The sequence below is a fragment of the Rhincodon typus genome, chromosome 8 (genome assembly GCF_021869965.1).
Source record: "Rhincodon typus isolate 14 chromosome 8, sRhiTyp1.1, whole genome shotgun sequence".
Lineage (NCBI taxonomy): Eukaryota > Metazoa > Chordata > Chondrichthyes > Orectolobiformes > Rhincodontidae > Rhincodon > Rhincodon typus.
Window position 1 is genome coordinate 61914875 of NC_063339.1, and position 62694 is coordinate 61977568.

The 62694-nt window shown below is 41.0% G+C and overlaps 1 protein-coding gene across 1 annotated transcript; it reads left to right on the forward strand.

The window, feature by feature from the left end:
* Window positions 1-25145: 25145 nt before the first annotated feature.
* On the forward strand, window positions 25146-51407 carry LOC109920749 (protein FAM98B). The gene is given in 9 exon segments (XM_020520814.2): window positions 25146-25436; window positions 27905-28053; window positions 33268-33402; window positions 34757-34938; window positions 35023-35103; window positions 41602-41718; window positions 46531-46698; window positions 50606-50878; window positions 50880-51407. Coding segments are annotated over 9 exon segments (1260 nt in total). The 5' UTR covers window positions 25146-25398; the 3' UTR covers window positions 50997-51407.
* Window positions 51408-62694: the final 11287 nt, after the last annotated feature.

Genomic DNA, 62694 nt, shown 5'->3' on the forward strand with positions numbered 1-62694 from the left:
GGCCTAGACCCTTTCTGCTCCTATGATGCTGCTTGGCCTGCTGTGTTCATCCAGCTCTGCTCCTTGTTGTCTCGGATTCTCCAGCATCTGCAGTTCCTACTATCTCTGACACCATTTGTATGGTTTTTTTGATCTTTCTGTGCCTGTAAATTCTGTGCGCTGGGTGCTTCTCTCTCACTTCACCTGATGAAGTAGCTCCGAAAGCTTGTGATTTCAAATAAACCTATTGGACTATAACCTGGTGTCGTGTGACTTCTCATATCAGGGGTGGAGAGGCGAAAATAGAAGTTGCTGGAAAAGCTCAGCAAGTCTGGCAGCATCTGTGAAAAGAAATCAGAGTTAATGTTTCAGGTCCAGGAACCCTTCCTCAGAACTGCAAAAGTGTGACAATGACCAAGGCAAGTAGAGGGATCCAGGAGGTAGTGCTGAAGTAGTCTCAGCCCTTGAGCATGTCTAACAGGTTTGAGATTCTTCCTCTCTCTATGGATGAGAATGGGGGGGTCTACAGAGGTTGAGCAAACCGACCATAGCTCCATGGTAGGGAGCTATTCAAAAGTGGGGAGAAAAGAGAAATGTAGTTGTAATCAGGAATAGTATGATCAGGGGAATAGACACTGTCCTCTACGGCCAGGATCGAGAGTCCCAAAGGCTGTGTTGTCTCCCTGGTGCCAGGGTTCAGGATCTCTCATCTGGGATGCAGAGGAACTTGAGTGGGAGGGGAAAGATCTAGTTGTCGTGGTCCATGTAGTTACCAACGATATAGGTAGAAAGAAGAAAGACATTCTGCTGAGGTAATATGGGCAGGTAGGAGCTAAATTAAATCAGAACTTGAGCCCAAGTAATTTACTGTCTATAGCTGTTTTTCTTAACCAAAAGGCAAAATGAAAGTGTTTTTCAATGACTCTGCTGCCAGCTATTTTTGAATTGTCATCTCCATTCATTACTTTCATAGTTGGCATAGAATCCCTACAGTGTGGAAACAGGCCCTTCGGCCCGACAAGTCCACACCGACCCTCGGAGCATCCCACCCAGACCCATCCCCCGATAACCCACCTAATCTACACATCCCTGAACACTACGGGCAATTTACCTCTTTGAGTTATCAAAGTATTATTTTGGAATGGATCTTTTTCCCTGAAATTCGTGTTTACTGTTGTGACAACCGTGAATCTGAAATTTTTTTCACAGCCAATCTTGCTCCTGGCTCCCCTCACCCCCAACCCCCGCCCCCTCCCACAACCTCCCCACAACTCAGGAAAAAGTTTAAGAAGCTGTTAGTCTACTTTTCCAAGGGAAAGTATTTTCCTACTTTCGTAAAGATAACCAAAACTGCATGCAGTATTCCAGTTGTGACCTACCAATGTCCTGTATAATTGTAATAAATTTTCTCCATTCTTATACTCCACTTCCATCTCAATAAAATCATACATACAATGTGTCTTGCTGACTGCTAAAGTGTATCTGTTTGTTAGCTTCTGTGATTCATGTAAAAGGATATCCAGGTCCCACTGAATGCAAACATTTACCAGTCTCACTAAGAAAAATCAAATTTGCTTGTTTTGTCCTTTCCAAAGTGGATATCACATCTCCCATTGTATTCCTTTTGCTATGCTCCTGCTGATTCACCCAACCTGTTTTTATCCTTCTGCAGCCTCTTTTCTTGCTTCTCACTGCACGCTTTCTTACCCACCAATTTTTACCATCAACAAACTTGAATACATTACACACAGTTCCCTCAGCTAAGATATGATCATTATTCCCATTGTTTATTTTTAACCTCATCCCAACTAATACATTACCCCATTTCTAGGAGTCTGAATTTTGTGTTGTAACCTTACCTGGCATTATTTAAATGTACATTGAAAATCAGAATACCCCAACATCCATTGATTTCTTCCTTACCCAGTTTACCCATTAAATCCTCCAAAAACAATTATGTAAAACTCACAAAAACTCACAGTTCTGAGGAAGGGTCACCGGACCCGAAATGTTAACTCTGTTTTTAACTTCAGAGATGCTGCCAGACCTGCTGGCTTTTTCCAGCAACTTTGTTTCCGGTCCTGATTTACAGCAACCACAGTTCTTTCAGTTTTTATGTAAAACTCACTTTAGTTTTCATAAATCTGAGTTGATTCTGCTTAAATCATACTTTCTAACATGACCTTAATAATAGATTATCCCTAGTCTCCTCTTTTCTCTTTTCCTCCTTTCTGAATAGTCAGATTACCTTTGCTACCTTCCAAGTCTTAGAAATTGTTCTAAATTTAAGAAATTCTGAAGAATTAATTCCAATATATCCACTACCTCTGCAGCTACCTCTTTTAAAGTCCTAGGATGGAGACTGCCATGGCCAAAGGATTGGTGCCATTTTGTCCCATTAACTTCTTCAGTACTGTTTCAGTAAGATAGGAAGTTGTAAGCTTAAATAAAAACACACCTGCTGTTGGAAGTTAAAAGAAAAGTACAGCACCTCCTTCCCTCTCTACACAAAATTCTTGCTTGCATTAAATTCCTGTTTCAGTACTCTGTTAATAAAGCATTCTTTCATGACCATTACATATTCCCACTTGAGTCACCAGCTCCGCTTCATCTCTGATTGAGGAAACATTTTTCTTGACAGTTTCCTTCTCTGCCTTGTGAGGTTTTTTTTCTTTATTCATTTGTGCAATGTCACTGGCTGGCCAGCATTTATTGCCTGTCTGTAGTTGCTCTTGAGAATGTGGTGGTGAGCTGCCTTCGTGAACTGCTGCAGTCCACCTCCTGTGGATTGACCCACAATGCCACTAGGGAGCAAATTCCAGGATTTTGACCCAGCAACAATGAAAGAATGGTGATATATTTCCAAGTCAGGATGGTGAGTTTCTTGGAGGGGAACTTTAAGGTGGTGGTATTCCCACATATCTGCTGCCCTTGTCGTTCTAGAATTGCACAATAGCTGCAACCTAAATCCATTGATATGCAGTTGTCTACAAAGGGTAAAAGAACAGAACTGTGATGAACCAAAGGCCAGTCCTGAGGACAGGAGTGAATAGTGGTGGTATTTGGATACCTGTGGTGAGGAAATATATAAGAGGTGAAGGGTGGGTGCTGCTGAAACTTAACTGGTCATGATGTGATGGAACATGCTTGGTTAAATATAGAGAGAGGAGTGTTCTGTATTGACAGGATGCAGGTGAATTTGCAAATGTAAGTATCTTCCTGACCAGGTTCATTATTAAACTGCATCTAAGGCTGGATACAAATCTTTCTGCTGCTTATGTCCACTACCACTGTATCTATGCATTCTCAGTGAGAGCCACATGTTTCACTTACCTTTTGCTGGGAAAACCATTCCATCCTCATTACTCCCAACAGTAATTCCAGGGAAGCATCACAAAGTTTGGATGCTAGCTTTATTTGGCATCAATCAACATTAAACATTTGGCTCCTCCAAATTTAATTTGTTGCACTGGCATTTCAAATAGTCAGCTAGAGATTGCATCATGCAGATGCACCTCATGGTTAATGTACAGCACAAAGACTTAAAATTTGGCAAGAAAGTATGTTCAACCAATTTACAATCAGAGAATCCAAAATACAAAACTTTCTTCTGGGTTTTGAACTTGCAGTAATTATAGAGTCATACAGCATGGGAACAGAGCCCTCAGTCCAACCAGTCCATGCCAACCATAATTCCAAATTATATTAGTCTCACATCCCTGTGCTTGGCCCATATCCATCTAAACTTTTCTTTTTCATGTACTTATCTAAATTTCTTTTAAGTGTTGTAACTGTACCTGCATCTACCACTTCCTTTGGAAGTTCATTCCACACGCGAACCACTCTGTGTTCTTTCACTGCAGAATGGAAGATCAGAGGAGATAGTGAAAAGATAGTAAAGATGAGATTGAAAGCAGGGATGGGGTCAGAAGAAGGTGAAGAAGGATATGAAGAGGTATGGTAACCGAGAGATGTTTAAGCTTGTGATCCTTCCCACCTGAAAGGAAGATAAAGCAATTTAAATGCCAGATGAGACAAACAATAAAATGAACCTGCGGACCAAGACAATGTTGAGAGAGTGAGTCAGTGCTCTTGAACAGAGAGATCAAGTGTGCATGTGTATTGCCTGGAACTGAATGTAAATCTAATGATGTGGTGAGAGCTGTAGTTTGTGGAACACAGATTTTCTTGGAAATACCTTTCGAAGTACCTGATCAATGTCAACCTTTCCTCATTACTGCTGTGATGGACAATCTGGGGGCTTCAATCCTCTGCTAAACCTGCAGTTGATGTGATTTGTGAGCATCAACTGCCATCTGGTTTCTCACTGGAGTTACTTTTGTACTGGCCTGAAGCGCATCTCTCTGCTGCTTCTGGATCTTATGATAATCTGCAATTTTCTTGTCATCTTCTGCACTGCAACTGTTTCTGCACATTTCCTGGAACTTCATTTCAATGACATTTCCTCTATTAAAGTATTCTCTAATAGTCTAACTTATGGACTTCACCTTTCCACTGTTTCTGTCTCCATATTTGGACAAAATTTCGTTAATTGCCTAGTTACCTATATCAGCATTAACCCATGACAAGCCTTATGACTTCTGGACTCTCGTGTATTCTCTCCTCCATTCCTTAATAAGATTTATGCATCCTAACTAATTATACTGTTGAGCCTCATTGGGGAAGTGTACTTGAAGTCAAGCCTTGCTCCTCCTGGAGTTGTCACAAAAATTAAAGATTCAAAATTCCCCAATTTATCCGTCTTTTAGACCAGGGTAGACAGACAGTACAAGGATTGCTGTTATTGCAAATAAGTAGATTCCAGCAACAGGTTAACAATTAAGAACCATTGAGCAACAGGACTTGCTGTTTGTTGATCTTGCACTTTCTTTGAATTTTTTTTACAACATTGCAGGAGGCACTGAGCACTTAGCTTGCCTATTATAATATCTCTGACTTATTGTTCAAAGGCAACAACTGAAGTAAAATAAACTGAGCTTCTTTAGGTTTATGGTGTCTTTTTTACTCAACTGCAGAGAAATGGATAACAACCTCTTTTACAGAAGTCCGAAGGATTCTGTCTATCTCATTCACACCCCCAGTTGTGAAGCTAGCTGGGAGCCAATCACATGGTTGTTGGCAAGCAGAAGGTCTTTGTCTTTGATAACTGGTCACCACTCCACAGACTAATCAGCTACTTGCTACTGGCTAGATTTCAATATGCACACCTTCTCTAGTGCCAAGTCATCTGCATCTAAACTTCCTCCACTGCTTGAACAAATCACAGTCTACCCAACATGTACAACAAGGGCCACTGGCTTGCTTTTAAAAGGGCAGCAGACCTTTCCACATTCCTTGTTTTTTTTTTTGAAACAGTCCTTTTCCCATTTCTGCCCTTGGCAAAACTGAAACAACTGATAGTGATGGGGGGAAAAAAAAGCTGTCACAACCATAGGTCAATCCTTTTGCGACCAGGAAAAAAACAGATCACACAGTAAGAGGATAACATATTATTATGGGGAGCAAGACTGACTGGCCTGAGCAAAGGTCGCTGCTAGATACTGGCTGAACTCCATCAGGGTCATCCAGAGGTCTCCAAAAATGGAGATATTGCTGAGAGTTTATGTCTTGTGGCCATGCTTGGATACAGACATAGCCGCGCTGGTGGGGCAGTATCCAGAGTGCCAACGAGGACAAAAATTACTGCCAGTAGCTGTCACCTCATTCGTGAGAATGGCCGGGTAAACCCTTGACTGAGTTACATGTTGACTATGCAGGTTCTTTCATGGGTTGAATGTTCCTAATCATTGTGGACACCCACTCAAAGTGGCTGGACGTGCAAAAAGTTCATTTGTCAAGCATGGAGATGACAATAGAAAAACTGCAAGCAACTTTTGCAATACACGGACTTCTGGAAGTATTGGTCACACATAACGGACCATCATTTGCCAGCAGGGAATTTGAGTGTTTCCTAAAGTTGGATGTGATTCAACATATAAGGACAGCTCTATACCATTGATTATCCAATGGCCTGGCAGAAACAGCAGCCCAGACTTGGAAGGCTCGTTTGAAGAAACAGCCTACAGCTTCACTAGATACCAACTGTCTTGGTTCCTGTTTGATTATAAGACCACTCCTCATGCAACCACAGGTATAGCTCCAGCAGAGTTGCTAATGGGGAGAAGACTCTGCACCAGGTTAAATCTGATCTTCCCAGACCTGAAATGGCATCAGGAATGGCAGTGCCAGATGCCAGACTCCACCAAGTGAGAGGGACAATAAACTACAGGAGACAAAGTTTAGCGTAGGAACCACATAGATGGCCGTGCATGAGGAAGAGGCACGATCAATGTATGGTCAGGACCAGTGATGTATAAAGTTTGAATAGGAGCAACCGTCCTGAACAAGCACGTGGACCATATAAAAGCTGCAAACTCACAAATGGTGCAGGAGCACAATGTACCTTGCTCCTTGGAACAATCAGAAAGGCTAACAGAACCAGTAGCTTCTCCCTGTTTGTCAAGTTTTGAAGAGACCTCTGAATCTGAGATGGACACAGTGAATCTCACCACATCGACGCTATTGTCACCAGAAGAAGAGAGTGAATTTCTTGAGACGCTCCGGGCACAAGATGTGAGCTCCTGTGCATTACACGCCACCTGTATCTGACGCAGTCATAGGAATCTGACCCAGTGCTAAATCGTCCCAGGAGGTGCTACAAGAAAAAAGACTGGCCTATGCCATCAAACGTAGAGGAGGAGGGATGTAGTGATTATAACAAGGTCAGCCAGGTGGATCTCATAGCATATGAGTTCTCTGATTGGGGCTGTTAATCTGATCCAATCAGGGAGCCCTGGCTGACAGATTAAAAAGAAGAGTATCATATATTCTGACACTCTGAGAGCTGTCTCTGAGGGTGTTGCACCAGTGTCAAGGACTTTCTATGTGTAAAAAAAAGTGTGATTGGGTGATGGGATACCAGTCTCTGTGGAGTTATTTCAATCTCCACCCTCATTTCTAACAATCAACATGAGGAGCTCACGGATTTCTACATCGCTGGGGCCATTTAATCAGTTGCTTCTGCCAAGTCCTTCCCTCCCACTGGCTGATCGTGTCAAGTATCTTCTGAAACTCTCGCCCTGTCAAGTGAACATAAATAGTTCCTCTTCCTTTTCCCGTATCTCTGGTGCCCCCAAGGACCTCTTTTGACCCAATCCTATTTCTCATCTTCATGCTGCCCTGTCTGAAAACCCAGCACCTCTTCCAGTGGTATGACAGTAGCTGGATTGAGTGAGTGAAATCGGCCAGGAGTTTATCAAAATAGCCAACTCTGGAGGTACCCAGCGTGTCAATGAGGGTTTCTGCAGCAGAAAGATGGAGTGAGGCAGTGAACTCCACTAATATAGAGGTTGAAGTAGGCAGGCTTAGTGAAAACGAATATGTGTTTGGAGCTCACCTTGGGGTCAAGATTGGCTTCAATAGATCATGTGATTGAACAATAACGAGGTGGAGGGAATGGGATGGAGCTGTTCTCCTCATTTTCAGCATTGGTGAAATGCACCATTTTACTCTCAAAAGATTTCCTCGGTTTGGCAACACTCAGGTTGCAATACTGAAGTTTGGCAACGGTTCATAAGAAGTGTGTGTTCGCTGAACAGTGGTGTGCAGTTTGCGGCTTGCTGGAGCACTCCAGCTGTTGGCAGTACTGGGCGAAGGGAGGACCCTGTTGTTTCAGGCAACATGATTTCATGTTCTACAACAAAGACAAACTTAGCTTTATTTTCAAGCCAAAAATCCTTCAGTCTCTCAGCAGTCCTACTACTGCCGGTCATGAGAAATTTCAGCATTTATCTTGAGCAAAAGGCACAGGTTCACAGTTCATACCTTATTACTTCACATTTCCAGGTGCTTCCTTTTGACTGCAGTAATGAAGGGCTTAAGAACAGCAACATTTATGTAAACTAATATTTTAGAAACTGAGATCAAGAAACAAAGCAGAAGCTTTCTCTGGCCTGTACTTAGGAAAAGTGAATGAACACTTCACAACTTGGTCAATAAACACAAAAACTGTATAACTAAACAAAATTATCTCTTGTAACACCCAAAATTAAATGCCGCCATTTCTTAGAAGAGTTATATTTCTGGATCTATAATTAGATATTTCTTTCACCCTCAACCCCTGTAAACAGGAGTGTTGCTTTATGTGCATGGCATCTGATAATCTACCAGGCTTGAACAAAATCCAGATATGTCATAAGATTTCTTATGATCACCTTAATGAAAGAGGATGCTGACTTAGGAACTTGAAAGCAAACTGTGGCTTAGCCTAAGTATACGGAATGTGTTAATTAATAATAATTAATTAATTACTGGTCTTTCTGCTGGCAAAGAACAGGGCCCTATGTATTAAAATATGTAGGGTACAGTATACTCAAGTGCGCCACACTGTGAGCAAGACCGACAACTTTAACTTGGTTGGGTACAGGCAACCTTGCTGTTACAATGATTGTTCTGATTGTTCCAAGGAGCAAGGCACATTGTAACAATGCCTTGCTATTGTGAGCAGCCGAAAGAACATGCTGGTTGATAATGACCTGCCAGTCTTTGCAGCATATGGCCTACATACCTGGCATTAACATGGGCACTGAAATTAATATACCACATTCCTATATGTGCAATAGTACATTATTTTTAACATCATGACAGCATCATATTAGTGACGAACACCTTTGAGTTGCTATTGCATAGTAGCAGCCTGAAACAGCTAGCTTCATTGGATGCTCAAACCTTTGAGACCCCTTACCCTTCCAGGGTAATCTAAGGTAGACTGGGCATGTTTCAGGACTAAAAGTGGCCATACTAGGGTCTTTCATGAATTTGTGTGATATATAATTTGAGAGGATCTGATCAGGACATAGAACATAGAACATAGACAGTACAGCACAGTACAGGCCCTTTGGCCCACAATGTTGTGCCAACATATCATCCTAATCTAATATCAAACTACCCTACATTATACTATCCTCCATGTGCTTATCCAATAGTCGCTTGAATGTTCCTAATGTATCTGACTCCACTATCACTGTCAGCAGCGCATTCCACACGCCCACCACTCTCTGTGTAAAGAACCTACTTCTGACATCTCCCCTATACCTTCCTGCAATCACCTTAAAATTATGCGCCCTCGTAATAGTCATTTCCACCCTGGGAAAAAGTCTCTGGCTATCCACTCTACCTATGCCTCTCATAATCATGCACACCTTTATCAAGTCACCTCTCATCCTTCTTCGCTCCAATGAAAAAAGCTCTAGCTCTCTCAACCTTTCCTCGTAAGACCTGCCCTCTAGTCCAGGCAGCATCCTGGTAAATCTCCTCTGCACCCTCTCTAAAGCTTTCACATCCTTCCTCTAATGAGGCGACAATATTCCAAGTGTGGTTTAACCAGAGTTTTACAAAGCTGCAGCATAACCTCGCGGCTCTTAAACTCAATTCCCATGCCAACGAAAGCCAACACACCATATGCCTTCTTTACAACCCTATCAACTTGGGTAGCAACTTTGAGGAATCTATGGACATGGCCCCCAAGATCCCTTTGTTCCTCCACACTGCCAAGAATCCTGCCATTAACCCTGTATTCTGCATTCAAATTCAACCTTCCAAAATGAATCCCTTCACACTTTTCTGGGTTGAATTCCATCTGCCAGTTCTTTGCCAGCTCTGCGTCCTGTCAGTATCCCATTGCAATCTACAACAGCCCTCCACATTATCCACAACTCCACCAACCTTCATGTCATCAGCAAACTTACTAACCCACCCTTCCACTTCCTCATCCAAGCCTTTATTCATTCACAGGACGAGGGTGTTGCTGGCTGGGCAGCATTTATTGCCCATCCCTAATTGCCCAGAGGGCAGTTAAGAGTCAACCACTTTGCTGTGGATCTGGAGTCACATGTAGGCCAGACCAGGTAAGGATGGCAGTTTCCTTCCCTAAAGGACATTAGTGAACCAGACGAGTTTTTCCAACAATCGGCAATCGATTCATGGTCATCATTAGACTCTTAATTCCAGATATTTATTGAAATCAAATTCCACCATCTGCCATGGCGGGATTCAAACCCCGGTTCCCAGAATGTTATCTGGTTTCTGGATTAACAATCCAGCGATAATACCACTAGGCCATCACCTCCCCTTTTGTGATCATTTATAAGGATCACAAAGAGCAGAGGTCCCAGAACAGATCCCTGCAGAACACCACTGGTCACCGAGCTCCAGGCTGAGTACTTTCCATCTCCTACCACCCTCTGTCTTCTATTGAACAGCCAGTAGCAGGACAGTCACTATTCAACAGGAGGAGTCTGACAGAGATGCTACGGGAGTAACTGATGGTGAAGATGATGAAGAAGCCTTGGCAGTAGTAGGATGAGGCAGACAAGAAAACCTGATTGCAGCTAGAATCAGAAACTAATGACTTTGTATTGACATTTACGGACATGCAGAAGTGATAACTAGTTGTGATGCATAAGTATTACTGCCCTCAAAGGAATACTTGTTTTATTGCTATGAAACATTGTTTGTCAGACATTGTTCATGCCTTTGCTCCCTTTGCACCAATAAAGTGCTGTTAAGGTTGATGGCCAGGGCATCAGCGTGGAGTTCTGTGGCCTTGCATGTAGATCATGCTTGTATCATACAGATCTTAATTTGCAAAGGACATTTCTCTATCACAGAGATGTGAAGGAGTTACACCATACTGATTGACTTACACAACACAAACATGCAGCTAATGTTCCCTCTTCCTAGAGGGGTCCCTCATCCCAGATGAGACCTGTGCATGAGAGCATCAGCATTCTTCACAACATTACCCGTGACGTGCATGTGAGCATCTAGGATACTCATCAACTCTCACAGTATTCTAGAAAGGAGTGTAAAACTATTAGAGGCAGAGCAGATTGTACAAAACTAAACAAATTGCCAATTTATGGTGTGTTTATTTCCATATGAGCATAAGTGGAGAGTTTGTTTGAGTAAGACAAAGGCCAAGAGAATATAACTGGGAATTTGGTTCAAAGTGGGAATTTGGAGCAGAGGGGGGACAAGTTACTTTTCATAAGATTTACTGCAAGAAGTAAAGTCTCCCAAGCAGGAGGTGAGTGGGAGAGGATAGAGGGTGCAGGTCGATGGGCTGACCTGCAGTAAGACCAATGGCAGAGAAAAGTCACAAACCACAATATGACACAAGCACAGAGAGAGAGAAACTGATTGGTCAGTAGGGTTATTGACTATTTCTAGTCTTTAAAATAAAACTAAGGTCTTCAGTTTGTGTTTTGGTATTTAGCCTTCTTTTAACTGTATTTTTAAATAACTTGTTAAGTATAAGATTGATAGAGATGTTTTTAAAAATAAATACAATAAAATGCAAACAGTAGTGATTCTGGAGTAATTAGTTAATAAAGTAAACAAAACACAGTAGTGATGGCAGGATGGATCATGTGGGAGCTGCTAGACACCAAGATCTCCCACATCTGTAACAATGTTTGCAGCTTCAGGAACTGCAGTCCACGCTGCAGACATTGCAACAGAACAGAGAAGGGGAAAGTCATCTGGACAGTTTAGTCCAGGAGGTCATTCAGATTTGTTCTGTGATCAGGGACAGGAAGGTGTGACTGCAGGCAAGACAAGCATAGGGACCTGGGGTAACATTTGAGGGTCCTCAGCCCCTGCAATTGTCTAACAGTTACAAGGTTCTTACTAGTTATGTGGATAAGAGTTGAGGATTGCAGGGAGGGTGAGAGAACTGACCACGGCACTGTAGTACAAGAAGTCATTAATATGTGGGGAGGAAAAAAAAGAGTGTGTTTGGGGTATAAAAGAATATAATCAATACAAATCATGGATAAATACAGTTCTCTGCAGTCCTGAGCATGAATCCTAAAGCCTTATCAGACTGCCTAATGCCAGGGTTAATGACATCTCATCAGGGCTAGAGAGGAACTTGTAGTGGGAGGGGAGGGATTCATTGTTGCTATTCACAATGATACCAACAATGTTGACAGTTGGAGCTAGATAAATTAAAATACAGAGGTAAATGCAAAGATTGGAATTACCGTCCGAACAACTGGCAAACTGAAATAAGGTAAATAAAGTCAAGGAGTTAAATTTGTGGCTCATTGTTTGATATGGGTGGAATGCGTTTCAGTGCACTGGCACCAATACAGAATTGAGAGAAGCTGTTACCGCTTCACTTGAACAATGCTGCGACAAGTGTCCTGGCAAAACAAATAACTAGCGCTGTACAGAGTGCTTCAAAGTAATTAGAGTATGGGAGAATTTGGGAGAGGGGAAGCATAGGCTTACAAAGCAAAGGGTAGTGGCAGCATTGCAGGGCAGCTATTTGGATAACAATACTAGATGGGACAGGATGTGTACAAACATAGGAAACAGTAGCAAATAAGGTCAAAGGGGGAGAAACGCTGAGAAGTCAAAATTAATGGGTCTTTACTTAAATACACACAGTAATGAAATAAATGAATTAATTGTACAATTACAGGTTAATGATTACAATGGCATAGCCATTGCAGAGACACGATCACAAGGGGATCAAAGCTGGGAACTGAATATTCAGGGATATGTGACTTTTTAAAGGATAGGCAGGAAGGAAAGGGAGGTGTGGTAGCTTTATTAGTATGAGATAGAATAAGTATGTTAGCAAGAAATGATCTAAGATCAAAGAGCATAGAATCCATTTGCATGGAAAAAAGAAACAACAAGGGGGAAAAAATGTTGGTATGGTAGTCTATAAAAAATTGCTATACTATAAGGCAGGGAATAAATCATGAGATAATTAGGGGATATTAAAAAAAAGCAATGCATTAATAATGGGTGACTTCAAACTTGGGAAAATCAAATGGGTAGAAATAGCCACAAGAAAAAGTTATAGCATGTGTTTGGAACAGTTTCCTAGAATAATATGTTGTGGATCTAACCAGGAATCAGGCTATTTTGGATCTGGTATGTGAAATGTAACAAACTAAATGAATAAACTTAAAGTAAAAACATCCCCTTGGAAACAGTGACCACAACATGGTAAGATTTACCATTCAGTCTGAGAGTGAGAAACTTGGATTATAAACAACTGTGTTAAATGTAAATAAGTGGGTTGCTGGAGAAGAAAAAATGGTTGAGGAACAATGGCAGATAGTTAAGAAAACAGTTAATGACTCACAACAAAAATATTTCCCAGTGAGAAAGAAGTATTCTAGAAGGGGATAGCCAACCATGGATAACCAAGAAAGTTAAGGTTAGTAATTGAAGGAACAAAAACATACAATGTAAGAGATTCCATGGCAGTACTTTAAGAGAAGGGGAGTTCTCATTGGTGTTCTGCCTAGTATTCATCCTTCAGTTAACACGACAACAAAAGCTGACTACCTGGACAATATACCACTTCGCTACTTGTGAGATTTGCTGCCTACAAATTGACTGCCACATACCATATATTACAATAGTGACTACACTTCCAAAAGTACTCCATTTGTTGTAAAATAATTTGGAGACATCTTCTGGTTGTCCAAAATGCAGTATAAATAAAAATCTTTCAATGTCTTGTTTTGCATCCTTGATTTCAAATCCCTATCTGGCCTTACCATCCCCTATCTGTGTAATCTCATCCAGCATCACAACAATCGGAGATGACTGTGCTGCTCTCATTTGTAGTCCTAACTTTACTTGCTTCACCTTCAATTGTCTAGACCTCAAGCTCTGGAAATTCTCTCTGGCTTTCTTTCAATTTTTCAGACATTCCTTAAAATCACTTGTATAATCAGGCTTTTGGCCATCTGCCTGATATGGAGTTCTTGCAATATTCTTTTTGAAATATGTTTATGTTTCATCAGATTTAAATCATTCCCAAAGTGAAACAAAGTCGAACACCTGGTCTTTGCTCATTGTCTGCTGATGCTTCCACATGATACCGACCTCCCTCATGGCATTATAGAGGTGCTAGTTTCCTGGGACGGTAGGACTGATGTATGAAGAGAGACTAGATGGGTTAGGACTATATACATTGGAGTTTAGAAGAATAAGGGGAGATTGCATAGAAACCAATAAAATTCTATCAGAACTAGCCAGGATAAATGCATGAAGAATGTTCCTGTTGACTAGAGAGCCCCACAATCAGGGTTCACAGTTTAAGCAAACGCCGTATGCCAGTTAGTAATGAGATGACGAGAAATTTCTTTACCCAGAGAGTGGGTGGCCTGTGGAATTCTTTGCTACAGGAAAACGATTGAGGCCAAAACATTGATTGTTTTCAAGGAGTTAGATATGCTTCTTAGGACTAAAGGGATCAAAGGGGACGGGACAAAGTGGAAACAACGTATAGTGTGATGATATTATGGCTTGAAGAGAACTATTTTGTCCTGTTATTTTTCAAGAAAGGTTTTAAGACAGAGGTGCAGAGATATCTATTAAATACTCATAAAGAAAAGACTTGTGAGGCCTTGGGTTTTTAATTTTAAAGTTGTAACAATATAAGCAGCCTGAATGGGTGTGGCCAAGCACCCACAGAGCCAGGATTTTTAGTTTTCTTTAGTTTTTAGTAGTAGCCATTGCTGCTGAGGTTTTGAAGAAGTGGAGGCTATTTTTTGCCTCTCTTGGTTACAGCTAGAAGCTAGGGGTTCTCTTCCTGTTGCTGCTGTTGCATGTGAGACAATTTGTTTTCTGTACTTCTATTTTGCCAAGGGGTGTGTTTACGGGATGTTACCATATTGGAACAGTTAATTTGTAAAGGTTACTGTATTATTATTCTGTTAAGTTTTCTAATTTTTTTATTCTTTCTTTTGTTGCATTTTAACTTGTGTGTATAAATAAAGTATGCTTTGCTTCAAATTTGGTAGTTTGACCAATAGAATTGCATCTGGAATGCAGCACCTTACACTTGTCTTTAAAATAAGAAAAAGTTAGGGCCTAGACAATCGCAAACCACTGTGAAGAAAAACCGGAAATGAGGTAACCGATTCCAACGGACACCAGAGTTTAAATACCAGGTGGGAAAACACAACAGCGTTTCATTGGAGGCTGCACTGATGATGTTACCCAGCAGGTAATGTCTGCGAACTAACGAACCAGCTCGCTGAGCAAACTAACCACAGCATCCACAGCCAAATCTATAAATCTACTCAAGAACCTTAGACACCTTCAGGTGCAGTACGCTCAAATTGGCCCGGGAATGAGAAACCTATGCCAAATGACGAGCGCTACCCGCAAGCAACTCTACTTTCTGCATGGATGCCTCAGGAACTAGGTATTACCATGCAGTGTTAGATACAAACCATCCATCAGCAACCCACATGCACATAGGACAGCAGAATGCGATGGCCACAGAATGGTAAAGGTAGTGATTAATAGCACACACAACCATCTCCACAGATATGACAGGGAAATTACATGCCAAAAAACCCTATTCCTAGATGCAACCAACCTAGAGTGGACAACAGGCTTAGAAAGAGCCATTAACATCAGTCAACAAATAACAAGAACCAAGAAAAGACAGATCCTACAAGAAAAACTAGCCAAACTAACGCACCAAAACAACAACCAAAAATCAGACACTTGGGTAAGAAACCTCTCAGACAGGACAATAACAGACACAGAGAAAGCTGTTCTAATACATGGACTCAACTACAACCACAGAGATGCTAACAGGACAGAGTTCCTAGCCACACTAGAATCCACACTGAAAACCAACGGCAACAATGAGGAAACACAACAAGCCATAAAACAGACAGTGGTCCTGATACTGACCAGAAGGAATGAACTTAACACTCTTAACACATCAGAAAAGAAGGCCCTTGAAGGACTGAAAAAAGACAAAAATCATAATCTTACCAACAGACAAAGGGCGCATGACAGTAATACTAAACAAACGGGACCACCTCACTAAAGCACAGACGCTGCTAGCAGACACGAATACATACCGGCAAGTGCAAATAGACCTGACACCACAACTGGATAATAAAATAATCAACACACTAAAGAGACTCAAACAGACCGAACAAGTTAACAAAGCCAATTACCTAAAAATGAAACCTGAAGGGACAAACACCCCCCGATCCTACGGCCTCCCAAAAGTACACAAACCAGAAGTACACCTCAGACCCATAGTCTCCCTCCCAGGCACACCAACACACAGGTCAGCCAAGGAGTTACAAAGAAGACTAAAGCACCTCATCAACAAGTCACCCCACTCAATCCACTCAGCCCAAGAGTTCCTCAATTCCCTCAAAGACATAAGAATAGACGAGAACAAGACCATGGTGTCCTCTGACGTTACCGCCCTATTCATATCGATTAACATACCACTGGCAAGAGAAACACAAGCAACACTTCTAAAAGAACAAGACCCGAGTGACACCATCTCCACAGACAGCATGCTGAAGTTATTGGATTTATGCCTCACGACCCACTTTACCTTTAGTGGCTAAATCTATGAACAAACCAACGGGACACTCATGGGGTCACCTATCTCCAGACTAATAGCAGAAGCAGTGATGCAGAGACTTGGAAGCATTGCCTTTCTGTAGATCCAACCTAAACTATGGATTTGATACGTGGATGACACTTTTGTCATCATTAAACAGACTAAACTAGAGGAGACACACTAACTTACAAACAACACTCTCACCGGCATCAAATTCATCAGGTAAGAAGAAAAGAATAAACAGCTCCCATTCCTGGATACATTGGTAGAACTCAGGGCCAACGGGGAATTTCTGACAAAGGTACACAGAAAGGCACACTGCAGCAACCCGGAACTACACCAAAATGAAGAAGAATATCTCTACCAAATATTTAAGGACAACGGATACCTGAACAGCTGGGTTCGATGATGCCTATCATACAAACAACAACAGGAAGATACAGAATGCCCTGACACACTCGTCACATTACCATACATCAAGAACATGTCCAAACTGACCACAAGACTCCTACGACCATTGGGCATCAGAGTGGCACACAAACTTACATCAACCCTACGTCAACTGCTAACTCGAACCAAAGACCCCCTTACCCACTATGGACAGAACCACCATGATATACAAGATCCCAGGCAAAGACTACGACAAACATTACATTGGACAGACAGGAAGGAAACTAGCCACAAAAATACATGAACACCGACCAGCAACAAAAAGACATGACCAGTACTCATGGATTCACACAGATAAGGTGAACCACCAGTTTGATTGGGACAACATCATGATCCTAGGACAAGCCAAACAGAGACAAGCACAGGAATTTCTAGAAGCTTGGTTGTCCACCAAAAAAGCCATCAATAAACACGTAGAATTAGACCGTATATATACACCACTGCAAAGAAAAAACAGAAATGAGGTAAACAACTCCAACGGCTACCACAGTTTAAACACCAAGCGGGAAAACACAACAGCACTTCATCGGAGGCTGCACTGACGATGTTAACCAGCAGGTTAATGAAACATCTGCAAAGTAACGAACCAGCTCGGCGAGCAAACCAACCACAGCATCTAGACAATCTTATTAACATATTTTGAGGGGGTCTTGTCTGGTCGAATAAAACGGCATTAGATGATTGTCCATCCTCATATTGAATGGCAGAGTGGACTAGAAGAGTGGAGTGACAGACTTTTTGCTCCTATATTTTATGTTGCTGTAGCCAATTGGATACCAAATTAGCTTGAAGGTAGGAGATAGGGGGTGGAGATAGAGAGTTACTTTTTGGACGGGAAGCCTGTGACCATTGGTGTGTCACAGGATCTGTAGCAGCCTCCTGGCTGCTAAAACACAGATAGATTGCTAACTTGGTCAAACAGCAAGGGATTCTGGGTACATTGGCCAAATAAACTCTGAAATCATGAAGGTCATACACTAGACACACTGCAAACACTGCAGCCAGGTGCTAATGGCATTTGCATAATGTAAAAGGCAACGGTTATTCTGGACAGACATACTCCCAACAACTTACCCACTAAACAAAGCAGAGCTCCGATAGAAAGGCAGCATGTCCTACTGCACAAATAAACTAACAGTAGCATGCCATCTAAATGATTGACTCTCATTTCAAACTATTAAGTGTATCTCCCTGATTGGCCAGAATGATGGAAAGTTCTAGAAAAACATCTAAAAGATATAAAAGAGTGTTCACCCGCAGACTTCGGTCTGGGAACCACTGTTGGAATCATCTGAGGAGACCAGCATGGCAACAGGCAGAGAGCATCTGACCATCCAGAGAGGGAAGAGAGCCAGAGAGAGAGCAACTGTGTAAATCTACAAGAGACTCGGGTAGTAGTCTAACCTTAAGGAGCCAAATAGTATTAAAAATTAGTTTAGCATTAAAGATTATTGTAACTTTGTTCCTAATAAAGTTAGGACTGCTTTGTACTGGTACTGGCTTGTGTTTATATTGATTTGGCTGCTTCAGTATTTTGGGACACCTGAGCAAGTTCATTCATAGCATTCTGGTCGGAGTTGTCTGTAACTTGTTTAAAGAGGAACCGGATAACATTTGGCGTCTCTGTCTTCGGTTTGAAGTGACCCTTAAGGTCCTCTGAACCTGAACTGCCAACTTTGCCTGGTACCTTGCATGTTTAGCCTGAGCTGGTTGTTAAGAGGGCAGCTGCTCCTCGCAAAGGCCAGGATATAAGTCGAACATGCGAAACGCTGGCACTGAGCACAGTTGACCCATAAAACAGGTACCTTAAACTCTGACAGGCACAGTACGAGCCAGGTGTTCTACAGCCAAAATGAGCAAAGCATGAGCCGGAAAAGGGTGGCAGTGTAGGGGGAGACTCGAAGGAAGTCAACGTTGGGTCGGGGGTGTGCAAGCATTTGCCTCTTGTATGGAAACGTTAGAGACACTTTGGACTCCTTGAAAGAACCACAAGAGCTTTCATTTCAACAACCCCCCCCCACCATTATCCCTGTCTCAGAAGTGTTTGATGGGGTCAGTGTGAGGGGATCCTTTATTTATTTTCAGTTCCAATGAGGAGAAGAAATTTTCCTCTAAATTTTAAACCTTTTTCCCTGTCCTGGGAGTGTTTGATGGTGACAGAGCTGAGGGGATTTGAATTTTAGTTTACTTTTGAGTTTGAATGAGTAGAGGAAAGTTTACTCTGTATTTTGACCCCCAAATTGTCTCTACCCCAGGAGTATTTGGTGGGGACAAGAGGTGAGGGAAAGTCACTTTTTATTTTAAGAGTTTGTTACAGAGGGGGAGGATGGTGAAACTCCTCTGATAGTTAAACCAAAACACAAGCCCCAATCTGCTATGACAGAATTAGAGGTTCCCTTCTAATAACTATCCCTGAAACACCCAGAGAAGCTCACCCTTCACCTCGTTATCTATTAAAAGAATGATTAAAAGAAAGAAAATCTCTGATTTCCACTTTACAAGTGGCAAGAAACTATTTATTTAACCCAACAATGAACAAATTAACAGAATTAGTGGCAAACCAACAGTTCCCCTCAGACTACTAACTACTTCCTAACTGGTCTAAACTTGACTGGAATACTGTTCAAATAAACACAATCCCACTTAATAAACCAAATTAATAAGAAAACAATAAATTAAAACTTAATCTCTCTAATTTCACCAGACTGTCTTCTGGAATATTGTCTTCTCCATGCTCTTCACAAATGCCTTTCTTCTGCTAATTCTGCTATCAGGGATGTTTTTCTCCATAACTTCTTCAATGAGGACTTTGAGTTAAAATACTGTGGTACCTTTGATTAATTTGATGGGCTTTCTCTGAGAGCTGAATGGTGCTAATTCTGGCAGGTGGCAGATGACTGTTGCGATTTTCCAAATGTCCTCATCTTATATACCCATAATGACATAATCAAATTATTATAATATGATTGGTTTCAGGTTGTCAACACGATCACATTTAAAATCAATTGGCTTTCTTAATCTAGGTGTTTGGTTTAATTGACCAAATTCAAACTTGTTGCCTTGGTAAAAATGCATGCTTGGCTATTCTATACAAAATGTTTCTATTCAGGTATTGTCTGTCCAACTGCACTTATAAACTTCCAAGCACAGACAAAGCACAAGCCCTTGAAGGCACTCTTTTCCCCACGATCGTTTTTACCAAAAAAATTCTAACTTCCTGACTTCTAATTCATGAATACTCTACCCAACTTTGTGACAAGTTGGAGGAACTTTATTTTGAGTTCAAGAGAGTTGAGGGACCTTTTGAGTTCCAAAGCATCATGAAAACTTTACTTTTAAGAGAAATCCAGTAAGGAACCCAGCAATAAAATGCTTGCTGGACAAAATAGGACAAGTGTCCTCTTGTCCAATATGGGAGGATAATCTCAGACAATGCCTTTTTAAAAAGTGGGTCAAATGGACAGAATTCTGCAGCAGCCTAGCCTGGCCCCAGACCACATGGTTCCACGGCCCAAGAGATATAGCAAGAAACACATAACAAATTAGGAAAGAAGGCCATTTAAGATAACCACATCAATAGCAATAGCGTGTAGCCTAGAAGACTCCTGAAGACGATTACTTGAGATTAGATCACTGCAGGAGCGACCAGGAATCACAACTGATGAATTGGAAAAGTTAAAACTTGTAGTTAAAGAGCAGGACATCAGAATATAGGAAAATTTGATTTATATGGGACAGTTGCAGTCACAATTGGAAAGAGCCTGTTCTGGTGAGAGGACAGCCATTGAGGACCGGAAGGCAACCTCAGCATACATTGACAGGTTGGAAGAACAGTGTAGGGAACTCCAAGCAGCCATACAGGTTGTCCAAGCCTGCAATGCAGAGCAATGCACATCAGGCCCTAGTATGGAGCATTCAAAGTGCCAGAAAAACAGACAGTCCCTAGAGAGCCAGGTCTCCGCCAAGAATGGGATAATTTGGGGTCCTATCTCCCCAGGGAGATAATAAGAGGCCCCACACTGACATGTCCACGCCCAATCTGCCTCCACCTCACAAATAGGGACCACTGCCATCTTTCTCCCAGGTGACTGCACCTTCAATCCACCACCTGACAGCAGAAACCAGAGCCCATGCACATAGGTGCGGTTCAGAATATTTATAGTCCTCTTCAACTTGGAGGAATGAAAGAAGGGGCAGGAATACTAAGGAGTCCCAGATAAACACCCTCTCCATACAAATCCACTGTCCCCAGAAGAGCAGAACTCCCATAAATGATCCCCAAACCCAATCTGTGCTACAACCATGGCTGAACTGGCCATTTCTTTTGGGACTATTGGGCACCTAAAATTCCAACCTGACACTGGGAAGTTTGGAAAAACGGGCCAAAATCTAGGGTGGAGGGTGGCAGCAAATCTGGAGTGAAAACAGGCTGTGCTTATACATTGAGGATGACAGGGGCAACCTCATAATGGAAATAGATTTAAAGGTCCCCAGCCATGAGCGCACAGTTGCCACCCACATACAGGGCACATTTATTCTATTGTCCTTTTTGTTTTCATTTTTAAAAAGGGGGATCCAGGAATGGGTGATAATTGGGAACAATTTGACAATTAAAAAATATTATGTAGAACACAGTGTCAGATAATAGACCAAGATATGTACAGAAATTCCTCTTTTTTTTAGAAAGTTCACCAGAATGGCTACTCCAAGACAACGATTCAACCCTTACAGAGCATTTATGTGTTATTGTAATGACTGTATCCAAAAATGTGGTGCGGGTACAAAGGGGGAAAACAATATACCTAGAAAACCTGTGGTATGACCCACCAGAAATCGCGGTATGTGTAGATGGGACCGACTAGCAGTTAATAGATTAAAGAAAAGGAAACTATTTAAAGATCTAGCCACAGCATATGGGGCAGGGGTATCAACGGTCAATAGCCTTGATTTGGTTAATTTGGAAAATAAACTCAGGATCTTGATGCAACAAGTCAAATGAGCCCTAGAAGGACTGAATACAGACAATCAACAAGAGACCAGATAAATACAGAGATTCAGGCTAGCCACTGCTAAGTGACCATAGTAGAGGGTCACACCAATATGATTAACCAGGTCATCCAGAGCAAAATCAGGGATGGTGGTGAGCAGCAAAGCCGCAACACATGCAGCATCCATGGATACTGGATGATTGAACAGCTGATGGAGGACCTCAGGCAGGCTAATGTAAATTAGCATAATATAAAAGACAACAGTTATTCAGGCAGGCTAGCCAAGGGAAAGTCCCATCCTGGATCAGTGATGCATGCTGTTTAACTCTATGAACAGCTCAAAATTTGTTCCAGGAGCGATCCCATACTAACATCTCTAGCTGTCAGTTGTGGAAGCTCACCGAGGTGTGGTATAAAGACAACTGCAAGGACATTCTTGGCAAGGTGCTGGGCTTGGTGCTAGGGATTCCAATTATCCCTAGTGACAAAGTTGAGTTGAGGATCTTTGAAGCCGAAAATATTGGAATTACATAAAAAGGTATTTGGATGGGTTACCGTGACACCCTCCCATATGCTGTGGAGAGACGGGGACAATTGATAGGGACCACTCGAACAAACAGACGATACCTTCATGCCCATGCACTGTCAACCGTGAATTCAGCTCTTCTCATAACTAGCTGTGGACCTAATTGTACTCACCTTGATATATCTGAGGATACCAGTGGCTAAGATTGCAGGCTGGGAAAGACAGCTATCCCAAGAGATCAGCCGCTCACTATAAATAATACTGTACATGCACACAGGGGCTTTAAGATGGATGGAACTCCCAGCGTTATCATTATTGTCACTTCTATTTGTTCTGATTGCTGGATGTTGTCTATGCACTATGATACTGTATGGATGACGGGAGTTTTCATTATTTTTGTACATATATTTATATGATAGCCTTGACCAATGTACATAATGGCTTTCACATGAATACATAGGCTCGCCTGACAACAAACATAACCAACTTATACAATTAGGTTTGAACTTCATTTGCATAAGCTGTTTTCAGTTCAAAAGGGGTGAAATGTAGCAGCCTCCTGGCTGCTAAAACACAGATAGATTGCTAACTTGGCAAAATAGGGATTCTGGGTACATTGGCCAAATAAAACTTTGAAATCACAAAGCTCACACACCAGAAACACTGAAAACACTACAGCCAGGTGCTAATGACAGTAGCATAATGTAAAAGGCAACAGTAATTCTGAACAGACATACCCCCAACAACTTATCCACTAGACAAAGGAGAGGCCAGACAGAAATGCATTGTGTCCTGCTTCACAAAGAAACTAACAGTAGCATGCCATCTAAATGATTGACTCTTGTTTCAAACTATTAAGTGTGTCTCCCTGATTGGCCAGAGCTATAGAAAGTTCCAGAAAAAAAAAATCTAGAACATATGAAATGGGGTTCACCTGCAGACCTTGCTCTGGGAACTGCTCTTGAAACCGCTGCTGGAATCATCTGAGGCCTTCTGAGACCAGCATAGCAATAGGAGCAGACCAGCTGACCATCCAGAGATGGAGGAAGAAAGTAGCTTCACAGTCCCAGCGAGAGAGCCAGAGACAGAGCAACTGTGTAAATCTACAAGAGACTTGGGAAGTATTGTAACCTCAAGGGGCCAAACAGTAGTAAAGCTTACTTTAGTAATAAAGATTATTGTAACTTTGTTCCTAATAAAGTTAGGACTGTTTTGTACTGGTACTGGCTTGATTTGACCACTTCGGTATTGTGGGATGCCTGGACAATTAATTCATAAAATTTTGCTCAGAGTTGTCTAATTTACTTAAGATGAGACAAGACAACAGATTGGTGCTGGGTCCACTGCTTTTCATCATTTATATAAATGATTTGGATGTGAATAAAGGAGACCTAGTTAGTAAGTTTGCAGATGACATCAAAATAGGAAAGTGAAGAAGATTACCTCGCAGTACAATGGGACCTTAATCAGATGGGCCAATGTGCTGAGAAGTGGCAGATGGAGTTTAATTTAGATAAATGTGATGTGTTGCATTTTGGTAAGGCAAATCAAAGTAGGGCTTACACAGTTAATGGTAGTGCCCTGGGGAGTGTTGCTGAACAAAGAGACCTACCGGTGCAGGTGCATAGTTCCTTGAAAATAGTGTTGCAGGTAGACAGGCTGGTGAAAAAGGCATTTGGCATGCTTGCCTTCATTGGTCAGAACATTGAGTATACGAGTTGAGGTGTTATGTTGTAGCTGTATAGGACATTGGTGAGGCCACTTTTAGTCTACTGTGTAGAATTCTGGTCGCCTTTGATGCAGGTACAATGGACCCTTGTTAAAAGAAGATGCTCTTTTGAAAGCAGTTGAGATGGGGCTATGCTCTTCAGAATTTACTGAACTTATCATCACAGATCAAACTGTTGTGTAATTTGGAAGAATGTATAAATTCTACTACCAGTAAGTGCAGTCTATTATCAGAATTTCCATTATTTAAACATTATGTTTCCTCCTCACTCACTCCTATATGAAAGAAAGTTACTATGAGATCACATTGCTCCTTGGTCCTGAAGATTTGTCTGAAATGTGTTTCTAAGAAATGTTTAGCTTGAAGTCTGGTTGTTAAACTTGAGAGGGGGCAGTAAAGATTTACAAGGATGTTGCCAGGATTGGAGCATTTGAGCTGTAATAGGGAGAGGCTGAATGGGCTGGGCTTTTATCCTTGGAGTGTCAGAGGCTGAGGAGTGATCTTGTAGAGGCTTATAAAATCATGAGGGGCATGGATTGGGTGAATATCCAATGTCTTCTTACTAGTATAGGGGAGTTCAAACCTAGAGGGCATAGGTTTGAGAGGCAAGAGATTTAAAAAGCATGTGAGAGGTAAGATTTTTCATGCAGAGGGTGATGCTTGTATGGATCCAGATGCCAGATGAAGTGGTGGAGGCGGGGACAGTTACAACATTTAAAAGGCATCTGGATGGGTGTATGGATAGGAAGAGTTGAGAAGAATACGGGCCAAATGCTGACAAACGGGACTAGGTCATATTGGGATGTCTGGTCGGCGCCAATGAGTTGAACCCAAGGGCCTATTTCCGTGCTTTATAGCTCCACGACTCCACACTGTATGGTGCACAAGTTGTTGTTGATGGTTGGGGTTTCGTACACGTGCGGGGAGACGTATGTCGGGGGGGAGGTTGGTGGAGTCCTCCAGGCCGCCAGGGCGGCGCTGCATGTGGATGTCGCGAGGGGGCGACGGGTAGTTTATATTATTACCGAGGAGGTGGTGGCACCTCTTGCCGTTTCCTTCTGGAACAAAAGGAGCGGGAGCAAGTTTGAAAGCGGTGGCATCGGTAAATTCATCGAGAGACGGCGAGAGCGGTTCAGTGCGGCCTGAACGGATCCTGTGCTGAGGCCGCTGTGTGCAGGCCGAGGCCTCGGGCTTGTTGTGGGCCCTTTCACCTGAGCCTGTGTGTGGGGCTATCACCATCACCTTGGCCATGGAGGGGGATGTCCTGGACACGCTGGAAGCCCTGGGGTGAGCCGCCTTTTACCTGCTGCTTTTAATTCGTGGTTGGCCGTGGAAGGGTTCATTATGCCTTTTTGGTATTAAAAGAGTGGAGCAAAGTGATGTGGTGGGTTCCCCCTGCCCTGTTGCTGTGGGGAATGAATGGGGAGGAGGTGGTTTCCAGCACAGGGACCCACTGTGGCCATTCACTCATACTGCCCCATCCATGGAGACTCCCCACCTACCCTACTCCAGATCAGCCTCACCCGGTCACAGTGCTAGTGGGTAGTGCTTGTGACACTTGGACCGAGGATGAGAGGGGATGTTAGGAGCTGTCAGTGCTGGTGATACTGTGGGATCATAAGAATCAACTGTTGCTGGTGACACTTGGACCATAGGGATTATTGGGGTCGTGGGTGTCAGTGCTGGTGATACTGTGGGATCACAAAGGTGTTGCTCACACTATGGGAGCTGGCCACTGAGGAGAGATTGGATGCAATCACAAAAATTTGAAGATGTAGGCCAAAGGTTGATGTCGTGGCAAGCAACATGGGACAGCTGCCTCAAATGCAGGTGGGTTCTGTCAAGTTCAGGTTGTTTGGTAATCTGGAATATGGAATAGGGCAGTGCAATACCCTAGAACTTTGTGGGAAGCTAGGGAAGTGATTGCTGGGCCCCTTTGCTGATATATTTTTATGATCAATCGCCACAGGTGAGGTGCTGGAAAACTGGAGATTGGCTATCATGGTGCTACTATTTAAGAAGGTGGTGCAGAAAAGCTAGGGGACTATAGACTCCTGAGTCTGACAGTGGTGGGCAAGTTATCGCAGGGGATTCTGAGGGACAGGATTTACATGTATTTGGAAAAGTAAGGATTGATTTGGGATAGTCAACATGGCTTTGTGTGTGGGAAATCATATCTAACTTGAGTTTTTTTTGTAGGAATGATGAAGGCAGAGCGGTGGATGCTGTTTATGTAGACTTCAGTAAAGTGTTTGACAAGATTTCACATGGTAGAGTGGCAGGATTAGATCACATGGAATACAAGGAGAATTAGCTATTTGGGTACAAAATTGGCTCGAAGGTGGGAGACAGAGCGTGGTAGTGAAGGGTTGCGTTTCAGACTCAGCCTGTAACTAGCGGTGTGCTGTGATGATTGGTACTAGTCTGCTGTTTTTTGACATTTTGTTAAATGGTTTAGATGTGAATATAGAAACTATGGTTAGTAAGATTGCAGATGACACCAAAATTGGTGGTGCAGTGGGTAGCAAAGAAGATTACCTTGGAGTACGATGGGTCCTTGATCAGATGGGCTAATGAGCTGAGGACTGGCAGATGGAGATTAATTTAGATAAATGTGAAGTTCTGCATGTTGGTAGGGCGAATCATGGCAGGACTAGTACACTTAACGGTAGGGTCTTGGGAAGCCGAACAAATAGACCATGGAGTGCAGGTTCATAGTTCGTTGAAAGTAGAATCACAGCTAAACGGTAGTAAAGAAGGCATTTGATATGAACCAGACCCAAAACGTTATCTCTGATTTTTCTTCACAGAGGCTGCCAGACCTGCTGAGCTTTTCCAGCAACCTTTGCTTTTCTTTCTGATCTACAGCATCTGCAATTCTTTTGTTTTTTTTTTATTGAGTATAAGTGTTGCGAGGTCATGTTGCAGCTGCACTGGACATTGGTTAGGCCACTTATGGAATACTGTGTTCAGTTCTGGTCTCCTGGCTACAGGAAGGATGTTGTGAAACTTGAAAGGGTTCAGAAAAGACTTACAAGGATGTTGCCAGGGTTGGAGTGTTTGAGCTTTATGGAGAGGCTGAATAGGCTGGGGTTATTTTTCCTGGAGTGTTAGAGGCTGAGAAGTGAGCTTATAGAAGTTCATAAAATCACGAGGGATATGGATAGGGTGAATAGTCAAGGCCTTCTATCCCAGGGTAGCGGAGTTCAAAACTGGAGGGCATAGGTTTGAGGTGAGAGGGGAAAGATTTAAAAAGGACCTAAGGGGCACAGAGGGTGGTGTGTGTATGGAATGAGCTGCCAGAGGAAGTTATGGAGGCTGGTACAATTACAGCATTTTAAAGGCATCTGGATGGGTATACAAATAAGAAGGGTTTAGAGGGATACAGGCTGAAAGCTGGCATATGGGACTAGATTAATTTAGAATATCTCGTTGACATGGACGAGTTGGACTGAAGGGTCTGTTTCCATGCTGTACATATCTATGACTCTAGTGATGCCCCTGGGCTAGGAGCGTGGTTGCTTAGATTAGTTTTTCTCTCTTTCATGGAGTACAAATCAGCATTGACTGCCTATCCCTAATTACACTTCACATTATGATGGTGTGCTGTCTTCATGAACAGGTCTAGTCCATGTACTGTAGATATGCCCACAATACGGTGGGGAGAAAGTTTCAGGATTTTACCCAGCAACTGTTGTTTTGATAACACTTTCCATTTCTAATAATAATTACACTGGTGTCTTTTTTTGATGCAGGTACAATGGACCCTTGTTGGAAGAGGATGCTCTTTTGAAAGCAGTTGAGATGGGGCCGTCCTCTTCAGAATTTACTGAACTTTGTGTGTGGTTATCATCACAGATTAAACTGTTGTGTAATTTAGAAGAATGTATAAATTCTACTACCAGTAAGTGCAGTCTGTTATCAGAACTTCTATTGTTTAAACACCATGCTTCCTCCTCATCTGCTCCTGTATGAAATAAAGTTACTATGAGATCAGTTTGTTCCTCAGTCCTGAATATTTCTCTGAAATCTGTTTCTAAGAAGTGTTTAGCTTGAATATAATTGAGAAGTTCAATTCATATTTAAGCCAAATTGAATCATATTCTTGAGTAGAAAATTATCCTAGAGATTATGCTCATTCAGCCGATGTTTAAGTGCAGATGGAAGGTGGCATGATTATTTATGCATCCAGTTAACATCAGTTAGCTTAAATGTGAGTTTTAAACTTGTTACTACAGTAAGCAAAATATTATTGATTTTATGCTTTCAGTAGAATCCCACTTAAATGGGTAAGTTAGCGAACAGATTGGAAATGAATTAATATAGAAGATTGAATAATTGGGGTGTAATTGGTAATATCTTCTACGGACACAATGAGAGTTTTGAAGGGCACATGACCTACCTGATACCTCAGAGCAGTTGGAATGTAACCTAGAAAGAGACACCGGTCTACAGCACAAAAAGACCCTTTAGCCCAGCCTGTGCTGATTTAAAAATGACTACCTAACTATTCTGGTTCCATTTTCCAGCACTTGGCCCAAAGCCTGTGGTGCCTTGGCATCACAAGTGTATATCTAAATACTACTTATGAGGGTTTCTGCTTCTACCACTCATGCAGGCATTGAGTTCCATATTGACATCACTCTCTATATGAAATAAAACTTTTCTCATGTTCTTTTAAACCTCCTGCCCCTTCCCTTTCTCTGTGTTCACTACTGATTGATCCCTGCACCAAGGGGAAGAATTTCCCTGTCTACCCTCCTCATTTTATGCATCTCAGTCATGTCTCACCCAGTCTCCTCTGCCCCAAGAAAAACAACCCCAGTCTCTCCAGTTTCTCTTCATAATGAAAACTCTCCGCCCCAGTCAACATCCTGGTAAATCTGACCGTCTCCAGTGCAATTGCATCCTTCCTGTAATATGGATTCTAGAGTTGCACACAATACTTCAGCTGTGGCCTAACCAAGTTTGTATACAGTTTCAGCATAACCTCCCGACTCTTAAACTATATGCCATGGTTAATAAAGGCAAGTATCCCATATATTTTAACCACTTTATCTTCCTACCTTGTTACCTTAAGGGATGGTGGGCATGTGTACCGGTGTCCCTCTGATCCTTGGTGCTTCTGAAGGTCTTGCTGTTCATTATGTGTTTCCTTACCATGTTTATCCTGCCCAAGCTTATGCTTTATCAGATTGAATTCCATTTGCCACTGATCAGCCCATATATGCCCTCCTGTATTCCAAAGTTTTCCTTCTCACTATTTACCATCCCACCTCAGGGTGTGGGTGTCACTGCTTGAGCCAGAATTTATTGCTGTTTCCTAGCTGTGCTTGAGAAGGTGATGGTGAGCTGCCTTCTTGAACTGCTACAGTCTATGGTGCTGTAGATAGACACACAATGCTATTAGGGAGGGAATTCCAAGGTTTTGACCTAACAACAGTGAAGGAATAGTGATATATTTCCAAGTCAGGATGGTGAGTGGCTTGGAGGGGAACTTCCAGGTGGTGATGTGCCTATATATGTGTCGCAATTGTCCTGTGAGATGCTAGTGGTCATGGTTGGAAGGTGCAATCTAAACATATTTAGCAAATTTCTGCAGTGATTCTTGTAGATAGTACATACTGCTGCTCCTGGCCATCAGTGCTGGAGTGACTGAATGGCACCACATTCACAAACAATTAATTGGGCTGTTTTGTCCTGGATGGTGCCAAACTTCTTGTGTTGTTGGAGCTGCACCCATCCAGGCAAATGGACTATTCCATCACATTCCATCCTGACTTACACCTTGTAGATAGTGGACAGACTTTAGAAATCAGGTAGTGAGTTACTCAGTGCAAGATTCCCAGCCTCTGCTCTTTTCTTGTACCATTATATTTATGTGGCGAGTCCAGTTCGGTTTCTGGTCAGTAGTAACTCCCAGGATATTACTAGTGGGGGATTCCGTAATGGTAGTGTAGTTGAATGTCAAGGCATATTGGTTAGATTTTCCCTTGTTGGAGATGGTTATTGCCTGACATAAGTGGCAAGTAACATTAATGCCACACATCAGCCCAAGCTTGGATATTGTTCAGATCTTGCTGTGTTTGGATATGGACTTCCTCAGTATCTGAGGAGTCATGAGTGGTGCAGAACAGTATGCAGACATCAGTGAATGTCCACATTTTTGACCTTATGTTGGACAGCAGGTCATTTGGTGAAGATGATTGGGCCTGGGACACAACTTTAAGAAACACCTGCAGAGATGTCTTGAAGCTGAGGTGACTGAACTGGAACAAGAATCACCTTCCTGTGTACCAGTTGTGACTCTAACTGGCGGAGAGTTTTCTGCCTGATTCCCATTGACTCCCATTTTGCTAGGGCTCCTTGATGCCGCACTTGGTCAAATGTGGCCTTGATGTCAAATGCCATCACTCTCACCTTACCCCTGGAATTCAGCTCTTTTGTTCATGTTTAAACCAAGGTTGTAATGAGGTCAGGAGCTGAGTGGCCCTGGCAGAACCCAAACTGGGAGTCAACGAGCAGTGCTGCTTCATAGTTTTGTTGTTGACATCTTTTGTGACTTTAATGATTGAGAGTAGACTGGGGTGGTAATTGGTCAGGTTGGATTGGTCAGCTTTTTGTAAAGACCTACCTGGGCAATTTTTTACATTGTTGTGTAAATTCAAATGTTGTAGCTGTAGTGAAACAACTTGGCTAGGGCGTAGCAAGTTCTTTAGTACTGCTGTTAGAATGTTGTCAGGGCTCACAGCCTTTGCAATATCCAGTGCCATCAACTGTCTCTATCATGTGGAGTGAATCAAATTGGTCGCAGACTGACATCTGTGATGCTGGGGACCTCCAGAAAAGGCAGAGATTGATCATTCACTCATGCTCCCCTATCACTGAGAATAGGGATGTTGTGGTTGCTTTGTACAGTTTCGAGGCATGGTCGCAGAAGGTGGTATTGGTCTCCCAGTAGGCATACTTTGTTAAACATTCACCTCTTAAACTGAAGCAGGAAGTTGAGGATTCTCAAAAGATCGGAGTCATAGCAGTTCACATGGTATTTGGTGCAGACCTCTAATATGTGGTAGCGACCCTTGGAATATGTTTGGGAATTGTCAACTGCAACAGACAGCTTTTTTAAAAGAATATATGTCAATCATGTCTGCTTCATGAAGATTTCTAGGATTAATTTGTCATGATTAATGACCTGGTGAGAATTGCTTGTGGCCAGGATTTCTAATCGACATTGTTGGTCAGTTCATGAGACGCATGTGCAGAATTTTGTGACGGCTGAGCTGTTCATTTCAGATCTGCTCAGAAATGGACCCCATCCTCACATACTCCTCTCTACTCTGGGTGTGCTGGCAGCCAATTTTCATGTTTGTTATGCAACTGAAATTCTGTTGAAGCTGGTCAGCTTTACATATCGTTCTACAGAGTGAGTTTTATTCCACATGGCGGACTCCTCCACTGTTCCAAAGTACCAGTGCCCTTTCAAGCTGTATGGGCTCCCACCATTATGTCTAGAGCTACCCCTCTTCACAGTAATCATCCCCTCCTCCACATCCCAGCATACTAGCTCCAGTTCCCACACTTGAGTTTCCTGCTTTGCCCAGCAATGCACTGCACCCTGATAACTACTCGTGATGTTTAATCCCAACCCCCAAGACTGACTGAGAAGAGCCAATCCCAGTCCAGCTCATGTCCCCAGCTGACTTGATGGTAGTCACTAGACTAATTGGACACACCTTGTAGGATCTCTGGATCCTGATTGCACATAACAGCCCATCCCCGGACTGTTGGTTCCTTGGACAAATTATGGTGGCACTTCCTGACTGACCATAGTTCTCTTGGACTGGCTTAGGGGCTACTCCCCTCTTACTTCCAGTCATAGCCCCTAGGTTGAAGCACATACAAGGTGTGCTGCATATACATGAGATAGCATAATGCCATACGTCGCCAACAAAAAAGCGGTTAGTGCTGGCAGCTAGAACAATACGCCTGGCTTTCTGTTTGTGATAAAAGGCCAGGCAATGAAGGATTGCTGGGCATACAATTCTGAATGAAGGGACTTTGTACAAAAAGAATGCAGAGATATTGTGAGTATCTGAGTGACTGCTAAGAGCTCCAAAATACAACCTGTTCTGATGCATGAATTAGGTACCTTTTTTCTACATGCGCAATGACCTGGCAGCAACATTGCAACATAAGGTGTTGGTTAGCACCAAAACGCTGTTGTGAAGTACTGAGCTATATTATCAGTTTAGTTTTGAGATGTGCCATGATGAAGTGGTGAGCTGATGCCTTTCATGATGCTGACTTCTGTCAGGAAAGCATTGGCTTTTGTTTTTCTCAAAGTTGAGACTTTTTTCTTTCTCTTGCCATATTTTCTTAACCTTCTCCCCACTGACCACATTGTTCTGGACTGAGAAAATTCCACCTGTGATATGTTTGTCAGTGTCACTGTGTTGTGTGAAACTATTTTTATACGTCAGTTTATGTTAGATAATATCAACTAGTTAAATTTTGAAATTAAGATTAAACTATTGAGTTTTCAAGCATTCATCAAGCTGTGAAAGTGGATAGAAATTTGAGACTCCAAACCAGGACATGCAGAATGGTTAACAATTGGGAATAATTTGATTTAACCGTAAAATCATTTAAGAGTCTGTAGACTGCACTATGGTAATGTTAGATTCAGAATTAAATTCAGACTGGTACTTCTCCTGTGATTTAAGAAGTCAACAAAAGTCACTTTTAACTCTGTTTTCAGCTTAAATGCCATAGCTTACTTAGTTTCAGTACAGGAAAAATGCTGTACATGAGATTTGTCAAATTTCATGTTAAGGATATTGTGTATTGATAATTGGATTAGATCAGTGAGTGAAATGTCAAATGAAGATTTGTAGCCAGATTTAGGGGCATAAGTTGGAATCAAAAACCTTCTAAGAAACTGCTACCATTTCCAAATGAGTTTTGAATGCTTGTGATATGTTGCATTGGTAATGGTGCTTTAGCTGAGGTGTGAGAGATAAGTAACCTAGAATATCATGTTTTCTTGAATGAACTCCGCTTCTGGGCAGTAAATATTTGAGCACCTTTTTAGTTCTGCTTGGCTTGCTTTTTTAAGGTGCCGATGATATAGAAAGCTTTCTGCTGGAGATTAATGGCTTCCTAAAAGAGATGTCGTGCCCTTTTTCATCGCTTCTCGCAGGAGATTTCAAAGAAAGACTAAGAAAGAAGGAAGACTGCTTAAAACTTCTTTGTAAGTTCAATTATTGTATCGTAGCTTGGTAAGATGGAAAATATCAACCATAAGAATTCTACGCATTTGTTGCAGGAATTGCTAGGGGAGTCTTTTAGTGGAATTATTGTACTTAATCAATAGAATTGTTATAACATACTGCAAAGAAATACAAAAGTTTAAGCAGAAAATTTACAAGTACAGAAGGATGAATGTACAGTAACTTTTACAAGTAGCAATAGTACCAAACAGCATGTCTGATTACTATCATTCACCACCAGGTGTCCTCTCAATACTATGTTACAGGAATTGAGTGACATTTTTGATGAAGGTAGAAAAGTGTAGCAAAAGCTTGCCTTTCTCCATGACACACATTTGTTTAAATCCTTGCTTCAGCTAACCTTGTAAGGAGGTAATTGTCACTGAATACAGGGTATTCATTTAACTGATTTTGCTGGTAGTAAGCATTGAGCTACCCTATTCAAACCCAACCTCTGTAGCTATGATTCTACATTTCTAAGGTTTCTATATCTTCCCTTGTCCATTTCAAATTTTATCTTGAGTGAAGCCACTCTCATTTGACCCCGTTACTGCTAAATTGTTGAAAGTCAACTTCTTTTCCTGGCCCCTATGCAGGTTGCCATGGTTAATGTTATTCTCTGTTGCTACTTCCTTTTTCAAAAGTGCTCCTCCTTAATCTGAAATTGACACATTTTTGTGTAACTCTTATCTAAAGACATTTGGGGAGAGTGAATTGTAGTTGAGCTGCAGATCAGCCATAATCCCATTGAATGGTGTGACAGGCTCAAAGACCTGAAAGTTTGCTGCTATACCTTCATTCGCTTGAAACAGTCCAAGGCTGGGAATGGGGCTACATGAATCCTTAGTTTAAAAACAACTGGTTCTAAATAAAGAACTGCAGATGCTGAAAATCTGAAACAAAAACAAATTGTTGCAGAAACTCGGCAGGTCTGGCAGTATCTGTGGAAAGAAAGCGAGTTAATGTTTCAGATCCAGTTCCCTTCTTCAGAACATAGTTCTAAATAAACATTGCTTAGAATTGCTTTTTAATTATTTTAGCATGAAACTTTTAAAAAGTACTCTATCCTCTGCTAAAGGTAGATATTTTATAAGTGGTTGGAAATATCTTTGTGGCAATGAATAGAATTTTGGAGCATTTTGTCTCCTCAGGAAAGATTGGCCTCCCTTATCTAATAAGGTCATTGTTGCTTTAATGTTTCAAGTAATTGGATAAAGGAAATTACCTTTATTTATAATCCAATTATTTGCTTTTATCAATGTATTTTTAAGCATTAACTATAGATGCATTTAAAATCTACAGATACAAAGTTTCTTCATATCTGTTTGTTTCCAGTATACTTGTCATCTGAGCTTCAAACCGCTAGGATCCTACACTCTAAATCTCCTCCGGTGTCTAAAGATGAAGGCAATGAAGAAGTTCGGCAAGAAATTAGATCTATCTGTGCAACATTGAGTGTGCCCTGCCCTGTATCTGGTGCTGCCGATGCGCATTTATTTAAGATTCTGGAGGAAAAGGTCAGTACTACAGTCTGTCATTCTCACATTATAATGTGTACTTGCTCCACTGGAACCACTTCTTAACGTATTCTCTTCTTCCAGGTGAAAAGCATCATTTCCAAGATTCCCAAAAGCCACATGGGAGAACCATTGCTAAAGCTAACATTAACCCCTGACCACTGGGTAAGAGACTGCTTTTAACACTTCAGACAGATTCCTCAATAAACTGCTGTTGCTGTTATGTAGGTAAATTATTGTGTATCTATTTTGTTGACTGAAAGATGTTCTGCATACAGTGAGATAAATTACTTTTTTTTTAAATGTGGTTTTTGATGTGATACCTCAGGGAGGAACATTTAGTGGAACACGTGATGGTGTTAACTGTCCTCTTTGCATAAGGCTCTGAGGTATGTTTATCCTCCAGATAGATCACAGTAGTATGGCAAGTGCCAACCTATTTGTGCTGTTGGGCTTTATCTTCAAGTTACCAATAAATCAGACTGACACTGCAGCCTTACGTTATGCCTTCTTTAAATTCAACAATACTTAATTAAACATTACACGGGTAACGGAATGCAGAGTTTAGCTTAATATGCAGGAACCACATTCTCCCGCTTTCTGCCCATAACCCTTGATCCCCTTGACCATCAAGAACCTGTCCATCTCCGTCGTAAATATACTCAATGACCTGGCCTCCACAGCCTTCTGTGGCAGTGAATTCCATCGATTCACTGCTCTGGCTAAAGAAGTTTCTCCTTATCTCTGTTCTGAAAGGTCTTCCCTTTACTCTAAGGCTGTGCCCTTGAGTCCTAGACTTTCCTACCAATGGAAACATCTTCCCAACATCCACTCTGTCCAGGTCATTCGGTATTTTGTAAGTTTCAATTAGATTCCCCCCTCATCCTTCTAAACTCCATTGAGTATAGACCCACAGTCCTCAAATGTTCCTCATATGTTAGGGTTTTCATTCCTGGGACCATTCTCGTGAACCTCCTCTGAACCCGCTCCAGAGCCAGTGCATCTTTCCTGAGACGTGGGGCCCAAAATTGCGCACAATACTGCAAATGTGTCCTGACCAGAGCCTTTTAGAACCTCAGAAGTACATCCCTGCTTTTATATTCAAGTCCTCTCAAAATAAATACCAAAGTTGCATTTGCCTTCCTAACTACTGACTCAACCTGCAAGTTTACCTTGAGAGAATCCTGGACTAGAACTCCCAAGTCTCTTTGCACTTCAGGCTTCTGAATTTTCTCCCCGTTTAGAAAATAGTCCATACCTCTATTCTTCTTTCCACTTGACCTCACACTTTCCCACCATTTGTCACTTCTTTGCCCACTATCCTAACCTGTCCAAATCCTTCTGCAGCCTCCCTTCATCCTCAGTACTACTTGTTCCTCTACCTATCTTTGTATCGTCTGTAAACTTAGCCAAAATGCCCACAGTTCCTTCATCTCGATCATTAATGTAAAAAATGAAAAGTTGTGGTCCCAACACTGACCCTTATCACTGGCCGCCATCCTGAGAAGGACCCTTTTAACCCCACTCTCTGCTTTCTGCCAGACAGCCAATCTTCTATTCATGCTAGTACTTTGCCTCTAACACCATGGGCCCTTATCTTGCTCAGGAGCCTCCTGTGTGGCACCTTGTCAAAGGCCTTCTTGAAGTCCAAGTAGATAACATCCATTGGCTGTCCTTGGTCTACCCTGCTTGTTACTTCCTCAAAGAATTCTAACAGATTTGTCAGGCACGACCTCCCCTTGATGAAGCCATGCTGACTTTGCCCTATTTTACCATGCACTTCCAAGTATTCAAAATCTCATCCTTCACAATGGACTCTTAAAATCTTACCCACAACTAAGGTTAGGCTAAATGGCCTGTAATTTTCAGTCTTTTGCCTTACTCCCTTTTTAAAAAGGGGTGTCACGTTAGCGATTTTCCAGTCTTCTGGGACCCTCCCTGACTAACGATCCTGAGAGATCACCACTAACGCCTCCACTATCTCTTCAACTATCTCCTTAAGAACTCTGGGGTGTAGTCCATCTGGTCCTGGTGATTTATCCACCTTCAGGCCATTCACTTTTTTTTCTAGCACCTTCTCCTTGGTGATGGCCACCATACTCACCCTTGCCCCCTGACTCTGACTCTGCTGAATTTTTGGGATATTACTCATGTCTTTTATTGTGAAGACAGACACAAAGTTATTATTCAGTTCCTCAGCCATTTCCTTGTTCCCAACTACACTCTATCCAGCGTCATTTTCCAGTGGTCCAATATCCACTTTTGCCTCTCTTTTGCCCTTTATATATCTAAAGAAGCTCTTAAAGTCCTCCTTTTATATTACTGGCTAGCTTACCCTCGTATTTAATCTTCTCCCTCCTTATTTCTTTTTTTGTTGCCCTCTGTTGGACTTTGCAAGCTTCCCAATCCTCAGGTTTCCCACTGCCCTTCGCCACATTATATGTTGTCTCTTTTGCTTTTATGCTATCCCTGACTTCCCTAGTCAGCCGTAGTTGCCTCATCGTTCCTGTACCATGCTTCTTTTTCCCAGGGATGAATTTTTGTTGTGTCTCCTGAATTACTCCTAGAAACTCCTGCCATTGCTGTTCCGCTGTCTTTCCTGCTAGGCTCCTCTCCCAGTCAATTCTGCCCAGCTCCTCCCTCATGCCTCTGTCGTGGCCTTTATTCAGCTGTAATACCATTACCTCTGATTCTATCTTCTCCCTCTCAAATTGCAGAGTAAATTCAATCACGTTATGATCACTGCCCCTCCTAAGGGTTCCTTCACTGTAAGCTCCCTTATTAAGTCTGTCTCATTGCACAACACTAAATCCAGATTTGCCTGTTCCGTAGTGGGCTCCACCACAAGCTGCTCCAAAAAGCCATTTCGTAGACATTCCACAAATTCCTTTTCTTGCAATCCAGTACCTACCTGATTTTCCCAGCCCGCCTGCATATTGAAATCGCCCATGATCACCGTAAGTTTCCCTTTCTTACACACCTTTTCTGTCTCCTGGTGTATCTTGCGCCCCAGCTCCTGACTACTGTTTACAGGCCTGCACATAAATCCAACTATGGTTTTCTTTCAGCCTCTGCAGTTCCTCAACTCTACCCGTGCAGATTCTACACCATCTGACCCTACTTTGTTTCTTACTATTGACTTAATTTCATTTCTTACTAATAAGGCAACCCCAACCCCTCTGCCCACCTGCCTGTCTTTTCAATAAGATGTTTATCCTTGGGTATTCAGCTCCCAGTCCTGATCCCCTTGCAGCCATGTCTCTGTGATCCCCACCATGTTATATCTGCCAGTTTCGATCTGCGCCACAAGCTATTTACCTTCTTTCTTGTACTGCGTGCATTCAGATATAACACCTTCAATCCTGTATTAACCATCTCACTTCTCATTGTCACTCGTTTATCCAGTGTGCTTGAAGTTTGATTCCTAACCCTTTCCAAGCACTCTGTCTTATTTGTGTCTTGCTGGAGATATTCATAACCTCTCCCGAGTTCTCCTTTTCCTTCATTTTTTTTATTATCATATTTTTTCCACACCTTGGAATCTACCCCTACAGATGTTAGTCTGTTCTGTTATACCAGTTATAGATGGACTTGAGATTGAAATGTTCAATGCACAGTGTTTTATTAATGAGTTTTGCTGAAACTTACTTGCTCACTCTTGGGTAGAGATAAAACAGAACAGACTAACATCTGTAGGGGTAGATTCCACTGTGTGGAAAAAAAAATGAAGGAAAAGGAGAACTCAGGAGAGGTTATTAACATCTCCAGCACGATATGTACATGAGCTGGATTAGAATTAGTAGTGAATTGGATTCAAAATTGGCCAAGTTTTTGGAAACTGAATAATAGTTAATAGATATTTTTTTCAGGCTGGAGAAAGGTTTGCTGTGGCATTTCCCAGAGATCTTTATTGGGACTGGTTTTATTGATTTGTATTCATGATTTCTGTTTGAGAAGAGGGTCAGTTTCAACGTTTGCAAAGTTACAAAACTTGGATGCATTGTGAACTGTAAGGAGGATAATGTTGAACTTCAAAACAATATTGACAAGTTGGTGGAATGGGCACGTAGGTGTTAGGTGAAGTCTAGTGAAGCAGAATATGGTTGTGCAGGAACAGAGAGACCTAGGCATATATGTGCATAAGTCATTAAAGACGCAGGACCAATGGAGAGACTGTATATTTCATAAACCAATATCCTAAGATTTAATAATAGTGGCACACCAGAACAGGGAGAAAGAGTTAACATTTCTAATCCAGCTCAGATATGCAAAGTTCCTCTGGCAAGTTTTTATTTCAGATCTCCAGGATTTTGGTTTCATAAGAGCATGGAATTTGTGCTTAATTTGTATAGAGAATTATTTAGATTACAGCTGGAGTATTGTGTACAGTTCTAGGCATTGCACGTTAGGATAGATGTGAATACTTTGGACAGGATACAGAGGAGGTTTACAAAAATTGTTCCAGAACAAGAAATTGCAGTTATGAAGATAAATCTGAGCAGTTGGAAATGTTTGTCTTTGAGAGGACATTTGTTTCCAAAATCATGAGGTCTGGTCAGAGAAGACGGGCAAAACTGTTTCTACTCCCAAATGAATCAAGAATGAGAGGGCACAGATTTTAAGTGATTTGCAAAGGAAGTAAACGTGATCTGAGTGGAAACTTTTCCGCACTGTTGTTACGGCCTGGAATATCTGGAAGTGTGGTGAAAGCAGGTTCAATTGAGACTCATTAGATTATTATTTCTATCATAATGCGCAGGATTACAAGGAAGGCAGGAGTATGGGTACCAAGTCAAGATGATTATTTGGAATGCTGGGGCAGGCATGATGGGCCAAATGGCTGCTTTCTGCGCCATAACAGTTCTGAGATTCTATCCAAAGTAATATAAAAGCATGTGTTGAAACAAGGTGAAGCTATGTTTTTGTTTCAACATTCTGGATGTGATTTCTCTGTATGCAACATCTGGCATCAATTTTCACTGCACTCCTGCTGGAACAATGAGCAATTACATTGGCTTTGTTTCTGAAAAGTGAAACTTCTGTAAGGATTTTTGATTAAAATTTTGTTATTTTATCTGAGGTTGTGTAACTACTGAGCCCAGTATTGTACAAGAGATGAAAAAATCCATTTCCATAGTTATATTGATAGTTGTGTTTTTTCCCAAAAACATTGCTTTTTTTTTTATTGTACAATTGGAGTGAAGACAAGATAGGCTAGATCAACCGTTTTTAATTTGTAAACAAGGTGTTAAAATCAAAATAATACAAAAAATGTGAATTGACTTGTACTGTCTCATACGGTAATTTATATTGGAATTCACCTAACCTGTCGTACCTGTTACATTTCTTTAGGATCTCAAAATTATTGCAGTGTCAGAGGAGGCCGTTCAGCCCATCATGTCTGTACCAGCTTTCCAAATGAGCATGGCACTTTGTTCCATTTCCCTGCCTTCTCCTTAATGTTCCAGATTGTGCTTTTTTTTTTTTTTTTACAAATAACTGCCTTTTTCCATTATAAATCTCCTTCCACAATGTGCTCAGGCAGTGGTGCACCAGACCTTAACCACTCCCTATGTGGAAAAGTTGTTTTCTCTTTTAATGCAACAAATATCCATTACACCTCCTCTTAAATTGTATTTTAAAGTAATGGTTAGTGGCAGCTTTGAGTCTTAAACTGATCTAGCCAGTGGAAGCCATTGCACTTTTTTGTTCACTACGTGTCTCTGTATTTTTTTTTGATCTGTGCAGTTTTATCGAATCTGCTGTATCTTAACTTCATTCCCTATCTTCTAATTCAGGTGTCAGTGTCTCCTTTTCAGTGGTGTTTTGCATTTTATCTTTTGTTTTGTTCCTGTCTTTTCCACAACTATTATAAGTAATTTAAATCTTGATTTTTGAACACACTGATCAAAATAATTAGTAAGAGCATACAATCTAGTTTGGAGTCTTTATATGTGCATAATTTATTTCAATTTTAGCTGATTCCTTTTGTGTAATAAGCTTCTGTTTTAATGATAAAACCAAATCTGCAACATTGTGTGCTTCAATGCAAGATGTCCACATTTTTTAAAAAAGAGTCTATCAAGCCAGGTTTCAGTCTAGGGTCTGACTTGTCCAGTAATAACATGTCTGGAATCATAACACAGCCTTAGCGAGAAGAGGAATAGAGCAAATGCTGCTGTTATTTTCATCAACCACATGCTAGCCATCTAACCTACTGAGCTAACTGGCCAAAAGATTGTATGGTATAGAAAATGTTAATATGGAATATTTTTTCTGGTAGATCTAGAATGTTCTTTTTCTCACTTGTAAATACCTTTGTAATTTATTGTTAAGAGTATTTTGCAATATCTTGAGTGCAGTGCTTGATTTTAAATGTTTGATAAGCTTAAGCGACTTCATTTAGAACACGTTAAGACAGTACCATCACAAGAACTACATCTGTTCAAGAAGACCATTGACCACCACCTCTGAGGATGGAGGAGGATTATTAAATGCCATTGTGGCAGGATCACCTGCATTACTCTTTTTTTTTTTAAATGCCAACTGATAATCAATTTTTTTTAAGAGCTCAGGTGAGCTGTTGTTGGAACTTGCGACTAGTGCACTGATATAGTGCATTGATTTGTTTCTCTGCATAATAGTAACCTTCTTTCTGCCTAGGAAAACCTCATGGCAATAAATGATGCTTTCACGAATGAGTATGAGGTGCGCAGAAGAATGTTAATCAAACGTTTGGATGTGACTATCCAGTCATTTGGATGGTCAGACAAAGCCAAGGTAAGGGCCTAAAGGTACGGAAGGAAATCCAAACTCTGTGTTCTGACCTTCAAAATTGAGAACACTGTTTATGCACTGAGGGGCATTCTGTGATTTGAAGCAATATCGAATTATGAAATAAGTGCTTGCCAGTAAGATGTTTTTAAAATAAAGCAAAGTTTAAAATTTTATCATTGTATGTCAGTTTGAGAGTGGTTATTTTATTTTTATTGCCTCCTAACTAAGTTAGAAACGTTGACGCTTACTTTGAAAACTAAGTTTAAGTTGCGCTCCTGATGTATAGATTCAACCTTTTACTGAAATCTCAGGACCAATCTAAAGTTTTTGGCAAAATCCATGATTCCTTCCATTGACTGGTGGGAAAATTTTGGAAGGAGGAGTTTTTCTGTGGCTTCACATCTCCCATTCTGAGTGACTGGCTTAGCAGGCCTCTCTGGAAAAGGAAGAACGGATCAGGTGTGGAAGATGTGAAGTCAAGCAGTGTGTGTCAACATCGTATTTGTTTCTCCTTTTTTTTGAAATTATTCTCCTACTATTCAATGTAATGGTAACAGTGCACATGAATGTCCTCTGCTTTCCTAGACAGTGGACAAGTGAATTCCCCTCATTGATTGTTGCATTCTGTTTCCCTCAGCTATTTCCCAAGTGCCATCATTACCCTGCAATGCATCTTACACATTTCAGTGATGAAATACTATTTAAGCACACTGACTAATCATCTGGATTATGATCCAGTGGTGAATTGTCTGCCCATGATGGTTAAAGGATTGCAAACAATATTCTGTAATCTGTCACTTAAGATTAGGAATTTGCGCTGCTGCTTGACTTAAGGTGCCCCTCAGAATGCCAGTTTTAATGTGTATTTTAAGTTGATATTGACTGAATATTTCATATTACCAAGGGATTCCATTCAGAACATCAGGTGGTGATAGTCCAATCCATTTTGTAATTAAGACTAACATAATATTTGCTTTCCTAATTGCGTGCTGTACCCCCATGTGAACTGTCTGATTTGTGTAACAGTGACATTGAGGTGTCTGTGTATACATTTCCTGGTCTTGCTATTTTAAAAATAATTAAGACTACTTCAACTTCAAGAAAAGACTCAATGATTTATCAAATACTCCCTTTTTCATAAATCCACATAGACTCTGTATCATATTTTGATTTTCCCAAGAGCTGTGTTGTCATTTTTCCTAATAATAATCTGGCTTTCTTCCTACAACTACAAACTCCAGTTAATTGGTTTCTATCAATTTATGTATGTCCTTTCTCCCTACTTTCTTGAAGATTAGCTTTTTTTTTGGTATTATCTAATCAATCTTTACCATGATTTTATGGAGATGTTTCTGGAGCAGGTGGGATTTGAATCTGGATCACTTCACACTACCACTGCATCACAAGAGTCTTGAAAGGACTGTGTTTGTTTGTTTGTTACCTTGCAATCTAAGGAAACATTCTAGTATTTAGGGAAATCTGGAAGATCAATGCACCCACCAGCTCTTGTAGCAATCTTTTTTTAATAAAAACCCTTGAATTAGGCTATTGGATGAAGGGGATTTCTCATCTTAATTTCACCTGTTAATTTCACCTGTACTATTTCTTTACTCATCTGTCTTGTTAGGTTTCTCATTTACATGGACCCTGGGTTTCCCACTATTTTGAGAATTTTTCTATTTCTCCAACCTCTAATGCACTCATGTTCACTTTCACTAAACTTTTTACATACCCATAGAAACTTTTACAATTTCTTTTATCGCTTCATAGTTTCCACTCATTCTGTTTCCTTAACAATTTCTTGGTTACACTATTGAGTTCTAAAATCATTTAAATTCTTAGGCTTGATACATTGAACATGGAACAGTACAGGTCGTTCGGCCCACAATGTTGTGCCGAACCTTTACCCTAAATCTAAGGTCTATCTAACCTCCACCCCTACCTTATACTATCATCCATATGCCTGTCTAATAGCAGCTTAAATGCCCCTAATGAGGCCGACTCCACTACCCTCTCCGGCAATGCATTCCACGCCCATACCACTCTCTGAGAAAAGAACCTACCTCTGACATCTCCCCTATATCTACCTCCATTCACTTTAAAACTATGCCCCCTCATAATAGCTACCTCCACCCCAGGAAAAAGTCTCTGGCTGTCCACTCTATCTATACCTCTGATCATTTTGTACACCTCTATCAAGTCACCTCTCGTCTTTCGTCGTTCTAAAGAGAAAAGCCCTAGCTCTCTCAACCTTCCCTCGTAAGACCTTCCCTCCATTCTAGGCAACATCTTGGAAAATCTCCTCTGCACCTTTTCCAACGCTTCCACATCTTTCCTGTAATGACATGACCAGAGCTGGACACAATACTCCAGATGTGGCTGAACCAGGCTTCTGTACAGCTGGAGCATAACTTCACGGCCCTTGAACTCAATCCCTCTATTAATGAAAGCTAACATACCATACGCCTTCTTAACAACTCTATCTACCTGGGTGGCAGCTTTCAGGGAACTGTGAACATGAACCCCAAGATCCCTCTGCTCCTCCACACTGCCAAGAATCTTTCTGTTAACCCTGTATTCTGCTTTCAAATTTGTCCTTCCAAAATGAATCACCTCACCTTTTTCAGGGTTAAACTCCATCTGCCACTTCTCAGCCCAGCTCTGCATCCTGTCAATATCCCTTTGTAACCTAGAACAGCCCTCCGCACTATCCACAACTCGACCCACCTTCATATCGTCCGCGAGCTTACTAATCCACCCTTCCACTCCTTCATCCAAATCATTTACAAAAATCACAAATAGAAGAGGACCCAGATCAGATCCTTGTGGTACACCACTCGTAACTGAGCACCATGTTGAATATTTTCCATCCACTACCACCCTTTTGTCTTCTAAGGGTCAGCCAATTCTGAATCCAATCTGCCACATTTCCCCCTATCCCATGCTTCCTTACCTTCTGCATGAGCCTACCATGGGGAACCTTATCAAATGCCTTGCTTAAATCCATGTATACCACATCCACTGCTCAACCTTCATCCACGTGTTTGGTCACCTCTTCAAAGAATTCAGTAAGGTTTGTGAGGCATGATCTACCCCTCACAAATCCATGCTGACTATCACGAATCAAACTGCCTATCCAAGTGATCATAAATCTAATCTCTGAGCCCTTTCCAATAATTTGCCCACCACTGACGTAAGACTAACTGGCCTGTAATTTCCGGGGTTATCCCTATTCCCTTTTTTGAACAAGGGAATGACGTTTGCCTCTCTCCAGTCTTCCAGCACTATACCCATGGACAGTGAGGACAAAAAGATCATCGCCAAAGGCCCTGCAATCTCTTCCCTCGTGTCCCATAGAATCCTCAGATAAATCCCATCAGGCCCAGGGGACTTATCTATCTTCAAGTTCCTCAAAATTCCTTGTACATCTTCCTTACTAACATCGACCTCCTCTAGCCTACCAGCCTGTTTCACAGTATCGTCCTCTATCACCAGGTCCCTCTCAGTTGTGAATACTGAAGAAAAGTATTCATTAAGGACCTCTCCTATCTCTTTAGGCTCCATGTACAAATTCCCTTTACAATCCTTGATCGGCCCTACCCTTTCTCTGGTCATACCATTTAACAATATTGAAAATCTTTTAAGCTAATTTAGTTTGTCGTTTAACCATATTTGGCTTCATACTCCTGAGATTTTTATCCCTTTTAAATGATATTCTGCGACAAAGTATGAGTTAGTCGCAGCATTTTCTTCTATTGTGCACATGCTTATTCGTGAGACCAAGAACAGTTTTCAAATGCTTTCATCAACAAGCTGACATTTTAGCTCCATCACCTCCAATAACAAAGGAAAGTCGTGACTTTCCTGACCTCAAGAATATTGAACAACACTTTTAGGACTTGGGGCCTATTAAGTATTTTTGAAGTGCAGTCCTTGATGTAATATGGTAAATAGAGGAGGCAGTTTTGCAGTTGCAAGGTCTCACAAATACCAGTGAGATAAATGGCTACTAGAATCATCTGTTATATTTGTTGAATATATAGGAAACGACTAGAACACAGAAAGTATCTGTTCTTGTCTTTGAAATAGTGCCACAGATTTTGACATATCACCCTGAGAGGAGGTTGAGGTTGAGGTTGTATTTGTTTTTGCCTTCCTAATTTCGTTCTCATTTTGCAGCTACCCTTGTTCCCACATTGTCATAAAAGGTTCAGTGCCTTTTTGAAACCCATTTCCCATATGGTGACCTAAAGCATATAGATGTTTTCAACACCACCCTGACGCTTTCATTAGTTACTGATATCCTGAAAAATTTGTAACACAACCCTACATCAAAAAGCCAATCTATGTTCTCTGATTCAATTTCAAAATTTACTTTGTTGTTCGATTGCAAATATGTAGTGGTTTCCCAGGCTTATGTTCTTTTGGTTTTCTATTCAAATCCTATCAGTACATTTCTTACCCATCCAAGGAACACATTCAGAATTATATGTTTGTTGGTCTTTCATCCGTTTCTATATATGGAGAAACAATAATTCAGACTTTGCTGAGGTCCAGCCTTTCAATTTAAATTACACCTCTAGCTTGGTGTATCATGGTCACCCGTAAAATTCTGGTCAATAAAATGTTTTGTTCTTATTGAAATTGTAGGTAAATTGTTTCCAGTTTAACTGGTCAGCCTTTCCACTGAACAGAACAGTTAGTATTAATATGCTGGAAATCAAAGCAACATTGTTCAAAATTTCAAGAAATCATATCCTTGTCACTGAGAAAATATGTCAATTAAAACAAGAATAACAGAGTTTTACTTTTTAGGCAAATACAGATAATATGGCAAAAGTGTATCAACCAAAAAGGCACACTTTGTCCCAGGGATCTACTGTAACACTGGCACACCTGTTGGCAGCCCGTGAGGATTTATCCAGGATTTTAAAGACCAGCAGTGGTTCCTTAAGAGAAAGGACATCCTGTGCCATTAATAAGGTAGGGTTGTTGATTTAAACATAGCTTTACTTTGGAATTTGCCCGCGTACATAAAATGATGAGTTCTCTAAATGGTGCAGTGGAGTCATTCAATTCAAAAAAGCAGGTTCAATTTCACATTTGTAATTCCACATGATATTTTCTTTATAGTATGTGGATGTTGCTGGCATGGTCAAATTTATTGTGTTTAAGTATGTTTTAGTGAGCACTGTATTGAACCTTTGCAGCGAAAGTGCTCCGTGTGTATGGGTTGATGGAGTTAAGTTGTTTTTTTTGTTTTCGCAGCTGTGTCTCTTTGTATTCAGAATACAAGGATCAAGAAAAGCTTGAGAATCTAATGTAGAGTGTGAAACAACAATGCAGTCATCCATAAACTATAGATCAAGCATGACCCTATAAGTGGTCATTTTAATTTTGACAACTGAAGGTAACAGGGTTTCACTATTAGTTTCAATAGAGAACACTTAGACCTTGAGAAGAATAACCAACGTCAGATTGTAGATGTTAGCTATGCTATTTTGCAGCCTTTCTGATTCTGGTCTGGGTTTGAATGTTTCAGATCTTTCATCATTGCAGTCACATCACCATGAAGCATTTGCAGAATTGTGATGAATTTTGTTGGACATCCCCATCTTTTGGAGCATAATACACAGAGCCTCACAGTGTACTGAATCAAAATTTTTTGGTTAGTGAACGCTGTGAAGAGTTTTGGTGTTCTTCTTGACATTTTTCTTGGATTTGTAGGCAGTACAGACCATGACAGTGATTTCTCTGGGAAATCTAAAGCACACGTCTCTGGGAGGATTTCCTCACTCACAGGAAGTAGGTGATTCAGGCTAATGAGTGTCAGGGTTTTTTCCTAAGGAGGAAATACCTTGATACATCATACTGTGGAAACTATCTCCTTTTCCTGAAGATTGTCACAATTGTGACATCCTGAAATTTGGGAATTTGGAGGAATTCTTTTTCCTCTCATGTTCACAGGATTAATGCATGAAGTCTTGATGTGAGCAAAAGGCCATCAACTTACCTGGAATACCGTTTTGGGTTTTGTTGTCTTTCATCCATTTGATTGCTTGCTGCAGCTCTCTGTCGTTCTCCCAGGGATTCTACTGCAGCATAAGGGCGTTAGCTGGCGTATTGGATTCACAGTTGATCTGTTGTTTCCTGTGTTTACGGGTGAAGACGATTTTGCCCATTTGACCTTTCCCTATGGATGGCCGTCATGGCTTCAAAGACCGTTGCACGTATTGTTAGCTATCTTTATCCTTTTTAATCATCTGGATTTTCTTTGGCCTGTGCCATGACTTGTTGAAATTCTTGATTTGTGATCTTGAGTTGTTCTATAGCTAACCAACTAGGAGGTTCCATATTTTGGCATAGTTTTCATCAGTCGGCCCTGATGACTGATACTGGAACTTGATTGTTTGGAAATATGTGTCAGGTACAATTAACTGGGGATTCTCCGGTTTGCAACCCTTTCTCCTTTGCCAATTCTCTGTCATCACATGAGTCGGAAAATGGACCCAACTAAAAGCAAATGCATGGTTTTGTTTAATGTGAGGAATGTGGAATGCTGTGACTGCCTACGTGATCTTGACCAGTTGGTTGTTAGATTTTGATGATGTCTTGAACTATGATAACTGGGACCGCTTTTCCCCTACAGCATTCCTCCTCCTTTGGAATGGGTGAGGCATACAGTTGTTCTTTGCCTGTTCTGCCATTGACTTTATGACAGCACAGTATCTGGCACCTCCCACGATTTGGCCATGTGGTTTGCCGTTTTCAGGAGCTCCTGGTAATGTCACTTAAGGGACCGTCAAAGAGTTAAAATTTCTCCTTACTAAGATGGCAATCAACTGAGGGAATTTGAGTTATTAGTCCCGTAACGAAACCATGACAATACTCCTTCTGATGGTAGCTTACATTGTCGGGATAAGTACTCAACATGTGGTACTTCCTCGTTCCAGACACCAGGGAAGGTCAACAGAAGAAAATTTTTTGTGCTATTCTTAAGTAGAAAAATACTCTGAACACAATCCGAATTTAATTTTTACTCCAGGAATGCAGTTAATATATCTGTTCTAAACGCAGTTATTTACTCTTAACTGCTAGTGCAGTCAAAATATGAATGTTATAAAATTAAGATTGGCATATATTTGGTCTCTGGTCACACCTTGGACTGTATGTTATGGTTTTAAAGTTGATAATTATAGGTACCCTCAGGCAGCAATTGAATATACAAAGTGACAGTTATCGATTCATTTAAGTTAATCAATGTAATTTTATCTTGGCATTTTCATTACTTTGTTTTTTTTTATGCTATGCTTCCCTACATCTGGGGAAAAAAGTATTTTGTTTGAACAAAGTAACTTCAGTCTACTTTCACTGCATCCAATTGTCTTGAGCTTTGGATAAAAGTCTTGAAGATGGATGAGTGACCAGCTTGGACTAGCTTTTTTGGGGTCTAACACACTATTTCTAGTGTAATGCACAAACTTGCAAAGTAGCACATCACACTGAAAGGCATTTGTTTTATAATTCTTTATTTTTGATTTTTAATACAAGTTTCCATTCCATCAGCATTTAAAAAGAACAATGTTTGTTAATATTTCAGATGTAGACAGACTTTTATAGTATATTGTGCCAACATGATACTTAGAGAATGCTTTCACTTCATTCACCAAAGGTAAAGACTGCATTGGAGCTCATTGTATACCTAACCTTCCATTACATTAAACCTATAACTGTTCAGATGCTTTTGTAGTTTTTACAACTGTATCTATTGGTATACAATTTTTTTTTTCTGTTCCCTTGCTGCTTCTCATTTCTTTTGTTTCTGACTATCTCGTCCAAGTAAGTGGAGAATTACGTGCAGAAAAGCTGCATTCCCATGAAAGTGAGGTCTGCATTTCTTTGATTTGGAACACTTAAGCACAAACTTAAGTCATTTTACTTTGTTACCAGCCATTTTACTGTGGTAGTTTTGCTTCAATGCCAAAACAGGCAGATATGATTTTTAATCTTGAAGCAATCTTGGATGGATGATTGCGTTCACACACTTGGGTGAGTTTGCTTAGTGCCCTGGTCAACTCCTCATCTCTATTAATATATTTAAATAATTTTTAACTGATGATTCATCCTGTTTGAAGTAGAATGCTACTGCATTTAGACGTCGTACTTAACAGAAAACTCTGTGCTTGAAGCACTTTGAAACACTGCCACTTGATGTGTGAACAAATTTTTTTTTGAGGTTGGGAGATTATCAGTGCTTTGATGTGCTAATGTGTCCAAGTTTGATTGATGGCCTAGCTACTTGTGCTGCTTCTGCAGATATGGAATTTTTCTTTCAATTGCATACCATGTACATTCTTTACACCATTAATTTGTTTCTCTCTTCTTGGCTGAAAAGTATATGTTGACTAATTTCTTTTGGTACTTGACTTGGTTTTTTTAAAAATATATTACACAAATTAATAGAGGTGAAGAGGCTTGACTGGGAGGAATTAAATTCTTGTGAAACTCTACCTCATCTTCTGTCTTGTATGTCTATAAAGTCACTTGGTGAGGCTTGGTAATTGTACAAATAGTTGACAATTAGTTCTTCCAGACACTAGCTTGAGTGCTAAAACTTGAAACTATCCTGTAACAAATAACAGTCTGTGTCATGGGTTTTGTGCCAGTTCTCGTGAGTCTTATTCTTTAGCTTCCCTCTTTCCCATTGGAAGGCCACAATGCAGCAGGAATCCTTTACTATTTTATATTCCATTATTCCAAGTCAATATATTCTCCCAGGGATTTATTATCTGCACATATCAGCCAAAACTGAACGGTACTGAAAGTAGTGAGGTTTTTAAAAGAATCGCACTCTGCTGCTTTGACCCCACATTGTGGTTTTCTTTGACAGGTTATGATGGGAAGAGTGCCTGATCGAGGAGGTCGGCCATCTGAAATAGAAGCACCACCACCGGAGATGCCGCCCTGGCAGAAGAGACAAGATGGAGGGAGAGGTGGAGGGCGTGGTGGAGGTGGCTGGGGTGGTGGCCAGGGAGGTGGCAGGGGTGGTGGAGGGAGAGGTGGCCAAGGTGGAGGCTGGGGTGGGGGAGGCCAAGGTGGAGGCTGGGGTGGAAGTGGAGGCGGAGGCTGGGGTGGGGGTGGAGGAGGCCAGGGGGGGGGGTGGGGGTGGGGGTGGTGGTCATGGAAGTGGGGGTGGCTATGGAGGGAGAGGTGGTTATGGAGGAAGAGGTGGCTATGGAGATATGGGTAACTATGGAAGAGGTGGCTATAGACGGTACTGAATGGGCATTAATTATTGCAATCTATTCTTGATGCTTGTATAAAGAATGAACTCCTCTAGTTACATTCATTAGTCACTATAGCAAAGTGTGAAGGTTGAATCTGTAACTGTAAATTGATTATTTTATCTACTCAATTGAGAAGGGAATGAACCATGATGTTGTCCTTTTTAAGGTAGATAATTGAGGATTTTTTTAAGACTTCTCATAGATACAAGACCTTAGAAACAGTTTACTACTGTAATAAAAATCTTTTTTTTTTAACATGTTCATTGTTGAAACTTGCTTTTTTATGAGAATGTGATTACAAAAGTGTTTTAATTTGGAAATGTTGGAAGATTCTGAAGAGCTGTGACCAGTCAATTTTTTTAAATGGAAATATTTTAGACATCTAATGAATAAAAAAGACATAAAGAAATACTTGGATTCTGTATGGCCTTCCTGTGCTGTTCTCCAGTCCTCCAGCTCAACATCTGCATCTACAGGATTGGAAAATGATCAAAGGCTTCATTATTGTCTTGTTTCTCTTACATCCAAGGCTATTTCACCTGGGGCTGGTGATTTATCTACTTTGAAAGAGGTTAGACCTCTCAATAACCTCTCTTTCTATTGTCTTGATCAGGTGAGGAGGAATGAATCACCTGCCCTTTTTTTTTCCAAACACCCCAGTTGTCTGTAACACAATTGTTCTTTTTAACACTGGGCTAGACATCTTCCTAATTGCAAAGAACTTAACTATTTTCTACTCTTGAAGTAAGGAGTCAATCACACGATTTTCCTATTTAGCAAGACAGCATGTTTATTACCAGCCAATCCTGAGAAAAATAAATAGGTACCAGTGCCAACTGTATGGCACCCATTCAGTCTCTCTCAAAACGGTGTCATGTCCAGGATGGGAAAAGAACACTATTATAGTCCTTAAGATGTTGTTGAGGTGCAAGGTTTTAACCTGACATTATAGTTGTTTCGTTGGTGCCATAGAATATTGCAGTTATCCTTTTGAGTTCTGATGTGTTTCTTTTTAATTAGTATTGTCAGCAGGAGTTTTTTTTGTTTATGTGAGAGAGAGTTCTTGGCCTGTCATCAGTGCAGCATCCTTAGTTACATCTCTCCTCTTTGCCAAAACAACTTCTTGAAGTACAAGCTCATTTGTATATTCCAGCTGCAAAGTTATGTTTTCAGGCATCTTAGTTGTAGGCCAGATTCTATGTCCAGCATGTGACTGTTTATCTAAAGATCTAAATCAAAACAGAGGATGAGGGCCTTTTTGCACCTCCCATAAGGTCTTGCTGGGGTCTTTCATTGCCTTTGGTAAAATGTTAATTTTTAGCTGGGCTTGGTGTGGTCTAGCCCACCTTGGTTTCCCAAGATGATGTCTGTCTTCATTTTATGATAGCTTTAAAAAAGGAACAAAACACTATTTCAGGCCATGAAAGTCCTTGGTATTAAATTGGACAAGCAAATTTTAAAAAATCAATAATGCATATTTTATATCATTATGAAACTTAATCTAATATTCCACACTTCCCAAATTGCAACGTATATATTATCTGTCTAGTTTGCAAAAACAGACTGCAAGGTAGTGATTAATAACTGTACCGATTTCCTTCCAAATAGTAGTATCTATCCTTAAGCTCTTTAACAGGCCCTTTCTTTAGTTACTTTGCTATTTGGTGCCTCTTTTTTTTTTAAAGCTTTATTTTCCTTGATTATTAATTGCCAATATTTGGACATGCTTTCTACTTGTTATACTTCCTAACTTTATTTGTTTATGCCAATACTGTATGGTCTTCCAGGCTTTCTGAAGTATTGATTTTATGGTATTTGTCATACACTTCCCTGGCTTTCTTTATCCTTTCCTTTTAAGTTCCTTGATCTGATGGGGACTCTTGTTTTTTTTTTATCCCACTCAGGCTTTAATGGGACATACTTGCTTTGAAAGAAAAATAAAAATTGCTGGAGAAACTCAGCAATCAGGCAGCATCTATGGAGCGAAATCAGAATTAATGTTTTTTGAAATGCTAACTTAAACTCCAAACTCAAGAAATGATATTTTATATATTTGACTGATACACCTTTTCATTGTACCTTCAATAGCTGTTTCCAGTCTACTTTGTCTAAGTCACATCTCAGCTTTGTAAAATTAGTCCTGCCTCAGTTGAATACTTTTTTCCTTTTGGTCTATGCTGATCCTTTCTGTAAGTTTCCTAAATCTAACTGAATTAAGATCACTTCCATTTACCAGCTTCGTCCTTAAAATTAAAACTTAGTCCTCAGTTGTGCTGTATCATGTTGGACTTGCTATGTATTGACTTAAAATGCTTTCTGGACAACTTTCATTAAGCATTCTGCCCATAATTCTGTGTCTTTCACATTAATTATATCCCAGTTAATAATGTAATAGCTGAAATGCCCTTCTATTACTGTTCTATTGTTTCTGCACCCCTTGAGATTTGTCTGTTCTAGTCTGGGAATCTGTTATACCCCCCTACCATTTTGATTTGTATTTATTTTGTTGTTAAGTTCAACCCACATTGCCTTATTTGATTTGATTGATTGTCTTGTCTTTTGACCTCACCCCTTAATTGTCCTGTCATTCATCATCCTGAATTAACATCGGCAGTTGATGAAATGCTCGTCTATTCCCATCACTACAGTTGTTGCGTTTCCACTCTTTCTAACCCATTCCATCCCCACCCTGCTACTCTTTACTGTGCAGCTGAATGACCAATGCGAATTTCACTTTGGCTGCACTCCCAGGGGAACTACCACTCTCCGGTAATCTGAACTGAATACCTGTTGAAAAGGGCTGGGGTGGGGCGGGAGGGGCGTGTTGGTGGAAGACGGTCGGGAGAGCGAGAAAAACTCATGCGATTCCCTCCCCCAAGCAGTCTTTGTAATATCTCTTCCCCCACATGCTTAAGCAGTAGGGTCACCACTTCCAGGAATGTGTTTCCCATTAAGCTTTAAGTCTCCTGTACACACCATTGAGTACTGGCTGAAGCTTCAAAGCCCAGAGCTCAAGCTTGTCCAGCTGCGAGTGTTTCCTGTAAATGTGTTTTTCCAGGTCTCGAAGTATACAGTATTTTGCGCATGGCATAGAATTTGCATTTTATGAGAAGGTGGTGGCCTAACGGTGATATCGTTGGGCTATTAATCCAGAGACCCAGGTAATGTTTTCGGGACCCGCATTCAAATCTCACTACGGCAGATGGCGGAATTTGAATTCAGTAAAACTCCGGAATCGCGTCTAACGATGACCATGAAACCGCTGTCAATTGTCATAAAAGCCCATCTGTTTTACTAATGACGTTTTGAGAAAGGAAATTGTCATCCTTACCTGGTCTGGACTACATGTGACTGCAGACCCACAGCAATGTGGTTGACTCTTAACTGCTCTTGGGGGTGGGCAATAAATGTTGGCTTAGGCATTAATGCCCTCGTACCGTGAATAAATTAAAAACAAATCCATAGTGTTCCGTGAATACTGTTCCTAAACTGCTCTGCCTTAGCCTCACTTTAGTATCTTAAGGCACTCCTTAAAACCTATCTCTTTGACCAAGCTCTTGGACTTTGGCCCCAGCATCTCCTTAAGTACCTCTAATGTGTTATCTCATTTTGTAATACTTCTGTGGAATGCCTTGTGATAGTCATCACATTTAAAAGTACTATTTGAGATAACAAGTTGTAGAGCTGGATGAACACAGCAGACCAAGCAGTATCATAGGAGCAGGAAGGGTGACGTTTTGGGCCTAGACTCTTCATCAGAAAATGAAGAAGGGTCTAGGCCTGAAAAGGCAGCTTTCCTGCTCCTATGATGCTGCTTGGCCTGCTGTGTTCATCTGGCTCTACACCTTGTTATCTCAGATTCTCCAGCATCTACAGTTCCTACTATCTCTGAAGGTACTATTTGACAGGTTTAAAGTTATGACACCATGCATGGAATGCAGTTGTTCATTGAACCATTAGAGGGAGCTCCTGCTGCTGATTTTTATTAATAAGTTCAAGTTGTTACCAAAGATTTTAAAAAATGCATACTTCGAACTATAGTGGAAGAGGTTTGATTTTTTTTTTTTCTAACACATTGTTTTCTTTATGTTGAACTTTAGAAGCTTTTTAAATGTTATAGATAAAGCATTGACTGACTTATTTTTAATTTATTTTAAGCTTGACTGATGTTAGTGGAATTCTGAATATCCTTGGGATTGTTCAGCGAATTCTGTCCAGTTGAGGAGTCACATTAAATGATAGTGTTTGAGCAGCAGGTAAAGCTAGTTGTTTCACAGTGCTACTATGCAGTAGCAATATGAGTGGTATTTTTCGTTAACAGGATGTTGCTATCAAGCCAAAAAGGCATTCTACTTGCTAGCCACAATTTCAGCGTTGCTGTGATGCCAGATACATAACATCGCAACAACTGGTAAATTATATCAAACAGCACATCTTTTCAGTTGGTCACAATAGGTAGAGTACAAAGTTTACTCAACTGCCCTGTCCTGGCAAAACACAGAACATACTGCTTTACTATTAGATGGTGTACTGAACTTGCTGAACAACCCTGAGTGTGCTAATAGTTACACAATGAACCGATTTAAGATTTGTCAATCGGGCTGGCATTCATAAGCAGTATCAGTCTCTTACAAGAAATAGAAACCTTTTCCAGCCGTTATGCCTTTCTTAGTTAAACAAAAGCTTGAGAGCCATAGTTTCCTAGTGCATTCTTCATGCCAACACCTTGATCAACCAGAGTTGAGAGCCAGTTGATCAGCACTATTACTTATACTATAGACATTGTTTCTCCTTTTGAAATTTGGTATTTCTGTGCCTGCCTTGATGAATGCAAACCAAAATGCTTTGACAGTATCTCTTTTTCAGCAATATAATGAACAATTATAATCTAAACAATTCACTTAATCTATATCTCAAAGTATTTGGCTTACAAGAATTTTTAACACTGGATTCTCTATAAATGTTTGTATTCCTATTAATATATACTAAAATAAGCGTTTAAGTAGGAGTGCAAAATTAGTCAATAAATCAATGATCTCAGAATTGAAAATAAAGGAGATGGCAGATGACATGAACTACTCAAGCAGATACATGTAACATCACTGATAGAAGCTTGCAAAATTATGCGAGAATGGATAGTCGGTTGTTTTCCCAAGGTAGAAATGTCAGTTACATGGGGTTAAAATAAAAAGGGGTAAGTTTTTAAAGGATGAGAGAAGCAGGTTCTTTTTTTTTTTTTTTTACAGAGGGAGTGGTAACTGCCTGGAATGTGCTGCCAGAAGAGGTGGTGGAGGCAGATACAATATCAACATTTAAGGGACATTTTGACAGGTATATGAACAGGCACAGAATAGAGTGATATGGACCACATAAAGGCAAAAGATTTTATTTTAGAAAGGCATTGTGTGTCAGTGCAGCCTTCGTGTGTTGAAGGGCCTGTTCCTGTGCTGTGGTGACCTTTGTTTCTTTGGAAGCTGGCAAGTATAACTCCTGTATTCAAAACCAGGAGTTAGAAAACTAGAGACCAGTTAGTTCAAAATTTGTTATAGGGCAAACATTAGAACTACTAATAGTAAAGAAGTTACAGCAGGGCAAAGCTCAAAATTTTCATATTTCAAGTCAGGCAGAATCAACATGGTTTTCTGAAGGAAAATCAAATGGAGGCCACACATGCAGGGCAGCTGGTGGAAGAGCTGTACTTCTGTTTTCCAGACGGCATTTGATTAAAAGCCACATCAAAGGTAATTGTGGAGCATGGAAACTCATGGTGTAGGGGGTGACATTGACAAGCAGAAAGTAGGTCTAAATGATTCTTTTTCAGCTTGGCAAGATGTAATGAGTGGTGTGTCAATGAAATCAGTGCTGGAACCTCAATTATTTACAACTTGTATAAACATCCGGTTGAAGGGATGGAAGGCCTGGTTGCCAAACTTACTGATAACATAAAGGCAAGTAGAAAAGTAAGTTATGGAGTGGACATAAGGAGGCTACGAAGGGTTATGGATAGAATTATACAGTACAGAAGTGGCCTTTTAGCCCATCGTGTCTGTACTGCCAAAAATATACTGTTGTCTACACCAGCCCTCACATTCCCCTACTAGGCACATAACCTTGAATGTTAAGATAAATGAGTGAACAAAGATGTGGCAAATGGAATAAAGTTTTAGAAGATATGAAATTATCCATTTTGGCAGGAGTAATAAGAAAAGCACATTATTGAAATGGTGAGGGATTGCAGATCTCTGAGAATCAGAGGGATCCTGGTGCATGATTCACAGAAGGTTAGTATGCAGGTTACAGTAAGTAATTAGGAAAGCTGATGGAATATAATCATTTATTGGAAGAGAACTCAGTGCAAAAGCAGGGACAGTATGCTTCAGTTATGCAAGGCACTGGTGAGACAATAATCTGGAGTACTGTGTACAGAATTAGACACTTAATTTTAAAAAGGATGTGAATATGTTAAGAGCTGTTCAGAGAAGGGTTACCAAACTAATACCTGGGTATATTACCTAAGCAGCATGGTTGAAACATAGAACGTAGACCAGTACAGCACAGCACAGGCCCTTCGGCCCATGCTGTTGTGCCGACCTATTATCCTACTAAGATCAAACTACCCTACATTATACTACCCTCCATGTGCCTATCCAAGAGTGGCTTAAAAGTCTTTAAAGTATCTGACTCCACTATCACTGCCAGCAGTGCATTCCACACGCCCACCACTCTCTGTGTAAAGAACCTACCTCTGACATCTCCCCTATACCTTCCTCCAGTTGCCTTTAAATTATACCCCCTTGTAATAGCCATTTCCACTCTGGGGAAAAAGTCTTTGGCTATCCACTCTACCTATGCCTTTCATTATCTTGTACACCTCTATCAAGTTACCTCTCATCCTTCTTCGCTCCAATGAAGAAAGCCCTAGCTACCTCAACCTTTCCTCAAGACCTGCCCTCCAGTCCATGCAGCATCCTGGTAAATCTCCTCTACACCCTCTCTAAAGCATCCACATCTTTCCTATGATGTGGTGACCAGAACTGAACACAATATTCCAAGTGTGGTCTAACCAGGGTTTTATAGAGCTGCAGCATAACCTTGCTACTCTTATACTCAATTCCCCTGTCAATGAAAGCCAACACACCACATGCCTTCCTTACAACCCTGTCAACTTGGGTAGCAACTTTTGAGGGATCTATGGACATGGACACCAAGACCCCTCTGTTCCTCCACTCTGCCAAGAATCCTGCCATTAACCCTGTATTCTGCATTCAAATTCGACCTTCCAAAATGAATTACTTCACACTTCTCCGGGTTGAATTCCATCTGCCACTTCTTTGCTCAGCTCTGCACCCTGTCAATGTCCCGTTGCAAGCTACAACAGCCCTCCACACTATCCACACCTCCACCAACCTTCGTGTCATCGGCAGATTTACTAACCCACCCTTCCACTTCCTCATCCAAGTTATTTCTAAAGATCACAAAGAGCTGAGGTCCCAGAACAGATCCCTGTGGAACATCACTGGTCATCGAGCTGCAGCTGAGTACGTTCCATCTACTGCCACCCTCTGTCTTCTATTGGACAGCCAATTCTGTATCCGGACAGCCAAATTTCCCTGAATCCCGTGCCTCCTTACTTTCTGAATGAGCCTACCATATGGAACCTTATCAAATGCCTTGCTAAAATCTATATACACCACATCCAGTGCTCTGCCTTCATCCATGTGTTTTGTCACATCCTCAAAGAATTCAGTAAGGCTTGTGAGGCATGACCTACCCCTCTCAAAGCCATGCTGACTATTTCTAATCAAACTGTGCTTTTCCAAATAATCATAAATACTATCTCAGAATCCTCTCCAATAATTTGCCCACCACAGAAGTAAGACTGACTGGCCTGTAATTCCCAGGATTATCCCTATTCCCTTTCTTGAACAAGGGAAGGACATTTGCCACCTTCCAATCACCCGGTACTACTACAGTGGACAGCAAGGACGCAAAGATCATTGCTAAAGGGGCAGCAATCTCTTCCCTCGCTTCCCGTAGTAACCTTGGGTATATCCTGTCTGGCCCAGGGGACTTATGTGTCCTCGTTTTTCAAAATTTCTAGCACATTCTCCTTCCTTCCTAACATCAACCTGTTCGAGCATATCTGCCTGTTTCATGCTGTCCTTACAACCGTCAAGGTCGCTCTCACTGGTGAATACTGAAGCAAAGTATTCATTAAGGACCTCCACTACCTCTCTCTGACTCTGTGCACAAGTTCCCTCTACTATTCCTGATTGGTCCTATCTTCACTCTGGCCATCCTCTTGTTCCTCACATAAGCATAGAATGCCTTGGGTTTTCCATGATCCTACTCGCCAAGGTTTTCTCATACCCCTTCTAGCTCTCCTAAGCCCATTCTTCAGTTCCTTCCTGGCTACCTTGTAGACCTCTCGAGCCCTGTCTGATCCTTGCTTCCTCAACCTTAAGTAAGCTTCCTTCTTCCTTTTGACTAGATGTTCCACATGTCTTGTCATCCAAGGTTCCTTCACCTTACCATCCTTTCCTTGCCTCAGTGGGATAAACCTATCCAGTACTTGTAGCAACTGCTCGCTAAACAACCTCCACATTCCTGTTGTGCATTTCCCTGAGAACATCTGATCCCAATTGGTCCTCCGTAGTTCTTGCCTGATAGCATTGTAATTCCCCCTTCCCCAATTAAATACTTTCCCATACCGTCTGCTCCTATCCCTCTTCGTGATGATAGTAAAGGTCCGGGAGTTGTGATCACTATCATGGAAATGCTGTCCCACCAAGAGGTCTGACGCGTGGCCTGGTTTGTTGCCAAGCACCAAATCCAATATGGTCTCCCCTCTAGTTGGCCTATCTACATATTGAGTCGGAAATCCTTCCTGGACACAACTGACAAAATCTGCTCCGTCCAAACTATTTGCACTTAGGAGATTCCAGTCTATATTAGAGAAATTGAAGTCGCCCATGTCAACAACCCTATTACTTCTGCACCTTTCCAAAATCTGTCTCCCAATCTGTTGTTCCTCAGTATCTCTGTTGCTACTGGGGAGTCTATAGAAAACTCCCAATAAAGTGACTGCTCCTTTCCTGTTTCTGACTTCCACCCATACTGACTCAGTGGACAAACCCTCCTCCACAACCTCCCTTTCTGCAACTGTGATACCATCCCTGATTAGCAATGCCACTCACCCACCTCTTTTACCTCCCTCCCTATTTCTTTTGAAACATCTATACGCTGGAATATCCAACAACCATTCCTGCCCCTGTGTTATCTGTAATGGCCATAACATCGTGGTTCCAAGTACTGATCCATTCTCTTAAGTTTGTCACCCTTATTCCTGACATTTCTTGCATTGAAGTAGACACACCTCAACCCATCGCACTGACTGATATTTCACAACATACGAGACCGAGACTGGAACAGAGAGGATATTTCCCTCTTGAAGAAGAATCCAGAATGAGGGGTCACTTTTTAAAAATAAGTTGTTGGCCATTTAAGAGATGAGGTGAAATTCTTTCTCAGAGTTGAGAGCCTTCGGAGCTCTCTTTCTGATGTTACAACCAGGTATGGGCAAGGCTCCCCAATTTAGTACAGTTTGAGATGGATTACAGATAGTTCTCCTATAACGCAATAGTTGTGTTCTTGTGTGACCTCGCGCCATAGAAAACGCATTGTAGAGAAATTGCTATAGAAAATTGATATACCTGTACAGTGGAAAGTTCGCATAACCCAAACAGTGTCCACTATTCATCAATCACGTACAGCCAACTGAGTTAATAAAACACGCATTATAGCAGAACTACCCGGATTCCAAATTGTTAAGCACCTGAGCAAGGAGAGATGAACTGGCTCCCCGTCTTTATTCAACCTCCTGTCTCTCAGTTGGTTGCAACACAGTTAATGTGAAAAGGATCCGTTCCTTTGTGAATGCCTTTCTTCCAAACTTGAATGATGTTTTGAAAGGATCCAATTTAACCAGACTCTTTTGAAATAACAAAATGAGGTGGTTTTATTAATTGCTAAAGATAAGAATAAGTAGTAATGTACCGCACACGTACATAGATTAGAAATAAGAGGTGAGTCCATAAAAATAAAAGTAAAAAAGAAAAATGGGTCTTCTCTGAAACCATCATGAAGAGCAGATATGAAGATGTTGTGACCATTGTTGGATGGCACTGGTGGCAATGATATAGGCAGCTAAGCAGTCAATTTTAGATTCTTAATTTGTTGAAATTCTTATGTTCTAATCCTTTTTGACAGTGATTCAATCCTAACATTCAGAGAGAGTTCTTCCTTCTATGTTACCTGCAGATGTGTAAATGGTTGTTCTCAAAACTCTAGTTCATACACAATGGAATCTAGCCAATAAGATATAGAATTACAATCAGTTTTTAACCATTTTTGTATATTCTGAAGGACATAGAACATGTCTACAAGAGGAGAAAGGGATAGTTACCCCTCTTGTTAGCTCATCTTGTTGAGTCATTCTCTCTGCTTGAAATGAGCTTGACACTTTGCAGCTGCAACATTCCATAGGTTTCACAAAGGACTTTTATATTGCGGTTTTGTTTTTCTGAAGCAGTCCACTTTTTTTTAGAAAAAACACATTGATATTTAAAAGTTAAAAATGTTGAAAAGTTCTGATCCATCATCTCGAAAGGTTGTATTCCGCAGAGAATTATAAATGTTTTTAAGGTAGAGGTGAACAGAAGTCAGAAGTTTATCAGGTTTAGGCAGGAATGTTGATTTGAAGTTATAATCCAGTTGATCTTACTAAACAGTGGGGCATGTGTACTCCTGCTTCTTATTCGTATGTTTTATGTATTGCTAATTTTCCATTGTCCACAAGATAGTGTAAGGATTTAATCACATTTTTCAGAGCAAGTTTTCTTTCTGCTAAATAAAAGAACCCAAAACATCAGCTTTCCTGCTCCTCTGATGCTGCTTGGCCTACTGTGTTTATCCAGTTCTACATCTTGTTGTCTCAGATTCTCCAGCATCTGCAGTTCCTACTATCTCTAATAGTGAGTGGGCTCAGTGCCTGGCATCCCTCTATTACTCCCATTTCTTCATATAAACATTGAAGTTGTGGAAATCTAGGATAACCTGCTCTTAAATTCACCAATTTACATTTGTATAGTGCCTTCAAGACAAAGTCTTAGAAGGCTCTAGGCCCGAAACGTCAGCCTTCCTGCTCCTCTGATGGTGCTTGGCCTGCTGTGTTCATCCAGCTCTACACCTTGACCACTCATTATTACCTTGCCAGCGGCTTATACCAGAAAAGGCCGATTTACCTGAATTGTGCAAAGAAGCCTGTGTGGATGGGCTATAATTCACCAAGGAGACAATGACAGATTTGGGGTCCTTGTTGCAACTATGTGTTGTAACATAGAAGGAAGAACTCTCTCTGAATGTTAGGATTGAGTCACTGTTGCAACTTCATACACATCCAAAATATAGCATAGATACAATAACTACCATGGGCTGTGAAATTCACATCAGCCCTTACTGATTATGCCTCAGCCTTGCTGCTTGCAGGCTGTATTGCTGATTTATAGGCCAGGTAACCAGCAATCTGTCCTGTAAGTCCACAATCTCTTTGTCAGTATCGAAACTGGGCTATTTCACTTCTTGCTTTTTGATTGTATGTTGTGCATCAAGGTTGATTTTCTTTTTTTGCTGT